The following is a 72089-nucleotide window of genomic DNA, read 5'->3' as shown; positions in this document are numbered from 1 at the left end:
TGCATAGGATGTAAAAATGAAGGACCATTAATTTTATAGCATTAATTGAAGAGCAGAAGTGTTAGACCTCTATAATTATCTTCAGTGAATACATTTCAAAGAGATCTTCACAAATGAGGCTTGTGTGTGTGGATGTGTGAAGGTACAGATAAAAAGAGCAAAGCGAAAGCTCCACTTTGTCCCCCCTCAAGATGCACAGATTGGCATACGGTTAAGTTAAAAGCTTAACTTAAATCTGAATTGCTTCCTCTGTGTGGAAACAAGACATGTTAATTCTAGACTCCCAGGAGGATATTCTGCCCAGAAAGGGGGGTCTTGACTGCTTGCCACATTTCAGAACCACTGAGATAGAGAACAGGGGAGGAATCTCGGAAAGGGGGGCAGTGTCCCCTCGTGTCCTCCCAACACCCCGTCCTCCCATCTCTAGCACCCCCAGCAGGACCTGGCACTCCCCTTGGTCCTGATTTTATCCTCCTAGAATGTTCTTCCTACAGTCTAAATTTACCGGTCCTATATTTTGTTCCCACAGGCCAAACTCTCAGCTAAACAGCTATAGATCCAAGGAGACCATTCTGCAATGTTAGTCACCTTAGTGTTTTGCAGTCCAAGGTCAGCATGGAAAGTAGAATTTCTAACGATTTACACAGAAGATCATAAGCATTATTTGAGTGGCTTACTAATTTTGTAGCCAAAAAAAAAAAAAAAAATCAAAGTAGAATAAGGGGGAGTGGGGGTATGGTGGAGTTTTTTTGTTTTGTTTTGTTTATCATTGCGTGTATGTGTGTGTGTGTGTATGTGTGTATATGGCTTGGGGAAGGGGTTATATAAGCAAGAAACAACTAGAAAGAGGAGCCAGCTCCAATATTCTAGGCAACACAATGCCAGCGTCAAAAGCAGTGGTCACAGCCATGATGGTCCATCTTCATTTCTATCTGAGCAGTGAAAGATGGACATTGGGAATAGAGAGTCTGGGCAGACAGTATGTGCAGCCTGAGGTTTGAGGTCTACTTGGGAGTTTTGGTAATTATCTTGACATGCAAGACTCCTTGCTTTAAAAAAATATGAACTACCTCTGAACCTTAAAGTCACAGATTCTCTCTGGTGTATAAAGTTTATAGGGGGAAGGTTGGGAGCCACCAGTGTAAATCAAGGAAGGCATTAGCTAATGATGCAACATGATGCAGACACTCTGTTTAAATGCCCCTGTCTCCAGGGGCCCTGCAGGAGTGACGATACTGGTGGGAATTGCAGGTACCACTACACACAGGTGGAGGAGAAACTTAGCGTAGAGGTTTTTTAAGAAAATGCTAAGGATCATTATCTAACTTTGTGAAAAGCTTCTCTAGGTGTAAGGGACTTATTCAGGATGGTGAAGGCTTCCTCTGAATTCCTATATACCTCACTGCTCAGTTTGTCTTTCATTTCATGCTTCATTTACCTAGTTTGGTACTATACTCTTTTCTTTTCACTATCCTCTTAAGGTAGATTTTCTATGCAATATGCTTTACATATTTAAAGTGTACAACTTGTTGTGTTTGGACATATACTTGTACATACATACAGATATAAACACTTGTGAAATCAAGATACCAAACATTTCTATTACCTCCAAAAGTTTTCTTGTGTCCATTTGCGATTCTTTCTTCCCTCCACCTTGTCCCCAGTGACTACTGCTCTGTTTTCTGCCCCTGTAGGTTAGCATGCATTTTCTGGAATTCTTTATAGATGGACACATTGATGCATAATCTCCTCTTGCCGGGCTTCTTTCATCCAGCTGTACCACATTCTTTAGCATTCTGCTAGAGATATTTCCCCTCCCAGGCTGGAAATAACTCGTGTGCCAAGACGATCTGTGATGTGACAAGATATGTATGTTGTAGACAAGGTAAACATTGAGTTTTGTACATAATTTTTTTCTGAGATGTTCAAGGAATTCTGTAATAGGAGACTCCACCATATTGGTAATAAAAGGAAGCTTTTATTTTTTGAAAAATGCACTAATTTGTGTAGCTTTTTCTTCTTCTGAAATCGCAATTCCAAGGATTTAAGGGAGTTTTCTTCAAAACAATTCACACACCAGGGTGACTTCATTTCTTTACTTCAATAAAGTGGCCTGTTGGCTTTTTGTGTGGAATGTAAACCAAGTTGATATAGATGGGAGTGGGAATGATTTACTTCACGCTTGTTTTCATGGAAGAGCTGGAAATAGCAAGTGCAGGGAATTAGACCCAGTGACCTCTAAGCCCTCCGTCTTCCGTGTCTCCATCTCAGAGGCTGAACGACTCACCAAAGGTCACCACAGAAGCCACACATGATGCTGAAGTCTGCTTAGGTATTTCAGGTAAGACTCCCTCCATTCAAGTGTCAGACACTTAACAAAAGGTAATGAAAGCCAAAAATAATAACCAATAAACCTAAGAAATTTAGTGGCTGAAGCAGCTAAAACTCATTCCTGGGGTGGGATAGACCAGACACAGGGGCTTGAACATATCAGCACTCAGATTCTCACTGGCTCCCAGCTCTGACTTTCTCTATGTTGATTTTATTCTCAGGAAGCTCTCTCTGCTCCATGCATACATCCCACTGCTTCAAGCACAGGAGTTTCTCAACCCAGTGTCCCAACCAAAGACTATGATTTAATGCATTGACGGGTTGTGTGACCATCACCAGAGCAGGAGGATGGAACATGCTGGTCGGTCAGTGCCTTGTGTACTCACCCATGTCTGTAGGCAGGGAGAGACAGATAGTCCCACCAACCACATGACTGATGTGAGGAGAATTCCCCCAGTGACAGAGAAACACCATTACAAAACAAAGGAGAATGGATGCTGAGCACAGGGCAAAAGGTGCTCACTTGAGTTGTTTTCTTACATCTTTGTATAAAATTCCCATGGCTCCCTTAGAAAACTACAGGAAGTCCTGGTGCATCCCATTGTCTCTATTCACTCTTTCATTCTTCTCTTATGCATGGACATATGACCAGAATTTAAAAGATTATAAGCAAGATTATTCTACATTTCCAAGATTGGGATACCATGATCTTTCACTCAAGGATGTCGAAGATCCTAATCAAAGTGAGATAACACTGCAGTGGGAATTTGTATATTAGAGTCTTGGGCACTTGGCTTCCTTAGGACTCACTCGCTTCACATGTGCAATGGGAACAAATATTTCTCTGCTTTCCAGGTATGGGGATGGGGGTTCAATCAGATACTCTCTGGAAGTCTTGCCTTTCTCTGATTCTGTTCATGATTTCACATGTGCTGGCAGGTTGATATAATAGATTACTCAAAATTAAACAATTTCACTCTAATGAAAAGTGGGAGATGGCCACATATGAAGTGGACATTATTCGTGCTTTAAACATCTTTCATATACTACTGCACTTTCCCACCTGTGACTTCTGCCATTTCATAAACAGAAGCTGGAAATTGTGTTTCTGAACTTTCCCTGCAATCTAGGGCACAGTTATATGACCAGGACCTATAATCAAACATACGTTTGTGAGATTTAAGTTTAGAAAAGGTGATGTGAAGAAAGAAATGTTGAATAGATTCTACACTGGAGAGATTGATGGAGAAGTGGTCATCTTTCAGAAGAAGGGTGTTAAAGGTTCCAGTATGGGCATCCTGTGCCTGTATCAACCAGGCAAGCTGTAATACTGCACTAGCAGCAGGAACAGGAGAGTCTCCACTGAAGCAGGCTTGTGATATCATCTAGATATTGTTTCTAGTTCCACTGGTTCTCTATCTAATCTTCTGGCTCTCTGTGAGCTGCTTAAGGTTTAGCATATTACAAATCTGCATATATTAAAGTGGGCTGTGTTGTTTACAACTAAGAACTCCTTGACCAGTACAGAAATTGATCTCAAGAGTGGTTTCAGGCCCCAAACACAAATAAATGGGCCTCTAGTGTTGGTTTTCTAGGTAAGAAGGCAGTGAAAACCCCACCTAGTAGTAAAGAATGGATAGAAGTAGAGTATTTTAAATATTCTCCTGTGGTTACCTATGAAAGTGAGTCTTGGGAGATACAGTGGCATGAGGAATTTAAACAATATGAATGACACGAATAATTCAAGGGTTACTTCTAACTGCACTGGAGAGTTTGAATTCCCAGCTTAGGGCATGGTCAGGGATAGAGGGACCACCTAGTGCTATGCTAAACCATCCCTTTCAGGTACATTGCTAAAGCCTGAGTTTCATCCTGATGGAGTTGCCAAATTACAATGTCAGCGGAAATTATAGCCTTATCAAGTCTGTTATGTCAGAGTTAGGGCTTTAATATAAAAGAAAGGGACATTGGGAATTTAAATTGAGGACATATAAGAAGCTTTCAGTGATTTGGAAAATTCTGAATATTCTTATTGGTCCTAGTCCATTACCAAGAAGGAAGTAGACTTGCGGAATGGTGAAAATATTTATTGAAACCTCAGTAGTTATTATGCCAGCTGGAAGACAACACCTTATGAGTGTGGTGTTGTGTGTAACATGTGGTACATTTCTCTGAACCATGCAAAATTTATGCTACTATTTGCTTTTCTATAATCAAAGTGCATGGAATTCAGAACAAAAGGGTGAAAGCAGGAGGGGTACTTCTCAATACTACATCTAATGACCCTATTCCAAAAGTTTTGCTTTTGATCCCTGTAATTCTCAGTTCTGCCAACTTAAAGATCTTAGTGCCCAGGGGAAGAATGGTTCCACTAGGAACACAGAATGTTTCCATTGAATTAGAAAATAAAACTCCTTCTTGTCAAAAAGAGGCTATTTTGAATTCTTCCTGCCACTGGAAAATTAAGCAATAAAGGAGTTTTCAGTGTTGACTGGGGCAATTGATTCTGATTAACAAGACAGAGTAGGGTAATTTATATCATTTTATACAGGGAGTATTTCTGGAACCTGGGAGATCCTTCTGGGCACCTTTGTGTATTGCCATGTCCAGTGGTAAAGCTCAGTGGAAGACTACAGCAACCACATACAGGAAGGAAGGATCACAAAGAGATATCCTCCATAAATAAAGATTGTAAGAGTCACCTCATCAGGTAAAGAATCCTAGCCTGCTGACATGCTGACATGCTGGTTGCAAAGGCAAAAAGATCATGGCATGTGTATTAGTCCGTTCTCACACTGCTATAAAGAACTACTTGAGACTGGGTAATTTATAAAGGAAAGAGGTTTAATTGACTCACAATTCCACATGGCTGGGGAGACCTCAGGAAACTTACAATCATGGTGGAAGGCGAAGGGGAAGCAAGAACCTTCTTCACATGGTGGCAGGAGAGAGAAGTGTCCATGCAGGAAAAACTACCGTTTATGAAACCACCAGATCTCATGAGAACTCACTCACTATCATGTGAGAACAGCATGGTGGAAAGTGCCCCCATAATCCAATCACTTCCCTCCTTTGACACATGGGGATTACAGGTCCCTCCCTCAACATGTGAGGATTACAATTGGAAATGAGATTTTGGTGGGGACACAAAGCCAAACCGTATCAGCATGTGTATTAGTCCATTCTCACACTGCTATAAAGAACTACCTGAGACTGGGTAATTTATGAAGAAAAAGGGTTTAATTGACTCACAGTTCGATAAGCTGTACAGGAAGCATGGCTGGGAGGACTCAGGAAACTTAATATCATGGCAGAAGGGCAAAGGGGAAGCAAGCATGTCTTCACATGGTGGCAGAAGAAAGAGTGAAGGGGGACGTGCCACACACTTTTAAACGATCAGATCTCCTGAGAACTCTCTCATGAGAGTGAGAGTTCTGTATCATGAGAACAGCATGGGGGAAATCTGTCCCCATGATCCAATCACCTCCCACCAGGTCCCTCTCTCAGTATTGGGAATTACAATTCAACATGAGATTTGGGTGGGGACACAGAGCTAAACCATATTAGCATAGCTGTGGAGAAAGGATGCCATAAAAACCACCCATATCCACATGACCACTTGCAGAAACAATAGCATAAACATTTTTCTTCCTTGCTGTGTCTATATACAGACTATTCTTCTCTTTTTCCTCCTTTGTGCTTCCTTTACAGTTGTATAGGATACATGGGTAGGAACAGGGTGGTAGATAACTGCATTTTAATGCCTGGATCACAGAACATCAAGACGGCATTGTGGCTGAACTGGAGAAGGTGGACACCCCCTGGGATAAAAATCTGAGGAGGTTTTATCTTGCCCCTCCTTTGAGGAGAGAGCGTGCACATTTTCATTTGTACAAGAAATAATTGCATGATGTTAGGCAGAAGCGTTTTGTTCTTGTGATTGTAATTGTTGAGAATTTCACTACAGAAGAAGGTTTTTAGGGCTGTTGCACAGCCAAAAGATAAATGTGTGGGTGTGTTTGATGTTATGGATCACTATTTACCCTTTGAACATCCTTCCAATGTTTGAAAGATCTTCCTTCTCTACCTTCTCAAGGTAGAGGTTAGACACTTGCTTTCTCAGCCTCCAGCACAGCTAGAGTCGAGCCATGGGACCAGATGTGCACCATGAGATTTCCTTTCGAAAGAGAAGGTCACGAAGAAGGTGATGCCATGACGAGTACATTCTCGTCAGGTGCAGACAGGCATGCAGTTCAGGGGCAGCATGGTCAGAGGTCCTGGCCATGGTATCCCAGGACAAGCAGGCGGGGAGGCAATGGTATCTGCCCCATGCAGCAGTCCGGCAGTGCAGCTGGGGCACAGTTTCTATCTTTAGACCCTCCTAGCTTGATTCTATGGCTTCCTAGAAATTCCTTGAGCCACTAAAAATTCTTTACCAAACTGCCTTTCCTGCTTCAATTAGATTAGGTCGGTTTGTTGTTTGCAACTAATGATATACTCACTAATATTCAAAGAAGCTTTTCCTGCCTATAGCAGCCAGTCCTAAAAAGCATGAAGAAAGAAATCTTTTTCTGTACATGTCATATCCCAATTGTTCCTGGCTCAAAACTCAGAATACACATCAGGTAAAGGGAAGTGGTTCAACATACAATCCTTTACACAAAGGGACATTAGCGCAGCTGCGGTTTGCTTAGAAAACTTAAGAGTGGCCCATAAAGGGAAAGCCCATCTGTTTAGGGACACTAAATCTGCTTATAGTTCACAGGATATCACACACCCAAAGCAGGGACTCTAACTGCGAAAACTAATTCTATAGACAAATTGTATTTGCCCCTTATGGCAGCCTAGTGGGATGCATTGCTGTGTGCAGGAGACTGTTTATTGGATTAGTTGGTGGCTGTTATATGTTAACAGGTTTGCAAAGTAGTTTTACTAAATCTAAGTTTCATACTAGCACTGAAGAAAATTCTGAAACAGCTTATCCCAAAATAACACAATGTATTTTCATTGCAAAACTCAAGAAAAGTCCTTTAAAGGTACCTCAAGACTGCTAGCCAAGAAGAATGTTTCACAAGCCAGAATTCTAAGCCTGCTGAATTAAGTTGTTGCCTATCAGGCATTCATAACAATTGTGATTTATTATAATGTGTGTTGAGAATAACAACTGGGTAGGTGTTGGTAAAGTTGTCCCTCTCCCTCAAAACTCATGTCATCCTGGTTTACTGAACTACAAATGATGAGAATTATCAAAAGGATAGTTTGCTTCCTGACTACTCACACGTACCAACTATCTTTCCTTTATAGCCCATTTTAATACAAGTGCCCAACATCCCCCTGCTTTGCTGATACCATATGGTGTTGATGTAGGTTTATTTCGGTGCTATGTTATCTGGGGAAATGAAAATTGACTGGGGAGTTAGGCAAGCTCTTATCTCCTGCTGGCTTCTTCGCTTGCTTATGCTGCACTTTAAATAAATCACTCAACCCCTGAGCCTCCGTTTTCCCATTTAGAGAATGGGATCAGTGATGTCTACTTTGCAGGCTCTAGAGAAGCCAGAAAAGGCAAGGTTCTGTTGTTTCCTGGGAGGCGAGGAGCTGTTGAATGTAAATGCAGTAGGGGTGTTTGTGAGAAGGTAGCAACTGCCTGCAAAAGAAAGAGAATGGCTTTCCCTAGACTCATTAGTCAGAGAACTGAAAAGCAAGTACCTCCTTTTTTCACATCCCCCTCCAGATTATTTCCTGTTATTTCCCTGGTATTAATTGATGGTGGGCACCCAAATTCTGAATTCTCAAAGGAAGAAAGTGCTTCTACTCTTGACATTTCTAATATTCGTTTTTCATTTGTTTTGTTTGTTTCTTCAGGGGAGGTAAGAAAGAGGGAATGTGGCTTTTTGGGTTAATTGTGTGGATTACTAAGTGCGTGCATGGAACTATCAGGCTAAGCTTCACCAGCTTGTTTTCTCTGCAGAGCTTTCCTTGCAGGAGACGTTTTGGGCAAGAGATGGAGAACTCATTCCTGAGTCAGGCTCGTCTTCCTGACAACTTTGCATAGGAGGCATGATGCTATTTGTATTAAAGTGAAGCTTAAATTTCTGTAACAGACCCAACCATACAGTGTCCTACTGAGAAAGGTCTTTCTCTCTTAGGTGACAGTCCTGACAGGAGCAAGAGTGGCAGCCAGCTCTTCTCCAGTCTTTTCGAGACCTGTGTTCCTTCCACCTTAGTGCTCTGTCATCCCAAGTGCTATCACTTAGGTCAATGTAGGACGCAGGTACTTTAATGTGTTGGAATGTTTGGGTGAAGCATCCAAATTAAGAGCATCTCGGGTGTAACAACAATCCAGTGCTCCTCTAAACAGTGCTGGGCCACTTCTTTTCAGTTTTCCAACTTGCATTGACTGCAAGAACAAGATGATATTGCAAAAATACTCAGCAGCATTGGGCCTGCACCAGCATGACTGTTTTATCATGTCTCCTTGAGACTCCTGTCTATTTTGATGGGAGCAGAAACTGTTCCCAAGTGATTCCAGTGATGTCTGGCTCCTCTTATGGAGGGGGAGCTTGGGCAGCTGCCCTTCAAGTCCAGTTCTGCCCATGGTCCACAGCCCTGTCCCTTAACCCAACTCCTTGGAGACCTGAAAATGAGTACATGATTCCTGCCACAAGGGGCTCTGGCTCTGGTGGGTGAGACTCCACCTGCAGGTGAAGGGTGGACACCATACCTGGTAAGAAGCACTCTCTGTGGGGGCAGGCAGAGAGCTATAAGCACATAGAGGAGAGGCCCTTCCTTAGGAAAGAGTGAAAAAGTTTCTGAAAGAGAAGGGAGGTCTCATCTGACTGTAAGTTGGCCATATAAAGACTGAGGGCAGAGAGAAGAGTTTCAGGCAGAGAGGGAGTAACACTCACAAAGCAGTGAAAGAAAGTACAGCAGATCCTGAAAGTAACTCAGAATGACTGAAGTGAAGAAGACAAGGGGACAGTTGATGAGAACTGAAGCTGGAGAAATGATTAAGGGCAAGTTCCTAATGAGCCCTCATTTTCCATCTAAGGAGTTTAGACCTGACCCTGGTGGCAAGAGAGACCACTAAAGAATTTTCTGAAGAGTATATTATGAACCCATTTGTATTATAGAAAGATCACCCACAGCCATAAGGAAAGGATGTTTCTAAATGTGTGGTCTCACACCCATCAGCACCAGATTCACCTGGAATATCCAACAAAATTGCAGAATCCCGATCCTCATCTTATGTGTGCTGAATCAGAATCCCAAAGAGTAAACCCCACGAGACTCATGTGTAAGATGTTCTCCAAGTGATTCTGATGCCTACTAGATACTTAAATGTCAGTGGTGGCTGAGGGTCAGATAGGATAACCAGTCCTAGGGGCACAAAAAGAAACTAATATGGTGGCAGATACTGATGGGAAGGGTGGGGGAATCTTTAATCCTTGGCATGGGGGAATTAAGAATCTCTGACTCTTTGAGAAAACTTTGATCCTAGAAAACAATTGCTGTGATTCCTTCCCCATAGAAGCAAACACAGAAAAGTCTGGTAGATGAAGATAAGAAATAGCTCTCCCTCCTCCGAGCAGGCAATGAACACTCAAGGAGCTGGTTCACAGGATGTGGCTGTGATGGGACACCTGCTTTAAAACAGATTACACTTCAGACGAAAAGTCTGCCTCCGGGAGCACTGATTGGTGGGTTCCAGCAATATGCTGCACCTTCTGGCATTTTTTTATTTGTTTGTCTTTTAACTAAGTAAACTCAATATTCATCCTATGGCTTAGGAAGTTGACACTGACAAGGATAGAGACATTTTGATTGGTACATCTGCAGTCTGCCTGCACCAAAGAAAGGTCAAAATGTTCCTCTTAGCTGGCCAGGCTTGGAATCAGTAAGCAGCTTCTGCAGGATTTGACGGCATCGTGCATTAGGACTATTGAAGCCTGAACAAGTGGAGTCATAAGAGCATTCATTATGCTCTCCTGCAGCAGAAATCATCATCACCTGCCTTTCTGCCGGGGCAATTGTTTTCATTTTTATGTATTTTCCCCTTAGGTGGGTTGTTTTAGCATCCGTGCTGTAATTTTCCTTGGCTGGGAACCCAAAGCCAGTGGGAGACAGACCAGAAATAGATCCCAATCTTCTCACCCCCAGCCTACCATGCCAAAACTGCGCAGCTGCCTCATACCACGAGTGACCTTTTTCTGAAAAATGGGAGGCCAGAGACAACAGGGAGGCTTGCCAGAATATAGCTCTGCCCTCTATATAATATTCACCACACTCAGAACCTGGTTTGAACTAAGAAAATTCTATTGGGTCCTGTACTAGTTAGGGCAATGTTAGTTATATAAATAAATAAATAAATATATAAAACCCCAAATTGCAGTGCTTTTATGCAATGGAAGTTTCTTTCTTCTTCATGTAACGGTTCAGTGCAGGTGTTCTTGGTTGGCAATTGATGGGGTGGGGGGAGGGCTCTACTTCAAGCAGTCACTTAAAGATTCAGAATGACAGAGCCTCTGCTGCCTTCAAACCTTGGCTTCCAAGTTCACCCCAGGCATTCCCCAGCCAGCAGAAAGGGAAATGTGGAGGATGGAGTACGGACGTTTTGAAGTTCAGACCTGGAAGTGGTACACATCCCTTCTTCTACACCCCACTGCAACGAAAACAGTTCCATGGCCACACCAAATTAAAGGGATATTGGAAAAGATAGGAGAAACAAGTTATGGTGAACAAATAAGAAATTCCTAGCAATCTGTAGACCAAGATGTGGGAGCTTCTGAGAATAGTTGTGGCAAAAGCCAGGGAACACTGGCAAGGGCCTCTCTTCATTTGTTACTGGCCATTTCTAATTCATTCATGCACTGTCTATTCTACAAGCATCTATTAAGCTCTTATTGTATATAAAATACTGTGCTAAATGCTTCAAGGGTATTTGAGGCATACTAGATTTGGTCTCTACCCTCAAGGAATTCACAGAATAATGGGAGAGATAGTCAGAAGCAATACCAAACAATGAAGTAAATGCTGTGCCAGAGAAGTGTATGAACAATTACACAAGCATATAGCAAGAAGGTTCCCCTAGGTGAGCCTTCAGGGATAATAAAAGAGCTTTCCAGATTGAAAAGGAAGGAAAGGGTGATTTCAGATAGGGAATAGCATTGGCAAAGGCACAGAGTTATGAAGGCACAGAGAATATTTAGAAAATGGAATTTGGCGTCCATAATGGGTAAAGCATATGGTGAGGAAAGAGAAATGCCAGGGAGGCAAAAATGGAATGATGGACTAGTACTGGGTTTTGAAAAACTTTGTAAGCCTGAAAATATTTATGGCATTTGCCCCTAAGCCAATGATTCTCCCTTTCTCTAATTATACATTGTTTTCCTCCTAACTTTTTTTAGATACCTGGTTCAAATTTTTGTTTCGTAATTTGTGTAATGTCCTGTCTCTAACTATTCCGGAATAAGGCTGCAGGTATAGCTGGATTTGGGACTCAAATTATGCCATCAGGACTCAGTTGCTCTCTATCTCTAGGCTGTGCCCTCAGCTGCCTTTGCTGAGTTAGCATCTCAGGCTTTGCATGGTGGCAAGGTGGCAGCAGCAGACCCCACCTCTGTATTCCCTCAGGTTCATGTACAGCAGAAAGTTTCAGCAAAGTTCTCTTGGTATATTATTGGCATAGGGGGACTCATATCTCCATTTCTAAACCAATATTTTCTCTTCTTTTCAGCCCAGGCCTCAGACTGTGCTTCACTTCAGAGCTTGGGTAGTAGGAGGATGGTTGCTCAAAAGGAAACTCAGGTCCAGTTCCCAGATCATGAGTGAATGAATACTTACGCAAGAAAAGAAGTCCACTGCTCAGAGTTCCACTGGACAGACTCTCCAGCCAACCTGCACTTCTGCCAGGGCCCAAAATATGCCTTGGGTTTTTCTAACACATCAACCTTTTAATAAACCACTTCCCTTTTTGAATCCTTCCCAATTATCTCAGCTGGCCCAAATCCTATCTATCTTTTACAATTAAGGAAAAAATCTCAAATCCAGTTTATTGATGAAGGCTAATGGGTTCACTGCTTCCTGCAAACAATTATGACACTTCTTGTCTACACAACTCTTTAGGAAACAAATGTTCTTCACCTCCTGTAGCTTGCTAACTTTTAATGACTACAATTTTTTCTGTCCAGCTTGAATCTAGATTCCTTTAAGAAAACTACTATACATGTCTTTGTCTTCCCTTGATATGTAATTTATGTTTCACTTGATTTTCATATTTATATCCCACCTTGTTCTAAAGTGAATTTAAGGTAGCTGACAAAAATGCATATGCATCACAAAACTAAAAATAAATGAGTGAGATTCTCTGAGGGATACACTTACTATAAGAAGTTGGATGACTCTGAGACTGCTATGCTGTGAGGAAGCCCAAACTAATCATATGGAGAGTGAGCTGCCAGTCATCCCCTAGCTGTTCTGCCTATTCTACTTCAGGAACCATGCATATGAAGTCATTTCAGACATTCTAGCCTAGGCAAAGGCTGGAATGGAAAAGAACAGAGGAATTCAGCCAACAGCCAGAACTTGACTCAGATACACGACCATAGCCAAGTGGTCCCCAAAATGTCCATCCATTTGAGCCACCCCTGCTGGGGTCCCAAACATTGCATATACAAGTCCCCCAATATAACCCTGATTGAATACTTGACTCACAAAATCTCATTCAAATTACTACAGTAGGCCCAGAGGGAAATGCAGAGAAGATAAGCCTTGCTTCCAACCCTCAAAGAGTATAGAAACCAGAGATCTAAAGGAATAGGAAGGGTAAGATTTACATCTAATGGCTCCAGTTCTGGATAAGATGTAGTAAGCATATTCCATTCTGTCTCTCACAACTACAAAAAATGGGTAGAAAGAACTGAGGACTAGAAAAGTAAATAGGAGCGAGCATACTGACAAGGAACACCAGAATTTATAGCATCATATTTTTCCCACTGATATTCCTCAGATTGGATTCCACGCAGGCTGAAACCGGGAAATGGTATGCACAGACAGCTCCTGGAGCAGCAAGCTAGTTCTAGCTTGTGGAGCAGGAAAAGGCTCTCCTAATACTCAGATAGGAAGATAGTCCCCAATTTTTTTCTTGTCTCCATCTTCTAATACCCTAGCCTCCAAGGAATCTCATGGTGGCAACAGTTCAGCAGCCTATAGGAACCTAAAATCAGAGGTAGGGTTGCCTTCCTCTCTGGTCAGTGGATCTGTGACACCAGGAAGGTGTTGGAAAACTACTGTCGCTTTTCTTCCCATATCTGCCTATGAGCCACTAGTCCATAGACCTGGACACAATTGCAAGAAGTATAATGGGAGTGGGGTAAATAAGGCTCCATTATTCTGACTAGAGAGGTAAAAAGAGGATCTGCAGGTCAATAGAAACTGCTAGGGAGATTGTAGAGGGGAAGAAGCTTGGGAAATTATCTCACAAAGTTGTTTATGAACTCCTGGGCTCACTCTTGAGTTGTAATGTGTGGATTTGACTATAAACAGCGTACCCTAAATAACCTGGGAGAACTGAATTATGAGGCAGATACCACTCAGATCTCAGATTGGCCACTGGATGGCATATATGTGTGACAAACCTAAGTGGCATTGCAAGGGCTTTGAAATCAAAACTGACACTGAAATCATACCTAAAAGAGACTATTTGGACTATGTTGCCTGACCCCAACCTTGAACATTGTTTACTAAAACAAAAATATCAACATTCTCCATAGGATTTAAATAAGACCCAGGGTCTAATAACAAGATACTCAAAATGTCCAGGACATAATCCAAAATTGCTCAACATACAAAAAATAGAAAAATCTTACTCAATTCACATTGGAAAGTGCAATCAATAGATGTCAATTATGAGATGATAAAGATTTTGAGCAGCTATCATAAAAATGCTCCAACTCTCAAATGAATGAAAACTTCAGTAGCCTCAAACAAATAGGAAACATAAAGAAAAATCAAATGGAAATTTATCATTGAAAAAATTATTGACATACAAAACTCACTGAATGGACTCAAGAGAAGAATGGAATTGAAGAAGAAAAGGGCCAATCAACTAAAATATATTACCCACTCCGAAAAATGGTAATGAAAAGAAAGATTGGGATAAAAATAAATCTAGACACAAAACTGTTGCATAATATTAAAAGGTGTAACATTCCTGTCATCGTAGTCTCTGAAGGACAGGAGAGATAATATGGTAAAAAATATATATATTTGAAGAAATATTTAGCTGAAAACATCAAAATTTAGTGAAAGGTATAAATCTACAGATTCAAGAGGCTCAGCAAATCCAAATAGGACAAATTTTAAAAACATGCATACCTAGTCATCTCATAATAAAACCACTGAAAACAAGATGCAAAAAGAAAATTTCCAGAGAGCCAGAGAAATGACTACAGATTTCTTATTGAAAACCTGAGAGGCCAGAAGGAAATGGCACAAATTTTTCAAGTGATGAAAAATATAAATACTCAATAAATAATTATATATCCAGGAAAAAATGCTTCAGGAATAAATAAGAAATAAAGTTATACTCAGATTAAAGAAAACTGAAAGAATTTGTTGCCAGGAGACCTACTCTAAAAGAATTGCTAAAAGACATTTTTCAGAGAGAGGGGAATGATACCATAAGAAAACTTGTAACAACAGAAATGAATAAAGAGCAAAAGATGTGGTAAATATCTATGTAAATATAGACTATTCTTCCTTTGGAGTCTTTATGTGACTGTATAGACTCTACGTGACTATAACACACAAGCAACTAAATGTATAGGGGTGGAGGTAAAGGGGCCTATATGGTGGTAAGGTTTCTGTATTCCACTTAGAGTGGTAAGATATACTGATTCTAAGTAGGCTGTGAAAGGTTAAGTACTGTAATCCCTGGAGCAATCATTAAAATATTGACACAAAGAGGCCAGGTGTGGTGGCTCACACCTGTAATCCCAGCACTTTGGGAGGCTGAGGCGGGTGGATCATGAGGTCAGGAGATTGAGACCATCCTGGCTAACATGGTGAAACCCTGTCTCTACTAAAAATACAAAAAATTAGCTGGGTGTGGTGGTGGGCACCTGTAGTCCCAGCTACTCGGGAGGCTGAGGCAGGAGAATGGCGTGAACCCGGGAGGTGGAGGTTGCAGTGAGCCAAGATTGCGTCACTGCACTCCAACCTGGGCAACAGAGTGAGACTCTGTCTCAAAAAAAAGAATTTGACACGAAGAAATATAGCCAAAATAGCCAAAAACACAGAAGATAAAATGAAGACATGTTTAAATGGCACAAATTAGGGTAGAAACGGAGAAATTAATTAAAAAATGATTTTTAAAAGAGGCCTAAGTAAAACATACAAAGTAACATTAAATGTAAGTGCTCTAAAAACACCAAGAAAGGCAGAGATTATCAGAATGCATAAAAAAAGACCCAACAATATTCTGCCTACAAAAAATCCATTTTAACTATAAAGATAAAGGTATATTAAAAGGAAAAGTACAGAAAGAGAAATATTATGCACACATGAATCAAAAGACAGCTGAAAGGGCAATATTAATATCAGACAAAGTAGACTTCAAAGCAAAAAAACTTACTAGAAATAAAGAGGAACATTACATAATTATAATTGATCAATTCACCAAGAAGAAATACCATCTAACTAAATGTATTTGCATTTAACAACAGAGTTTCAAATTAGATTAAGCAAAAATTCACAAAACTGAAAACAGAAATAGACAAATTCAAAATCATAGTTGGAGACTTCAACACTTCTTTTTCAATATCAATAGAACTAGTAGACATTTGATCAGCCAGGATATGGAAGAAAAGAACAGCACCATTAAGTAGGTCTGACACTTACAGACTACTCTACCAAAAACAGCAAATACAAATCTTTTCATGTGCACATGAAAGGTTCAGCAAAATAAATCATATCTTTTGTCATAAAGCAAATAATAAAAAATTTAAAAGAATTGAAGTCTTTAAAAGTATGGAATTAGACTCAAAATCAATAACAGAACAAGAATAGGAAATTGTTCAGTGAGAAATTAAGCCAACATTTCAAAATTATTCATAATTCAAAGGGGAATTCTCAAGAATAATTGTAAAATATTTTTAACTAAATATAAATAAAAATACGACGTCAAAATTTGTCAATGAAACAAAACATTTAAAAGGCTATTAATACAATAAATGGTCATATTTGAAAAGAAGATCTCAAATCACTGATCTAAATGGTTATATTGGAAAAGAAGCAAGATGTCAAATCACTGATCTAAGCTGATAATTTTTTTAAAAACTTTTAAGTTTGGGGGTACATGTGAAGATTTGTTACATAGGTAAACTCATATCACAGGAGTTTGTTATACAGATTATTTCATCGCCCAGGTATTAAGCCCAGTACCCAATAGTTATCTTTTCTGTTCCTCTCCCTCCTCCCTCCCTTCATCCTCACGCAGACCCCAGTGTCTGTTGTTCCCATCTTTGTGTTAATAACTTCTCATCACTTAGCTCCCACTTATAAGTGAGAAAATGTGGTATTTGGTTTTCTGTTCCTGGGTTAATTTGCTAAAGGTAATAGCCTCCAGCTCCATCCATATTCCTGCAAAAGACATGATCTCATTCTTGTTTATGGCTGCATAGTATTCCACGGTGTATATGTATCACATTTTCTTTATCCAACCTACCATTGATGGGCATTTCGATTGATTCCATGACTTTGCCATTGTGAACAGTGCTGCAATGATTATTTGCATGCATGTGTCTTTATGGTAGAATGATTTATATTCCTCTAGGTATATACCCAGTAATGGAGTTGCTGAGTCAAAAGGTAGTTCTGCTTTTAGCTCTTTAAGAAATAGTCATACTGCTTTCCACAATGGTTGAACTAATTTACACTCCCACCAACAGTGTATAAGTGTTCCCTTTTCTTTGTGAATTTAAAACTGTAATTCAATCCACCATATGGAAAGTCTAAAGAAGAAAAAACACATGATCATATTAAAACACATGATCATATTAATTGATGCAGAAAAAGCATTTTACAAAATTAAAAAACATACAGCTAGCATCACACTCATTGGTGAAGCACTGAATGCCCTCCACTTAAGACTGGATACAAGAGAAAGGGTTCCACTTACATTACTTTTATTACAAATTGTACTGGAAGTCCTAGCCAGTTCAATGCATCAAGAAGAAGATAAAAAGAGGCATACAGATTAGAAAGGAATAAATAAAACTGTCTCTAGTCCGGACAACATGATTGCTTATGTGGAAATTCCCAGAAAATCTAGAGGAAAACTTCTGAAACCAATAAATAGTGTTGAAACTATTGGGCAACCATATACAGAAAAATGACAAGAAAAAAGAACCTTGAAATTCTCACAACCTCACACCTTATTCAAAAATTAACTCCAAATGGATCATAGGTCTAAATGCAAAATTTAAAAAATAAAAATGTTAAAAGAAAACGTAGGAGAAAGCAGCCTGTATTTTCCTATATTACAAACTTTTCTGTATGATGAACTGTGGTTAGGCAAAGAATCCTTAGACATTTTACCAAAAGCATAATCAATAACATTAAAAATTAATAAATTGAACTTCATCAAAATTAAAAATTTCTGTTCTACAAAGACCTTGTGGAGAGAATGAAAAGACAAGTCACAGATTGGATGAAAATATTTGTAAATCATGTATCCGGCACAGGACATGTATTCAGAACACATAAATAAGTTTCAAAATTCAACAATAAGAAAACAAGCAATTGAAAAGTGTGCACAGACTTAAACAAGCACTTTACTTTTGAGGAAGATGCCAATTAAACCCATGGCATACCACAACATGTCTATAAGAATGGCTCAAAAATCAAACGCAATACCAAGTGTTGGTGAGGATGAGGAGCAACTGGGATATCTCACACAATGCTTTTGGGAATGAAAACATTAAAGCCACTCTGGAAAATAGTTCGGCAGATTTTGGAAAGTTAAACATACGTTTACCATATGTGCCAACAATCCCACTCCAAATGTCCTTCAACAGGTTAGTGAACAAACAAACAGAGGTACTTCCTTACAAAGGAATATTACTTTGTAATAAAGAGAAACAGGCTTGGATGAATCTCAAGGACATGTCAAGTGAAAAAAAAAATTCTAAAAGGTGCATACTGTATGATTTCATGTGTGTGATATTCTGAAAAAGACAAAACTGTGATGATGGAGGACATATCAGTGATTGACATCAGTGTGGGTGGGGACAGAGGTGTGACTACAACAGGGAAGAACATGGGACTTTGCTGAGGGTGATGGAACTGCTCTGGGTCCTGATTGTGCTGGCAGTAGCTACATAAATTGACCCATGGGTTAAAATTCATGGAACTGTACACCAAAAAAAGACACTAATTTACTTTATGTTAATTTTTATTTAAAAGAGTGGATGCAAAAAAATTACCCCTAGACAATTATCTGTAATAAAAACATTATAAAACCAGAGTGCACGAAGGGAAAGGAAACCTGAGAATTCTACTAGAGAAATAAACTTTGCCTTTGGGCTTTGACATCTCCAGAGTGTGACTGTGAAAGGGCCTAGCAACCCGGACCAGGCAGTTCTCTCTGCCCAGGGCCTCCCCTGGCCATGACCATGACGTGCTGAAGGAGCAGCTGTTGGAATGAACAAAGGCTCTTTGTGTAGCTTGGTGTAGGTGTGAACTGTTTCTTGCGGAGGAAGTCAGAAGGAATGACTGATCTCCGTTCCATGACAACGCCATACATGTCAGCCATCACTTGTGAACCAGGTAACTAACACCACCTTGCCCCGTTCTTTATACATTCGAAAACACTTTTATAAGTGCTGCCTCTTTCAAATGTCAAACCATGTCTGTGACAGCTGAGGTGGGTATAATTATCTTCATTTTATGAAGGAGTTAGCAGACTGAGAGGTGGAGTGACTTCACTAAGGTCAAACAGCAAGGGAAAAGCCCACAGGTAGGGACACAGGGATTCTGGCTTGTACTCTTCATTCACTCATTCATTCATCCATAGAAAAAATATTTATTGAGTGCCTACTATATGACAGGGAGTATAGTTTACGATTCTTTAAATTCCATCTGAAAGAAAAGACACGTGTACATCTTCAAAGCAGGGTGTTAAATTATAAAGACCATATATGTGGCAAGAACAATGAATTGCAATGGGAGTGCTAGTTGCTGAGTGGTCAGGGCATATTTCATGAAGTGATGGGCTTTGATCTGAATACAGAAAGTGGAAGAGAAAGTGAGAGAGTATGGAAAAAGTTGAGACTGAGGGAGGTGCATAGTTGAAATGCAGTCTGTGTGGTGGCCAGCCTCCCAAATTGCCCCCACTGATTTTTGTCTTCTGGTATTATGCCCTGCATAGTCTCTTCCCACACTGAATCAGGGTCATTCACATGAATAGTAGAGTATGGCAGAGGTGACAGTGAGGGATTTCTGAGGCCCGGTTATAAAGGGCATATGACTTAACCTTGGCTCTTAAATCATTTATTCTGGGAGAAGTCAGCCACCATTCCATGAAGTCACTCAAGCAGCCATGAAGAGAGGCCTGCTTAGAGAGATACTGAGACATCTTGCAAACAGCCAGTACCAACTTGCCATCCACATGTGTGAACCACCTTGAGCCCCCAGTAAGTTTTCAGATGACTGCAAAGCCCAGCAGATATCTCAGTTCAATCCAGTGAGAAACCCTGAACCAAAACCACCCAGCTAAGCTGCTCCCCAAATTCCTGACCCACAGAAACCATGAGAGATATAAAAAACTACTGCTGTTTTAAGCCACTGAGTTTTGGAATGAGTTTTTACGCAGCATTAGGTAATAATAAAATGTATGAGCCAACTTGCAGAAGAAAGCAAGCATGATACATGTTCACAAGCTAGTTCTCTCAGGCCAGGAAGGTGGAGGTTCCAGCAAGCTGGACACAAGGTAGAAAACATCTGAACAAAGGCAATGGCAGAAAAGACTAAGAAGAAGGGACAAAATGGAAGACTGTCATTCAAGAGAGAATTCCCGGCTCACCCTGGGGTTTCTACACCTGAACAATTAACTATTATTTCTGCTAACATTAACAATTCTGCTAATGCTATTAGCACAACTATCTTAGGGAACACAGAGTGAGTTGTTTCCTTTATACCTTACTTTCTGTGCTGTGACAAACACTGGTTAGTCATGCACCATACCCATTTCCCTCTCTTCCCAGACACAGTGCTAGACCATATTTTTCAGCTTCCTTTACAATCCCTTGTGGCTGTGCGGCTGCCTTCTGGAACACAAGCAGCAGTAGAATACGGCACTTCCAGGCCTAGTCCGTGAAACTCCCTGCATGATCCTTTATCTTCCCTCTTCACCCTTGTGCTGATGCCATGCAGAGGATGGGAGGCCCTAGAGGATGGTAGATCCATCAGGTGAAAGACAGGGAGACAAATATCACAGGTTCTCACTCATATATAGGAGCTAAAAAGGCTGATTTCATGGAGATCAAGAGTACAATGATGGTGCCAGAGTCTGAGAAGGGTGGTGGTGAGGGGCAATATAGAGGGGCTGGTTAATGGATAAAAAATACAAGTAGATAGAAGGAATAAGATCTAGGGTTCAATAGCACAATAGGGTGACTATAGTCAGCAATAATTTATTGTATATTTCAAAATAACTAGAAAAGTAGAATTGGAATGTTCCTAAAACAAAGAAATGATCAATGTTTTAGGTGAAGATGTCCCAATTACCCTGACTTGATCATGACACATTGTATGCTTATATCAAAATATTACATGTGCTCTATAAATATGTGCAACAGTTATGTATCCATAAAAATTAAAAATATAAAAAAGGTAAAAGACTGTGGGGCCCCAAATTACCTCACAGAATGTCACCTGCAAAATACCTGCATTCAGCAAATATGTGAACCAGAAATAAATTTCTGTTGGGTAAAAAAATAAACACACTTGGAACAGTATAAAGTAAGTATACGGAAAAATAGGATGGAGTAATGAATGAGCCTATTCACACACACACACACACACACACACACACACACACACACACACACACACACACACACACACACACACACACATACCTTAAGGTCCTGAGGAAAAATGATCAGTGACATGATTCACAGAGACAACGAGATTTTTAAAAAGGAGAAAGAAAAAGGTCGCTCAGGAGAAGTATGACTACTTCCAGTACTGAAATCAGACAGAAGTCCTTCCATAGAGTCCTCATAAAATGACACAACATAACGTCATGAACAATGTCCCTCAACAACATCCTCACAGCCAGTAGAACAAGCTTAATAACTCCCTTCCTTAGTGTGTCCTTCATTGAAGGATAAAGTAAGTGATAAACCGACATGTCAAAATCCAGTAAAATCAATTCTATAGATGATGGGGGAAAACATAAAGTTAGGTGGTTGAGTTAATAAGTTCTCTGTTGGTCTGGTTGTACTTAATAACAAATGGTAATACACTGTGACTCTCTGGGATAACCCCCCTCAACGAGTCCTAGATATCTGGGATATGTAAATAAATTGATTCACTAGCAGTTACGTATATAGTGTTGAGGGTGGGGAAAGGAGAGTAGGAAAGAACCAAATATCCTGGTGTAACTGCCCTGTGACCCTGCATTACCTCCCAAATCCCATCTGTCTGCTTGCAGTTGCCAGAGTGTTTCACCATCTCACGTATTTTTCTGTATTTCTTCTCTGTGCATTTTCCAGGGGCAGTGCAATTAGGAACACTGACTAGAGAATAAGAAAGGAAGAATAATAGAGTATAAGTATAATTGTAAAAAGGCATTATGATATGCTTTCAAAGCCAGCAATTAGCACTCTTGCTTATCATGCAAATCACTATTAGTATTTTTATTTGAACTATAACTGTGCCTTATTATTTGACACAGAGTGCTTTTGAGAAAAACCTAACATCTGCCCACAATTGGATTCCTTTCCAAGCATTCCTTGGAGGAAGAGGAAAAGGATACATACGTCAGGAGGGTAATTTAATACTTGTAGTTAACATCTTGAAAAGGACCCATTGTAAGAGGGGAAGCTGAAGGGGATGAATTAAGAAACATGCTGAATAACTTCTGGTTGTCCTTGAAAGCAAATATGGAGATTTTTTGTCTTTAAATTGAGAAGCTTCAAAATTGGTCTTTTGCAAAATAAGAAGGTAATATGCCAGTCTGGGAAATCTAGACTCTTTTGGAGAACAGGAATGATTTGAGAGTGGTTCGGTGGGGAAGCAAGGATGGAAGAAATGTGGAAGTAGGGAAGAGCCCTGGGCCTAGAGACCTGGGGGGCTGATTTAGTAACTGTGTTCAGTGAACATTGTCAGTCATTTTAGTGAGCATTGAAAGAAAACTGGAGGAAAACTGATCTTTGGGGGTGGTGGCACTTTCTAGAATGGGAAAAAATGGTATCGCAAGAGTCGTTTTGTAAGTCTTTGGATTTGGGGTGCGGCAGTGGGAGAATGTCTGGAATCAAATGCATTTAAAATATAAGTTGCACACCATGTCTAGTGATAGTCATTTAGATTCCCCTAGAGTCAGGCAAACTAGCTGTGAATCTGACAACAAGATGGATAAATTATTAACCTGACAACTCCAAATCTGGCAAGAGCTCGAGAAATTATTCTGGTGGTAATGACAGAAACAGGTCAGGCTTGGATTGAGCCAGAGCTAAGTAACAAATATTTCTAGTATTTTATGCAAAACACCATTCAACCATTCTTCTTTCAGTTCAGTGAAGCTTAGAAACAATAAGAAACAATATTTATGTGACTTCGGAAGATTTCAGGAAACTGGCAAGGATGCCTGAAATCAGGAGAATCAATGGGTGAAGATGGATTTACGCTAGTATTCTTTTAAGTGCTGCTGTAATCTTAGACTTCAGATTTTGCCTTCAGAGTGACATAAACCTAATAATCTTTCCCAGCCTTGGAAATATTTCTTCTCCTCCAATCTCCAAGGTGACTTCTTCTTCTTCCATCTCCTAAACTACTCTGTTTACCCCTAATACAATACTATATACTTCCTTGCTCCATAGATATAGCAGACACCATCTAGGTTGCACCCAACGTACAATTTATCCTTTCTTTTTGTAAATAAACCCCCAAATTTGTTTGGCAAATCATCTTTTCCCACCTGGCCCTAGGCTTCGCTGGACAAGTCATGGAAATTCTATTCCTCTAGCCAGTCCCTTGCATAGGAATAAGCTTATGATACCATTCCATGCACTAAGATATGAAGAGAAATTTATTGAGAGGTTTCTAGGGAAGGTTTCCTAGTTTTGAAAAAGAAATACATGGGGAAAAAAATCATCATTTTGCTGCTGAATGCTATCATGTGCTTGGAACCAACCCAGGAAAAGTCAACTGAGTAACAACAGCAGAGTAGAAAGACTGAAAGAATGAACATCCTTGATGTCATTAGGGCCACTGAATCAACAAAGCTAGGACTTTCCATTTTACGTCTTAAAAATGTTCTCATTGTTTAAGCAATTTTGAATTGAGTTTTCTATTACTTGCAGCTGAAAGTATGATAACTGATAAAAATACATATTTGTAGGCTTTTACTCCTTATTTCATAGTAAACATATTTGTGATTACCTACAGCACCTGCCAATATACCAGGTGTCAAGGAATGATGGTTTCCTAAAGAGACAAATGCATGGATGGATAGACAGATGTGCTACATCTTAATACCAGCTGCATTGCTTCGCTCAGTGAATTGCATCACTATCCACCCAGGTGTGTAAGCCAGAAACCTCTTCTACATACTTTTTCTATTTCTCCCTTCTTATAGCCAATCTCTTTCCAAGTTCTGTTCATTTTGCCCTCTAGACTCATTCCAAATCCACTTCTTTTATCTCTATCACCATTCTATTTCAAGCTATCATCTTGTAATTGCATTAGTACTGTAACCTTCTAACTAGCTTTGTGGGCTTTCTTAAATCTGTTCTCTACACAGCAGTCAAAGGGAATCTTTTCAAAATGCTAAATTTCCCATCTCTCCCACCTCTATTTTTGATTAAATGATGAAGAGGTAATTCCAAAATTCATAAGATGCCCACAAGGCCTGAATGGTCTGGGTCTTCTACCTCTGTAGGAAACCACTTGCCTGTGATAACCTAGCAAGACAGGCCTTCTGTTATTCCTTGAATGTGGCTTGCTTTGCGCCTTCTGTTCTCTATGGCTGTCAGGGTCTCCCCACTGGCACTCTTACACAATCACATACCCATGTGTTCCATCCTCCATTCTTCAGCTCAGTCTTGCCTCTTCCAAAGAAGCATTTCTTATTCTCTCTCAGCAGTCAACTCTCCCTTTTTTACACTTTTCTAACACCATGTACCTCTCAGTCATAGCCAAGATGACCATCCAACTGGGATACGTTTTAGAGTGAATGAGGATGCCATTAATAATTATACTGAGACAATAGGTATAAACAGAGATTGTTCTGGGGTAACAGAAGATTTGGTCATTCTATTATTTTTGTGTTCATTAGTATATTCATTTAAGGCCTGCCTCCCCTGACATTTCTACATGGGCGGGGACCATGTCCTTCTTTTTGCTGGCCATCATATTCCCCATGCCAGGTTCAATAATAGATAATCAATAAATATTCGTTGGAGCAATACGGGAACAAATAAATGTGATAATTCAATTACAATTTTCCTTTTCTATTATTTTTTATTTTCTCCTTAGACTTGTGCTAATGTAATGTTATGCTATATTCTTGCTTCTTGTTTTTTAATATTTGGTCATTTGGCACAGCTCTGCTTTATTGCTGACTCATTCAGTCAGCATGTGCCTACTGAACATTTACTATGTGCTAAGCATGATTTCAGGGATTCAAGGGATACAGCAGCAAACAAGACACAGTTTCTGCCCTCAAGAACTCACAGTCCCATGAAGGAGATAAATGAAGGCCACCAGGGTTCTAGATCAGTTTCTATCAGATGAATACCTAGCCAATCAGGGCTTGTCCTGGAAATGAAAGGGACAGTTTCAATTTCTTTCATTTCCTTCTCAGTCTGTTATTTCTACTTCAGTTCCAGGGTCAGTATTTTCATGATTTCCATTCCTTGCTAAAACCTAGCTCAAAGAAACATTCAGCTACTTTGCAGTAATTTCAGATTCTGGAAATACGTTAAAAATGATATTAATGCATATCAACTTGCAAGAAATAAATGGAAATCTCAAGATGCCTGAAATTAAGAGCTATAAGCTTAGAATCTGATCCCAAAGCTTCCCCATGGGTGGTTATCAAATTCAGTAATAGCTAGTAGTTTGGGCTTTAACATACAATCAGCCCAAGATATGAGGATGTGGGTCCTATGAGACACTGACTGGGAACTAATACCCCTTCATGAAGCTGGGATGCTCAAAGGGATATAGCCTCAGTAATTAGGGGCATAGGGAAAAAATCTGCCCACCTTAACAGGGAGATGATGAAAAAGAAAAAAAATTATTCTCAGAGAAATAAAAATATCACGCCTTTGCCTCATGCTGTGTTAAAGTTAGAATGTAAACTTCTGCAGTGATTTAGAAACTGTCAAGATGAGAAATTTACATAAAAATTAATCCTAGGACAGTCATATCACTGGAGTACCTGGTAGAAGTGAATAGGAAATCACTACGAAGTGACACTTCCACAGTCTAGGCTACAAAGAATTTTTGTAGGAAGCTTTCTATTGAAGGTGAGCTTATAATCCAAGATATAGGCAAAAAAAAAAAAAAAAAAATCTAGGATAGAAACCCAGTAATCTACACTAAAAGAAGTATCATCTGGAAAAGATGATGTCTTGAGTAGAATCTCTTGGATACAGATTCTGAGATGGAGATTTGCATGTAGGAGGTTTATTGGATAGTGCTTTAAGGCGCAACACCTTGAGGACATGAAAGAAATGGGATTAGTAACAAGATGATACAGTGATACAGTTGCAACGGAGACCTCAGTTGATCCTTCAAGGATCTGTGGAGCTGGGATGGACCTTAAGAATTATCCCAAATTGAAACAATTAGACTGGGCTTTTGTACCTCAACATTAGCCAGTCACTGAATGCAAGTTGCCCCTGGAAAGAGGTCAAAAACTTGGGAAAGATAGCCCCTATTGGCCAAAGACAATTTCCGGAGGGAGGCAGAAGTGGGCTATCAGCAGCCAATGCATACAGCAGTGGGGAAATGAGTGCCTTGGTCCTGAAAGGGGTCTAGGAGGTGGGGACTCCAAGCAGCAAGGAACAACATCCACTGCAGACTGCCCTCTTGAACTAGCCAGATCCATTTACATTTGCATTTTGTTGTAAGTTTGAACCATCTGGGAAGAGCATCAACAGGTTTCTGGTTGGTCTTAATTCCTGGGGAATCTTATGTATGGAGTTAGTGGAGAAAGTTAGCTATTCCTGCTGCTGCAACTGCTGCTGACCCTTGAACAACATGGGCCTGAAATGTGCAGGGCCAATTCTTGTGGATTTTCCTCCACTTCCGTCACCTTTAAGACAGCAAGATCAACTCCTCCTCTTCCTTCTCCTCCTCAGCCCACTTAGCATGAAGATAACAAGGCTGAAGGCCTTTATGATGATCCACTTCTACTTAATGAACTGTAAATATATTTTCTTTTCTTCATGATTTTCTTAATAACATTTTCTTTTCCGTAGCTTGCTTTGTTATAAGAATACGGTGCATATAACGTAACATATGTGTTAATCAACTGTTTACATTATTGGTAAACCCTCTCTACAGTAGTCTATTATGAGTTAAGGTTTTGGAAAGCCAAAAGTTATACGTGAATTTTTGCCTACTCAGAGGTCAGCGCTCCTAAGTCTCAAGTCCTTGAGGATCAACTATAGTTAGGTTTAGTTTTCATGATGTCCTTCCTAGACATTCTGATTCTCTTCACTCCTAGCAAGAACCTTTCATGATCTTAGTAGCTTAACTATGGAAACTGAGGATTTAAGTCTCTGATTACCATGCCTTTCTGAGGCTGTGTCTATTGCACTTACCCATTAACCATCCAAATTAGGCAACAGAGTATCAAGGGACTCCCCAGTGGTTCATTTGAGTTTGAAACATATGCTTCCTTTTCTTCATTATGTAACAGCAGCTACACTAGCTGAATCTCCTCCAAATGATCAGTGCAAATTATTCCTGCAAGGATGGTTTGTCCTTCCCTTGCCTGCTGGCTTCTTGAGATGAGGAGCCCTAAGAGACCTGTTGGCAGCCACATAGTTTAAAGTAAAATGGGATTCTCATCATATCCCCCAGTGGCAGCATTCATCCCCTGGGAATCAGAACTTTTACCACAAAGCCTAAAGTTGTAAGAATGGGAAGCACAAATTCCACAAGTGGACCACTGTGAGTGATAGTAAGATACAATGACAGAAAACAAAAAAGATTAGTTAAGAAACATGGTGGATAGACTGTAAAGATCCAGTACACATGATATGAAACAAATATAACATGAATACTTCATGTGGGATGGGAAATAAGCAAAGTGAAATATGGAAGGTTAAAAGCAGAAAATAATATGGTAGAAATAAAACCAAATGTATACAATCACAATAAATATAAATGGACTAAAGCCAATAATCAGATCACAGAGATGCTTAGATTGGCTGTTATAATCCAATTGTGTAAAAGAGACATATCTAAAACATAATGGCACAGAAGATTAAAAGTTAAGGGATGAGAAAAATTCATTACAACAATTCTCATCAAAAGAAAGCTATTGTGTTTATATTTATCAAACAAATTAGTTTTTAAAGTAAAACACATTTTGATGGATAAAAAGGGTCTTAGAAAAGCATTTAACAGGAAGATGTATATTTTTGAATATATATATACTGAACAGCATAGACTAAAAATATATAAAGAAATTCAGAGGTGGTGGCAGCCTATCTAAAGTGCTACATCTTCCATGAGTTTTGCATTTTCACAAGGCTTACTACCTCACATCCACACACAAAGATTAGATTTAAGAGAGTGGTTGGCCAGGCGTGGTGGCTCACACCTGTAATCCTAGCACTCTGGGAGGCCAAGGCAGGCGGATCATGAAGTCAGGAGATTAAGACCATCCTGGCCAACATGGTGAAACCCCATCTGTACTAAAAATACAAAAATTAGCTGAGCATGGTGATGTGTGCCTGTAATCCCAGCTACTCAAGAGGCTGAGGCAAGAGAATCATGAGCCAGGGAGTCAGAGGTTGCAGTGAGCCAAGATCGCACCACTGCACTCCAGCCTGGCAACAGAGTGAGACTCCATCTCAAAAAAAAAAAAAAAAAAAAAAAGAGAGACAGAGAGAGAGTAGTTGTTGGATTGATGTAATCCTAACTATTCAGAAGCAAGGTTAATTTATAAATACATTCTGGGAAGTGATTAAATAGATCCTTTTTCATCTCATTAAGTTTGTTTGCCAAGTACAGCTGTGTTTATGAAGTTGAGTTTTTGCTTACTGATGCTAGGAAGTAAATTTAGTAAATGAATTGTGGAATTGAGCTGAAATTTCATAAAGAAATATAAAACCTGAGCAATTGTCAAAGATTCATGCCCCGTGGTAGACTTTCCAGGTAAGTTTCTCATAAAACTAAAATAAGTTTTGAGAACTTCAGATTGGCTGACAGCTCTATAACTAAGCCAAATTCTGGAAATAGAACTTTTTAAATGTTTTGTCTTTTTGGGAGTGTGGGGGTTACTTATTTATTTATTCATTTATTTTGCGTGGCTGAAACATTTTTCTTCAAAATAAATCTCAGCGGCATGACTTACACAATCACAATCTCAATTTTAAAAGTCCCTCCCATGGACTCAAATTCTAAGAGAACTACACACCTCTGGTTTTCAATATTTATTTACCAAGTCAGACAATCTCTTCTCTCTCACATGCGGGTTCTTCCCTTCCCCTTCTTTAGATCTCTGTGATTTTCTCACACATTCTTGCTTGTGCTTTCTAAAATAAAAATAAAAATGAATAGATTTATCAGGGATTAAGTCGGGCAGGATTTTGTAGCTGGTACTACTGTGACAGGATAAGGGGGTAGAGAGAGAGAGGAGAGGGAGGGAGAGATGAAGAGAGAGAGACAGAGAACATGAGCACTGAGGCTTTTTGCAGGGGAATAGATCTTGAGAGGGGGTAGTGATAGATACGCTCTTGATGGCCTTGCTAAAGGGGAGATTTGGCTGCTAAATTTGACCTTGCTCCCAAGTAATTGATGAGACGTAACATTATCATCAGAATGATGGTAATGAGCTATAGATGCAGACTCTCTGCCTGTGGAGATTGCAGACAAAATAGACTTTAAGGCAAAACGTATTATTCAGGCTAAAAAGACTCATTACATGAATTCCTGTTAGGAAAGCTTTGGTGGGGTTATTTGATTATAGTGGGCTAAGTTCTTGCACATCTGAAAAGCAGGAAAATTCAATGGGGAAAAAAAAGGTGTATTAAACTACACTTGGTGATGATGTCTGTGCCTCAAGTTTCCTTGCTCTTGTTATCATAAACAGCTGATTTTCACTAGTCCCTCAAAATCAGGTTCAATATCAAGTTCATTACTAGGCTCTGTCTTATTACACTTTTGGTGCTGCATCTCTTGACACTTGAAAATGCCAACTATTCTTCTCGTTGTGAATTTAGAATAAATTAACTTCTTTATTTCTGCTTTCTTTACATTCTTTCTTGAGGATTTTCCTTTGAAGAAGATGCTTGTAGGCCGGGCGCAGTGGCTCACGCCTGTAATCCCAGCACTTTGGGAGGCCGAGGCGGGTGGATCACGAGGTCAGGAGATCGAGACCATCCTGGCTAACACGGTGAAACCCCGTCTCTACTAAAAATATAAAAAATTAGCCGAGCATGGTGGTGGGCGCCTGTAGTCCCAGCTACTCGGGAGGGTGAGGCAGAAGAATGGCGTGAACTCAGGAGGCGGAGGTTGCAGTGAGCCGAGATTGCCCCACTGCACTCTAGCCTGGGTGACAGAGTGAGACTCCGTCTCAAAAAAGAAAAAGAAAAAGATGTTTGTCTTTTTATCCACAGTGATCTCACTAGACATTTTTAAGTTAAGGCATCTAGTTTCTGATCTATAGTTTGTCTTCTTAAATGAGAGTTCAGTCATGCATGTTTGACAAGCTCTATCTCTGGAATTTTGGTTCACCTTGGCAAATGTTCTCACTGAATCTGGAAGCAATTTCTCATTGTTTCTTTCTCTCTTGCTCTCCCTTTCATGTTCCCTCTTACTCTCTCTTTCTCTGTTTGGCAGCAGCCTTTCTACTGGTGTCTACGTTTTATTGATTTATGGTAATAGATGACCAGCCCCTTCTATCATTTACAGGTTGACCCCCTTCTTTGAGGTTTTTCTAACACTGACACAAAAGATATAAGCACAGATAACCTTGTACATTCAAAGGCTGATTCCACTGAGTTAAAATTCTATAACGTGCAAGTGCTGAAACTTGACACTAATGGAAATTTAAACTAACGGCTCAGTGCTTAAAAATTCACACCGTGAATGTTTGCCACAAATCTAGGTTTGTGAACCTGGGTTGGTGATGTCTCTATTTTAGACCAGTGGCCTTCAAACTCTGCTGTGCATCAGAATGCTTCAGCATGCTAGAAACCGAAGAAAACCCATCCCTAGAAACTGATACAGGGATTCTAGGGGCAAGGTCTTGGAGGGTCTATAGTTTGAAAAGCTCTGCAGCTGATTCTAATGCAGATCATACTTCAATCTCCATGAAAGGGGTTGAGAAAGAGAAAAGCAGCTCCTGACACCCAGCTGGACCTTGGTGTTGATAGATGCTGGCCTGGCACTGACAGGTAGGCCTTGGTGAACTAGACAATTTCATAGAACAAGGCCATCAGACAAGGCCATTCTGACCACGATGAATCAAGACAAAAACAAGACCACTTATAACCACATCTGAACTCAGACAAAAACAAGAACAATGCCCAAAGCACAAAACACCAAACATCTCCTTCTCCCATCTAACATGAGTGACTGCCACTACTTTACCAATGATAGATCTATTTTTGTTCTATTCTGGCGTGCCTATAGATTTACTGAAATGCATAATCATAGAGTTATTCATGCTTCCTCACAGCATCCAATCCAGAGCAAAGCCCTACTTCCTGAATCCTCCCCAAAATCACTGAACCCAAGCCCAAATCCTATACTGTCTTTTCTAACACTCTCTCACTGAGATGCCCCTATAATTTCTGTGGTTGCTTTCTCCCTCACTGCAACAAGTAATTCATCCAACTAGTTTAGCTACAGGCGTGCTCCTGATGGCCATTGGCTGGAAGACATTGACAAGGCTCACCAGGTAGACCAGCGCTTTCCATGCTCCCTCTGTGCCCAAGATGTGCTGACCATTCATGGCTACCAAGCCATTCAGGGGCCTTATAGTATCCCCAGGCAATTTCTGAGCCCTGCCATCGAAATGTATGTGTACTTACTATATCCATCATGATCCACACAGGACAGTACACACCATGGGGGTAACTGAGGAGGAGAATTCGATGAATTTGCAAAGGCATGTCAATAAAGGATGATGAAGCACCAGGGACTAGCAACAGCAGGGAACTGTTACCACTGCCAGGCCTGAGGGGGCAAAAGCAAGGAGAGGTTACCAGAGACTAGTGGGGACCCATGAAGAGGGCTACTCAATAGGAGCCATGGCCTTATACACACTTGGGGCCCCACCGCTGGAGACTGAGGCAGTGATTCTCGGGGCACAGCCTTGGGGGTCTGCATTTTAAAAAGGTCTGTGAGTGATTCTAATGCAGATCACACTTCAACCACCATGAAAGGGGCAGGAAAGGGACCTCCCTATGGCATGGCTAGAAGAGGAACACAGCCACTGTGGCCAGAAGAGTGGGGCTGGAGACAAACACCTGACTTCTCTCTCCTGCGTCCCTTGATCTCCTGCCCAGCATCTCTGCAGACGACAACCGAAGCCAGAGGCTGCAGTACATCCCATTTTATTTTGCCTCAGTATCCATTTTGAATCTAGATTTAACTTTCTCATACTGAAGGCAGGGCTTGGACACAGTTCTCCACCTCCTGTTTCTCCATGTGGTTGATCCGGATACCTCTCTTACACTGCCACCTCTTGGTGATCTCCTTCTTATGGCACAGCTAGATACGACCCATTTGACTTGCTCCACTGGCCCCCACACCCTACACAAACTATGTAGATATGCCGCAGTGACGACTTCTCAGTCACTGTGTGACTCTTCCACGGAACTCATGCCTGCTTGCTCTAAATCCACCAATTAGAACCTGCTAGGGTAACGCCCTGGACCCCAAGAAAAGTTTCAACCTGTAAGTTCCTCTTTGTCTCCCTCCGCCTGTCTCTCCTGCTTCCCACTCACTGGTTGAACACTCTTGTTCCTAATGGCTCCCCACTTCCTGTTGGCCCTGAGAAGTGTGCTGCCCTCTTCTCTCTGAGAACTGTAAATAACAAAAAATACTTCTGATATTTCATGCATTTTGTTGTGCTGCCTCCTCTGCGTCTCACCTGACCGACACACGAGAACACAATGTCTTTCCGGGTCAGGGCTCTCCTACGGAGTGGCCATCTTGGTAAGAACAAACTGGACACAGACCAGACAAGAGCCACAAGGGCGTCTGCCAGAATAAACACATTTCCTGTGAGAAGAACACCTGGTCAGGGGCCAGGCGCTTAGGAATCACGCTGACTGCCAGGATAAAGTATCCCGTGAAAGGCACACTGTAAACGTCCACAACCACCTCCTCTGAAGACCTGTCAGGACAGGGACCGAGTTCCTAGTCACTCTCCTAAGAGGGATCCTAGAATCATATTGGAGGGACTACAACAGAGGGCAAGAAGGCCCATTACACAGTCCATCTGGTCACCCTCGGAAGATACAGCGCAGAGTAGAAACAGAACGGAGAGCCAGGATAGGCTGTGCACTTACAAAGAGTCTACTTTGTTTAATCATAAGCCTGCTTATGCCACCTGTATTGTAGATATGTAATGTTATCAAATATTATGTCAATCAACAAGTACAAAAACAGAGTCCTTGTTTCTATGAAAACTAAGTTGGATGCTTTAAAAAAACTTAATAACAACAACAATAATAATGGTAAACCAATGTTTGTGCTAATTTCTTGTAACAGTACTTGCCAAGTACTGTTCTAAATGGCTTTAAAAAACACAAATGTGTTCTCCTACTGTTCTGGGGGCCAAAACTCCAAAATGGGTGTTATTGGACTAAAGTTAAGGTGTCAGCAGGGCTGCGTTCTTACAGGGGGCTGCCGGATAGCATCTGTTGCTTCCGTTTTCCAACTTCTAGAGGCAGCCCAGATTCCGTGGTTCAGGCCCCCCTCCAGCAATCACATTACTCCAACCTCTGCTTCCACCATCACACCCCCCTCTCTGACCCTGGCACTCCCACTTCCCTTGTAATTACACCTGAATAATCCATTTTAATCTCCTGTCTCAAAATCAGAGATAATTGCATCAGCAAAGTCTCTTTGCCAATAAGGTAATATATTTACAGGTTCCAGGGATTCAGATGTATATTTCCCAAAAATGAAGACTCCTATATAACCAGAATATAATCATCAAAAGGAGAAAATTCACACTGGTACATTACTACTATCTAATCCTCAGGCCCCATTCCAACTTTAAACGTTGTGCCAATATTGTTCTTTATCCTAAAAATCCAGTTACGAATCATAGATTGTAATTAGCTGCCGTGTCTCTTTAACCTTCTTCGATTTCTATTGACTTTCATGACCTTGACAGTTCTGAAGACTACAGGCCAGTTAGTTCATAGACTGTTCCTCAATTTGAATTTGTCCAGTGTTTCCTCATTCTTTTATTCAGGAAGATCATACAAGTGAAGTGAGGCTGTGTTCCTTTCAACGAAGCTAATCAGGTACCACGCCATTTTTATTTGTCTCCCTCCTGATGATACTCACTTGGATCACTTGATTAAGGTGGAACCAGAAAGACTTTTCCTGTAAAGCTATTTTTTCCTTCATACTTAATAAATAATTTGTGAGGAGGTATTTTGAAACTATGTACATACTCTGTTCCTCATCAAACTTTCAATGCATTCTTTATTATCTCTGTAAGGATTTTATTCATGGGTTATAATCTACTAATAGATTCTATTACGTATATTATATTATAATTTAATATAATTTAAATATTTATATTATTATATAATTGTAATGTAATATGTAACTATTTATATTATAATTAATCATTACATTAATTATTTTGATGCTTAAATCAAAATCCTTTATCCTACTGACAATCAGGATATCCTTAAATAGGATGAAAGATTTTGATTTAAGCATCAAAATAATTAATATAACTATTAATTATAAAGTTACATATTATATTATAGTTGTATTATATAATAATGTAAATAAATTATATTAAATTATAATTTATATATAATAGAATCTATTAATAGATTGTAACCTATTAATAAAATCCTTAAGGGGGATCCTACTGACAATCCTTTATCAGTAGCATTTCCCTTAAGCTAGCTTTGACACATTCCCATTATTCTCTGAGTACTTCCATGCTTTTGGCACAAGATGTTCCAGGTTCATCTTGTGCTTTCCCTGCCCCAGCCCTGGAATCAGCAAGTCCTCCAAGGAGTGTCCTGGCTCCTTTTAGCTGGGAATAGTATTAGAAGCCAAGACCTGGGTTCTAGGTATACTCATCACTATGGGTGCTTACAGCCAATGAAGCTAAGAAATGTATATTAGGTATATACTTGCTTCAGTTGCTATTTATATTGAAAATTGTGAGTCACATTGATAACTCCAATTCCAAACCAATACCACAAAGTTCATTCTAGTTTTCTCCCTTTCCATATTGGGTATAGGGGAGGGATTATTTTGCCTGCTACATTTATGAACTCATTTAACCCCTATAACATCGTCATGATTTAAATTAAGAAAAAATTGTTGTCCCCTCCAAACACTATAGTGTGTATTTCAAATGGATCAGGAGGAAAAAAAGTTCTTTGTATTCTACTGCAATATATAAGTTTGGGATTATTTTAAAATTTTAATAAGTTTATGTCTACAAAAACCTTTTTTGGATCGATAGACTATAAGATACAATGGTGTTCATAGTATTCCTGGTCATCTGAATGAGATAAAGGCATTAACCATTTTCCAAATTGTGGGGAAGGAGAGAGAAGGAGAAAGAAAGGGAGAGACAAGATTTTAATCTCAGAATGGTAGGAGCTGAGAAAGGTGATTTATGTTGGCTTATCTTTAAGGATCTGGTCTCATGATTCAGAGCTGCAATCTTCAGCTTGCCACTTTGTTCATCTTCCTGTGGTCACTTGACAGCCATCCAGGCCTGAGGTCCACTCAGAAACTAGAGGATCCTGATTAGCTAATCAGCCATCTCAGTTGGAAGACAGTTCATCAATATGGCACAATCTATTACTCTAAAACTAACAGTTGAATGAACTTCTTGAGGCTTCTGAAGACAGCCCCCTCAGAGAGAGAAAAACAGAAGAGAACTGTGATAACTCACTGGGATTTCAGAGATCTCTGGTCCAAGTTTCTTACTTTACAGACAAAGAAACTGAAGCATAAAATGGTGAGGGATTTGGACAAGGCTTCACAGTGGTTAAGTGTCAGGACTTGGAAAACACTCACGTTCCCACGTACATCTTCAACGGCATGCCAGAATTAACTTGGGTGCTCATGACTCTGTTGCATGTAGCAACAGCCTTTATCAAGTTTGCACTGGAAGTCCACTTTATCCCAAAGGATTAGGGGTGGGAGTTGTTTGATTTCTTAACAAAATCAGTGAAAGTGGGGAAATCATAAAGGTGGTGTATAAATACCTTAAACATTTTTTTTGACAGACGGTTTTTCTTTGGGACTTGATCTGCTGATTAGTTTTGGGCTTTCTTGCATAAGCCTCAGTCATGATGCACCTTCTCTAATTTTTACTCTCTGTTTTCTAAAGAGGAGTTAGAACTTAAAGATATTTGTCGAACAATTTGAGCGCAGAACCATTCTGCATTTTAATTTTTTTCCCTTTCACTCTTTTAGAATTGTCTCATCCATGTTTTCTTAGATGTGTGACTTAACTTCTCTGTGCCTCAGCTGCCCTTTCTGCAAAATTAGTTACTCCAGGTTCATCTTGTATTTTCTTCGCTTCAGCCCAGAAATCAGCCATTTCTCCAAAGAGTCTTGGTTCCTTTTAGTGGAGGATGAAATTAGAAACCAAGATCTGGGTCCTTGATATGCTTATCACTATTGGATTGTTGCTGTTCCTAGGTCTTCATAACAGCCAGAGCTAAGGAATGTATGTTACGTATCTACTTATTTCTATGTCTGTTTGTATGTATTAAAAATATGAATCACACTGATATCTCTGATTCCAAACCAACACCACAAAGTCTGTTCTAGTTTTCCCCCTTTCTATCATTGTAACTCCCTTCTTCTCCAGCTTGCATCATCCTTAATAGATTTACTTATTTGATTAATATTCCTGTATATAACCAATCAATTTCCACTACCATTCTCTTGCTATGTGGACTCTGTCACCCCATGCTAAGCCACCTATCTGCATGGACAACCTCCAAACTCTAAGTGGGCTCTGACACCTTTGCTGGGCCACCTGCACACCAGGACGCCCACTTTATCCTGCTCAGGCTCTGACTTGCCATGCCACACTGGCCTGCCCTGTGTGGACATTCTCCTTACTCTGTTTGGGCTTTAACTCCCAGGCTGGGCCAATTCCATGCTTGTGACCATGCATCACCTTGCCTAGGCTCTGATACCCAATGTCAAGCAGCTCTGCTCTTCCTTACACAAGGCTCAGTACACACAGCTCTCATGTCCACTCTGTCTTTGTAGCTTCCTCTTTCTTTTGGATTAGATGCCAATCTTGCTCTTCATCATCTAAAAAACCTCAGGAATGAATTGTCCAGGAAGACAAAAAGATGAGGAGAAGAAGACCTCCTTTTTGTTTTTAATACCTTCTCTGACAATGAAGATAGTCAGTAGGGTAAAGAAACAGAAGGGAATATTTGAATTCAGCAGGACATTTTGGTGCCTCACATCTTGACCTGTAGTATGTAGGGAAACTTATTTCCAGATTTATTGATTCCCCAAAGGGTATTGTCACCAAAAGACACTATCTCTTCACTCAGAGCACTCTCAGTATTCAAATATTCAACTGCCATAATTGCCAAGATCACTAATTGATAGATACTGTCCTTTATTTATTTTTCACTTCATTCTCACATTAGCATGAAGGACTTACCTACTCATGATATTTAGCTCTTTATATATCTTTGATAGACTCTTGAAGGGCTGACACACAAGGGTATGCTATAATCAGTGTGGGCCTAGAAGTTAGATGCATTCAAATCATTCTAATTTATCAGCTCTGTGAATTTGAGCAAGTTATTCACCTTTGCATGTTTTGATTTCTTTAACTTTAAAATAGGTGGCAATATCTATCCTTTGTTATAAGAAAAAAAATGTATATATATATGCAATGTAGTAAAGCACCCTCTAAACGTTCATTCCTATCACTTCTACCTCCTTGGAAAAGCCCCATGTGTGATTGTGTGTGTGTGTGCATGCGTGCAACTGTCTGGCTCTCTCTTCATTCTTTTTTCTTTGAGAGCTGCGGCCATGTAAAAAACTTCAGGCATGTAAAATTAATCAATAATACCAGTTCTGAGAACCATAAAGTTAGCCTAATTTCTCATTGAACTTTAAATAAATGTATCACCTGCTTTTCTCAGAAGTCTTTGACTCAATGAGCACTACCTGGATTTCCCTGAAAATCTTTATTCTTGACAGTTTCAGGACTGTCCTCAGGCCTTTAGCAGCATCCCAATGGTATTCTTATTATTGCCGATACAGGGGAAGGCAGAAACATCATTCTGTAAATCTGCCTCTTTCTGTACTCAATTTACCAAGAGTACATCCTGCCACCTGCTTGTGTGAAAGTCCTCCAGTGTCCTAGCTTGCCTGCCTCACTCTGTCTCTCAACTACTTAGTATCAAGCCGTGGGGATTCCCTGTTCCTTCCGTGTTTCAAAAACCATTCTTAAAGAAGTCAAACCTGGCTGGGCGCGGTGGCTCACGCCTGTAATCCCAGCACTTTGGGAGGCTGAGGCAGGTGGATCACGAGGTCAGGAGATCGAGACCATCCTTGCTAACACGGTGAAACCCTGTCTTTACTGAAGATACAAAAAATTAGCCGGGCGTGGTGGCGGGCACCTGTAGTCCCAGCTACTCGGGAGGCTGAGGCAGGAGAATGGCGTGAACCCAGGAGGCGGAGTTTGCAGTGAGCCAAGATCGCGCCCCCCCCCCCCCCCCCGGGGGCAAAAGGGGGAGCCCCCCTAAAAAAAAAAAAAAAAAAAAAAAAAAAGAAGTCAAACCGGAAAACCTGGGAAGAGTTTATTGGTCCAGCCTGCCCCAGTGAGTTGGAGAAATCTATTTTTGTTGCCATATAAAAATATTCTATGATCTCCTGCATTACATCCTTGTCTTTGAACCACTTTTGTTGAAACAATACTTTTTCTTTGGTTATTTTGTTATAATTTTGTAATATAAAACCCTTCCTCTGATTACATTGGAGCCTTGTGCCAAGTGAAATACAGTGTCTCTCTCATGTGATGAGATGGAAATTATCCTTGCCCCCATGACACCAGAGTAAAATGGGAAACTGCACTTGTGTAATCATCAGAGTACAGCCCATATAAGAGGAGTATAGAATTGTTCCCTTTTTAGGGGGTTTAATTAAAATCATTACTTAAAAATAAGCATCATGACAACATCACGATTGGGCTATTTTCAAATCATGGAACACCTTTGAGAATTCAGGGTTCCATTAGAAAAGTGCCTCTTGGTTTATACATGTATGTTTGCTGGATTCAAAAATTTAAAGGAATCTATTAATCTTCTGGTGATGGCTGCACTGATCATTTTATAGTTGTCTAAAAATGAGAGGCATATCAAAATAATTTAATATTTTATAATATTTTAGAGGGTCATTATAAGATGTTCGCTTTTACTCAGTAAGGATTAAATAACCAAGTCTATGTTTTTTCATTGCTGATTTTTACGATTAAAGCAAGTACATATAAGCTGAGCTGATTGCAATATAAAGAATTATTCTCTTGGGTCCTGCTTGTATTCATTCTCTTACTATATTTAAAGAACCCATTCATCAATGACTCTGCAGCAGCACCAGGATGGACTTAGCATGTGCATATTATCATTTCATATCCCATTGCAGTTTTCCAAAATAATGCGTGTGCATGTGGGTATGTAGGTACCCACCCACACTCACAAACACATATATACACATGCAGTCACTTATAATGGCATCCAAACATATTTACCCATAATTACATCCTAGGCATTCTATCAGACACAGATATTTTTTCATTCATTTATGGAACCTGCAAAGAAGCCATGCTAATGTTTGGAGTCTTAAAGCAAACTGTAATCTTCTAAACAGTGAGGTGAACCTCAGAGGCAGTAGTCTTTTGATATGCAGCATAAGTGAAATGCTGCATAATATAAAATGATGGTGCTATTAATCCTACGGCACTGGTGGTGCCCAGCCCCCCCCCCCACTATTGATACCAACACCATTGTCTCTGGCTTTAAACTTCATCAGTATGCAAACAGAGTGTCACTATGATGGGTGGTAACTTGGTTGGATGCACTTTCTACATTTCTGGCAAATGAGTATAATTATTTTCAGAGCTGCGGGCAACTCATGCATGTTTTATCCCCCATCTGGACCGGCACGGTACACAATAGTGATAAAAGATGATTTTCCCTCTTGGATGTTCACAGGCCATCATCGACACAGTCCTGATGAAATGGCCATGTATCCCCTAGCAGTTCTATATCTGCCACAGCTTGACAACAAAATTATTTCCCCGTAGTACTAAAACACTTCAAATATTCAAGCCCTCTGTGCATATATTTGTGTTTTGAAGCATTCAGCGTTAACATAATGTGGTAATTTATAAACTGACAAATTAACTATGCAGAAATCACAGAGAGGCCTTATGAGGTCTGCAAAGCAGCAGAAAAGAAAGCAGAAGCTTTTTGCGCTCTGTAATAATAATAATCCTATCAACTGTCGCAGATTGCCTGGCCTCCCATTGTTAGAGCCGCTCACCCTGAAGCTTGCTTACTGTAGGTGATTCCGCCTGAGATGCCTCACTCACCTCAATGCCAGCCAGGAGGCTCAGCTCAGGACTTCCCAGTGCCACCCCTCTCCAGGTCTGGGGCTAATGGGGAAAAGGGCCCCAATGAAACACACAAGTTGCCCATATCGGTCACTGAGAAGCAAACATGGACGTGTGGAATGGAATTTGGAAACGGGACATGCGCCTTCCAGACAGGAATTGCATGTAGGACTGGTAAAATCAAAAACAGCAAAACTCAGATTATGCATGTGGAAGCCAGATCCGCCTTCTTTGTTTCGTGGTTATAAAATCATGTGAATGATTAAAATCCATCATCTCACTGCCTGCTGTAGCAAATGCTGGCGCTCCTTACAGACCCACTATTGATCCTCAGACAGACGGTTGAAAGGAGGCAGCATTCGTCAAAGGATGAAAAAGAGCGCATTTTCACTTTTATTGTATTAGCTTAATTCTCTTTCAGATGAATTAAAGACTAATTTTGCTAGACCAAGGGGAGAGTCTGTGCATCTTCTGCTGCCCCCATCTGTTTAACATGTAGATTCTTAGAGGGCAGAATTAATTTTTAGAGGCAAGAAAGTATTTACAAATTCCTTGTAAAAATACAGTACATTCCTTCATGACATGCCAAGCCAGCCACGCTTCCTTCCTCCCCCACTGCACCCTGTTCTCCACTCCCCTCCCCCAGTCACCCCACCCACTCCCACAAGCATGCTCACCCTTACAGACTCACACATGCATGCTAAACACCACACACACACACACACACACACACACACACACCGTCCTTTAAATGGTATGTACCATGCTATGAGGCCTACCAAACATCAGACACTCTTTATCAGCAGTTGTGCCAGGGTCTCCATGGCAACAGTATAATAGATTTGCCCTTATTCAATCCCAGAGGCCACATTGAAGAGCAATGCAAAATTTGCTGGGGCCTGAATTCCTTTCAAGCCATGGCTCATGTGTCAGGAAACAAGTCAATGCACAGACAGCACTGCACATAAAGATGGAAAGGAACCTTTTCTCTCCACCGCTGTTTGCTCACAGTGACATTCAGAAGCCCAGACCCTTCTAGATCTCATTTCTCTCTCGTTTTCTAGTTATTAATTCACTTCTTTGGGTGGAGAGGCGAGTGGGGGAGGGGAGCGTCATGCTTTGCAATAATAAACCGCCAATGAAAGTGCAAAGCAAGCTGCATGAAAACAAAGTGTGCATCCCAGCCTCCAAGGTTATATAGGATTCAATATGGCTGAAGCCCACCACAGCTGCAGACTGCATTCTGGGGTTTGATGCCCCTCAGTGCCAGCAGAGTTGAGCAGCTCAGCCAACCTCCTCGACCCAAACTGGAGTGCTACTCTGTGATACTCAAAGAAACCATCCCCAGGGAAGGAGAGGCAGAGGAATGGACACATGCCCTCGTCCTAAAGCCAATCTCGGCAGGCAGGAGGAATTCCCGGGAGCTCACACCTGAAGTACACTGTGGCTAAAACAAGCACAGCTTAAAAGTTAAACAATCATTTGTTTCAGGTTTATTTTAATCATTAGCTTTGGGACTTCCAAGATGATTACTTTGTGGGTTAATTATTTTCTGTGCTGTGGCTTTCCAGACCTAATTGCTCAACTTCATTATTGTACATAGTGATCCATAGCCCATTCCTAAAATTACCTGTCCAAATATTTTCCCTTTTGAGTATCACTGAGAATTTGCTATTTTTCTCTCTGAGTTGGAACTTTGCATAAATAACTTGGTTGGAGACGCTTGTGTGATTTTGAAGATTAAACCAGGGTTATCACTGGGCAGGTGACAGAACTCAGTTGGTAATATTATTAGGATTTGAAAGAAGATTTTTTCAGGGCTTTGCCCACCTGAAGCCTAATTAACTTCAAGTCAGTGGTTCTCAAACTTTAATGTGCATAAAAATCACCTGGAATGTTGTTAAAACACAATTTCTCAAACACCATTCCCAGAGATTCTGATTCAGTAGGTCAGGCTCCGGAACTTGCTTTGCTCACAAACTCACCAGTGATGTCAATGTGGCCAGTCCAAGAATCACACTTGCAGAACCACTGCTTTTGGCCAATCTCCATGAGTGAAAGTTCTCAACCTCTGACTGCAAGTTTATTTTGACCGTTTACCATAACTTCAACTTCAATGCTCGTCTCGAAGGGCATGACTTGTCATCCTAATATAATTAACACCTCTTCCAGCAGATCAGACCCACAATATGCTCCAGCCTCTGGAGGACACAGAGAGAATGGAAGCCTTGGAGAAGAAAAGAGAAAAGTGTCAGAGAACCACGATATCCCCTCAGGACAAGCACTGTGCCTGCCATAGAACGGGGCCTGCTCAGTGTTTTCTGGGTGAGTAAATATGATAGAATTTCAAGACTTCCATACTTCAGAAAGGAGATCTTAAGTCTAGAAGAGAGATATGCCATGTTTTATTTATATTGAAATATAGTCAAATATCTTCTGTTTGACTTTATAAAATATAAAATGGCATCTGAATTTTTGTGGGGGCAGGGGAGTAAATAATACTTTAAATTCCTAGGAAGCTGGAGCCATAGGGTGAGTCACTGTAGAAAGCAAAATCCCTTTATAATTAAAAACATAACTCTCTAACTTATCTAATTTTGCAAGTTTGGGATTTCTTCAAGTGGAAGACACTGCATTTTCATTCTAAGAATCACCAGCTTTGCTTTTTACTGAACAAAATGAAAGTATGGATTTGGGCCTGATGTTTAAAACCTGAAATCTTGAAATCAGAATCTGCTTCTTTTTGTTTCTTGCTCCTGAATATTTGACCCTCAAATATGGGTCATTTTAACAGGTAATCAGTCTCAACAACCACAAAACATTGAGCCGATATCACAGAACACTAACTTAGGATGGCTCTGCTGACTTTGACCAGAATGTGGTCACCTGTACTAAGTAAGCCAAACTCTAGAGAGTGACTACTGGGGGACCGTGGGAGGAGTGTAACACTGAAGCCCTGTGACCTGCTTAGTGAATTACCTCATCTAAGGTAAATTTGTAATCAGGTAACTAACTGGCAGTGTTTTTCACCACCCTTACAGCCTGTCTTCACTTCTGAGGTTTTTCTTGCCAGAATAGGACAAAGGACACCAGGTGGGCAGCCTCCCAGGTGGGACCACACTGAGTCCTCTGCGACCTTCCAACTGGAAAGGCACAGGGGAGACAAGAGCAGAGCTGATTTATCTTCCCCTGTCTTGCCCCTTGCTTCAGCCCTCAGGTAACAACTGGTGAAAAAGAAAAGTCCTTTATAAATCTAAATACACAGTATTGTAGAATTTTTAAATAGACCTTTGAGAGGATGGTGCTTGATGCTTCCTTCTGCCAGAGAAGGGCTGGAAGGCCCAGATAAGTGGATCCCAAGATCATGCAGCTAGTCTGCGGCAGAGATGAAAAGTGAGTGTGTACTTAGACTCAGACTCAGACGGAAGGGACCATGTGCTGCCCTAACCTGTTTTGCCTCCAGGAAGAACAGCCTGTCCTACTGCTGGGCTGTGAGATGTCCCCATCCCAGGCTCACCACCCTGCCACAGGCTACCTAAAGGGGAAAGTGAATGCAGAGCACTATCAACAACTTTCAATTCAACAAGTATTTATTGAGCACCAGCTATGTGCCTGGCACTACACTGTGCTCTGACAGCCCTAGAGTGAGTCAGACATGGCATTTTATGACAAGGTAGTTACAACCAGGGAAGTCTACTTTTCATCACTTTACAATTGCTGTCTCCTTTGTAATGCTTTGCAAACTGGGGTTTGCCCCAGTTTGTCTGGAGCCACAGATGAAACTGGTTCTTTCTTCTGGAAGTTTCCATTTTCCCTGATTATAATTACTCTATTTTCTTGCTTTTATGACATAGATTTTTTTTTTTCATATTGTAAGTTTTGGATCTCTGAGATGGAGTCCTCCTAAACTCAAAATATGCATTAAATTGGTGATTGTTCTTTTTTTTTCTGATACAGGTTGAGCTGCATCTTAGAATGAAATCCTACAATTGAGGTGGCTAAAGGAATTAAAAATGGTATCTGTCATGTTAAATTTCAGACTGCTGCACAATATATCAGTTTTAGGTACTTTTTAAAAGATGAACAAGTACAAGACTTCAAAGAAGTCTCTCCCTTGTGAAGGGTCCCTTCCGGCTTCACTTTAGAGTCTCTGCACTTTTAGTTCATCTCATTCGGGTGTTTCAAGGGAACAGAGAAGCCCTGGTTTAGATGATGCAGGGTTTTCTGATGCCAAAGTGAGAATGATAAAATGTCTCAAGGAAGACACGATGCTATGCATTCCAGGCAGAATCTGGACTTGAAAACAATGAAACACAAATGCTTTTAAATGAACTGATTCACTTTTATTTTGTAAACATCCTAGAAGAATTCCATTTGACTGAACTGTTTGAACCACTGCAGAGCTCTGGGTCCTTCTAATCCCCAAGGAAAGTCGATCTATCGCGTCCTGCTACACTGTATTTCTCCACTTTGCCCCTTTTCTCAATTCTTTGTGATCAGCATAAAGTTTGAACCGTGCCTCTTCTCGCCATCCTGCCTGGCCACCTGTCCAGCCCTGCGGTCAGCTGTACTGACCAGCAGACGATGCCTCTCTTGCCAGTGGAGCCGATGCTCTGCGACCATTGTTCCTGGGGCCACACTGCCGTCCCCATCGTTGCCCCTTCAGAAGACTCGTCAGCAGCTGTGAGAGGCTTCCCATCCTCGCCCATATAAAAGGAAGGCCTGAAAACACTTCTCGGAGCATCAGTTCATAGGTCACCGCAACCGCCGAACAATATGCGATTATTCAACGGGCTCCAATTCATTTTCCTCTGCTCCTCCCCCACCGTTACCCTTGAGAGAAAACTAATTTGCAGAAAAATAGCCCCTGCCAGCCAACTTCTTCTCCTAAATGTATGCTGACCCCGAACTCTTGTCTCAGTGGGTCCTTATTCTCATAGTCAATGCACAAGAGTTCTGAAAAGCAGTCTTCTCCTTTAAAAACCTGCCCCACCCCCCAGCATCTCAGTCTGGGAGATGCTTTCTTTTTCTGCTATTCTTTGCTTCTCTTTTTAACATGTGTGCTGAAATTGGCACTTTCTCTGTTCAGTTCACTCCTTTTCTAGTATTAATGCAGCAATGGAGAAATGTGCGCAATTTCTCCAGTCTCTGCGCTCGGCGAGCCCATGGGTGATGGATGAAATGTAACATGCTCTACCTTACATATTACTATTTAAGGGAAGCGCCCGGGCCGGCTGGTGATGCATGGTGCTCTCCACAGCGCCCCGCGCAAGCAGGGAGCCCAGGCTGCCTGCACAGTTGTCTGAGTAAATAATGGGGCTAATAGCATTTGGTGCAAATGAGACTCTTATAGAAGGCATCGGGCTTGTTCATCTCGTTATGATTTTTCTTTGTCGAGAAGCCTTCTCTCTCTGTCCTCACCAGAGCTTCCCCAGTGTGGCCTGCCTTGGTTATCTGGGGAGGAGGGAAGGTCTCAGGGAGTTCAAGATTTTGTAACTAATATTGAACGCCAGGGAGAATGGATGCCAAGGTCAGGTTAAGAATAAAGAAAATTGATTTGGAGGTCAGGGTCACAATGTGAAAGGCCTTCAATGCTGCCAAAATATTTTCATTATCGCTGTTTTTGTTATGGAAAAGATGAGGCCCAGTGTAAGAAGGCTAAGAGGTGGAGGGAGGAAGCCTCAGAATGAACCAGGGGAATCAGAATCCTAGCTGTGATTTATTGGGCTTGTGTTTCCCTAGTTTCTTTGCCTGGCGTTTGCCTCCCCCTGTAAAAGTATGCGGATGTCTGGATGGGCTAACATTGATAATGAAACCCTTTCCCACAGAACCTGGTGGGTCTGGGCTTGGACTGAGCTGAACTAACTCTCTCTGCCTGCCTCTCTTCTCTCTCTCTTTCTCTCTCTCCCTCTGTCTCTCTTTCCTCTCTCTTCTCCCTGTCTCCCTCTCTCTCTCCTAGCCTCTCTTTCTTCTCTCTCTTTCTCTCTGTCTACTTCTCTCCCCCACCTCTCTCCTCTCTCTCTTTCTCTCTACCTCTCTCTTCTCTCTCTCTTTTTATCTCTCTCCCTCTTCTTTCTCCCTATCTCCTTCTCTCTCTATCCCTCCTCTTCTGTCTCCCTCCTTCTCTCTCTCCTCTCTCCCTGTCTCTTGCTTCTCTCTCTCCTCGCTGCCTCTCTGTCCTATCCCTCTCTTCTCTCTCCCTATCTTTCTCCTACCTTCTCTCTCTCTTCTCTCTCTCTTTCTCTCTCTATTCTCTCTCTCCTTTCTCCCTCTCTTCTTGTCTCCCTCTCTCTCCTCTTTCCCTTTCTCCCATCCTCTCTCTCTCCTTTTCTCTACCCGTCTCCCTCTCTCTCAGTCTCTCTTCCTCTCTCTCTCTCTCTACCTCTCTCCCCCAATCTCTCTCCACCCTCTCTCTCCTCTCTCCCCCTCTCTCTACCTCTCTCTCTCTGCAAAGAAGCTGGAGACAAGTTCTTCCACTTCTATTTGCAGTAGTGAGCTATTTCATGCATCACTGTGAGTCTCCTTTTCACCCATTCCTACAACGTATCTACAACACAGGGCTGTATATTTTAACAAAATCCTGTTATTATTGGAGCTCTGACCTGATTTTGTTTCTATATTCTGAAGCAGAAAAGACTCCAGTGGCATGAAATTAGCAACACATTCTGCTAGTGTGTTAATTGTGTGAGAGTTTTTGGCAGGAGAGACTCCTAACACAACACAGAATTTATTTTTTATTTAAATTTGGTAGCAATTTCATATTGTGTTTAAGGAGAGGCACCACGGCTTAAACCACTAGGGATTTACTGTACATTCAGGAAAAGGAAAAAAAAATCAGCCTAATGCAGTGGTGCAGAAGGAATTATGTAATTTTTTTACTTAGCAGGGAGACTGCTAGCGTTGATTTCTAATTCATGATGAGAAATTGTCATTCCCAGGCAGTGATCTGGGACGTCCTTGGGCCCCAGTTCAGTAACCAAATGCAGTTTCATCAGGCAAGTAGCAGATTCCCTCTTTGATAAAAGCAAACAAACATGAAAAGCAGAAAGTCAAAATCTCCCAGGCCAGAGGAGTTGTTTTTCTCTAGTGTATCGTCCTTCTGAATCTCCCAAAGACCAAAGGTGATCTAGTTTGGATGTGTAGATAGACAAACATGGACAATGAAGGTCTCATGTTAAAATTTGACCCCCAGTCTTGGAGGTGGGGCTTGGTGGGGGGTGTTTGGGTCAGGGGGCAGATCTTTCAGGAATGGCTGGGGCCATGCCCTTGGTGATGAGTGAGTCCTTGCTCATTAGTTCACATGAGAGCTGGTTGCCTGACACCTTCTGCTCTCTCTCTTGCTCTCACTCTTGCCATATAACACGCCTGCTCCTCCTTCACCTTCCATCCTGAGTGGAAGCTTCCTGCAGCCTCACCAGAAGCAGATGCTGGTGCCATGCTTCTTGTACAGCCTGCAGAACTATGGGCCAAATTAGCCTCTTTAAAAATTGCCAGCCTCAGGTATTTATTTATAGCAACACAAAATAGATTAATACAGGTCACATTGTATGGAAATGGCTGTCCCCATAAACATGTTGATGGAAAACAATTCCCAGAAAGGTGAAGGATGGACAAACAAGCCAACAGGTGTATCTTATAGAAGAGGATGGACTCCTCCCCTCAGGGGCAGGAGGCAGCTCTGAAAGAAGAAAAAGGTAAAATAATGTTTGCTGAACACTTACTGTCTACCAGTCATTGTACTGGCAGGCATATACCACTGCATTTCTTAATCTGACCATACACGAAATACGTGATTCTCTGCTCTCCCCAAAATCAGCAGCTCTCTGATCCTTTTCCCCCTCTCCTCCCCACACTTCCCTCCTTGCCCAGCCCTCACCACTGAGCTCTTGTCTGAGTGGCTCTGGGCTGTCTTGGCCAGCTGCTAGCTGTTCCCCTGCCCTTCACTGTGTGGCTCAGCCCAGCAGTTCAAAGCAGAACAGACAAGGGCTCTTCTCCCCGGTAGCATCACTTCTGTAACAAGTCTTTCTCTAGAATAGTTAGCTATGGCCTGAATTTGATTCCTGGTGTATGGCAGAAGGACACAGACTAGAATTCAAATTCCAGCTCTCTCACTTTGTGTCCTTGGGGAGATTATTTACTCCCTGACTGGACCTGGGTTTCCACATCTGTGAAAGAAACAAGCACATTTTGGGCCAGGATTATAAACCAGGTGACAGGTGTAGTGTTCTCACCCCTGGGGCCGGCCCTCACTAAGTTCCTTTGCTTCTCGACCCCACAGTCATGGCAGTCACATCTATTGAACCCACATTAGGGGCCAGACACCACACTAAGCTAGGTATAAAAAGAGATGTCCCGGAGGTCCTATGGAGTGCACATAACACCTCAGTTAATCCTCCCACAACCTGGAGTGGGGCGAATTTTGATCCTCCTTCTTCACATAGGAAATCTGAGGCTTAGACAAAGGAAACCACTGTGAAGGGCAGGGCTGGGATGTCACCCTGATTTGTCTGATTCCAAAGACTTCTTTTAACTTCAGTGCTTCTCAACACTGGCTATCTGGGGAGCTTTTAAAACACTGATACCAAGACCCCTATCTTGGACAAACTGAATGGAGGTGGGGTTGAATATCTGTAGCTTTGAAAAGTTACAGGAGGAATCTAACCTGATGCTCAGAAGGTGATGGAGCCTCTGTCTTGATTATGTTCCACTGCCGACAACATCCACCCATGTCCACAAACTAGGGCTTCTTAACTAACACAGGAGTTTCAAAGGCCAGTTTTTACCAATGATGAAGGATCTGCTGTGGGCTGGGCACTTTATGTGATCTCTGATCCTTACAGCAACTATGCAGGAATGAGATGTAGTCAATTTTTTTTTTTTGGTTCAAATAACTTAGATAAATAACTGGTACACACAAACCCTCAGTCAATAGTATTGTTAATATCAGCACTGTCATCATTATCATCTCTTGGATCCTCACAGCAGCCTCAGACATGTCAACCCTGTCTCCTTAACATCCCTGGAATGTATTCATTTCTCACCGTCCCTGCTGCCACCCATTTCACCTGAATGCCCATCATTTCCCACCTGGACAGCTGCCATAGGCTTTTAACAACTTGCTAAAACCAGCCTCATCCTCTCCCAATCTATTTTGTGCAAAATAGCCAGGATGATCTATTTGAAACTCAAATATTTAACCTTCCCTGGTTAGGAAATGGTGATGACTGTCAGGGTCACTGCATAGGGTTGGTAGGTGGAGCCCTTCATAAAAGCACCAAGTACAGAGCAGATGGTGCTGAATCCTCTCCCCGCTCTGCTTGAGGGGGCATCAGCCCTGAGGACAGGGTGTCTATTTGTACTTCATAGGTACGGAGTGTGTGTGTATGCTTTGGTTTGGGGAAGAAGGTGTGTGTTTTCTAATTCACACAAAATTTGGAAAAGAGCAGCAACTGCCCTGAAATTGAACCAACCTCACTCAGTCATTGTGCTAGATAAATGTGAAAATTTAAATAAAATGGAGGCTCCCTCTAGGAGTTGAAATTTGAACCCAGGCTGTCAGTCTCACCAGCTCCTCTCCTAACCCCTGTTGTTTTCCCTGGAAGGCACGGAAATTATGCTGTCAGGGAGATTCCACAGATAGACAATTCTTTGGGCAGGTCAACTAGGAGGAGCTCCACGGAGGAGCTCCACAGAGGAGAGAGGGGCAGTCCCTCCCTTCAAGACCAAAGGTGGGCCGACAAAAGCCAACCAGCTTCTTCCCCTTGCCCATCTTATCTAGTTAAGGCCTCAATTCCTTTGACCTTCAAAAAAAAAGTGTAGTAAAACTTTTGATGAAAAAAATCTTTCTTAGGAGAGAAGAATTTAGATGACAAGGGAAATGGTTATGCTTGGCATCTGAAGGCTGTTTCAAGTAAATTCATTCCCAGCTACCTACTTGATAGGTAAGGTAGAGATAAGGAAAATTAGATTTTAATACAATATCTATCATTATTCTTCCCTTATCACATCATTGCTTTTGCTGGCACCAGACTGAATATTTGGCACAGCATTGTAGAACTGGAAGGTCTCATAGAAATAATCTAGTCCAAATGTTGGCATCTCAAAGCGCCTGTAGGATGGGGGTCTTCATGTCACCTTTCAATATTTGTGAGCTTATATGTGTATTAAGTTGGCACAGACTCACTAAAACATCATTTCCTTGCCTTTGACTAGAACTTTAGTAACTTAATATGTTCAAACTTTGGCCGTCTCATGCTAAGTTCTGGGTAGCAGCTATATGTCTTTCATTAATAAAAGTGAAAATGAAATCACTATGACCAAAAATCACACTCACAGCTCATGGAAGATCCTTGATTCCCAGACTAAGGTTTATTTCCACCATATCATCCTGTCATTTTCTTGACATTTAGGTCAATGAAGAATTTTAGTTTGATAATTAGTTTCAAATCACTCAGCTTAAATTCCAATGTAATAAATTCTTTTTTCAAATTTTATTTTAAAGAAGACTATAGCTACTATACATTTCAGACCAGATTATTCACCATCAATAGAAATAAATACGAAACAAAGCATTATAATTGAATTCCAGCTAACCACAATTTTGCCGACCAGGGTTCTTAAATTGAGGTCTGTTCCCTCTTTGTTAAGGAAAGAGGATGGAGGAGATGAGGAAATGTTGAGAGATGTTAAAGGAAAATTGGCACCAAACTGAAGCTCTCTCTAGACTTATTCAGAATATGGAAAGGCAATAAAAAAGGGAATACTTTTCTCATAAAAATTACCTCATAGTTCCTGCTGCCTTCAACCCATGGGAGAAATAACCATATTACAGAAGTCAGAAATAGAGCCTCTGCCCAACCACTACCTTCCCCTTTCTGGTTTGGCTGAAAACTCACCCCTTTCTCTTCTTGGATGGACCACCTCTACTTCTCCTTCTTCTCCATGGCTTTTGGATCCTTTTATCCCCTTTGCTCCCCACTTCCAGAGCCCTGTCTCTATTCTACTGGGTCTCAAGCCCTGGGGTTCACGGCTTGTTGGTGAGAAGGCTTAGGATCTTGGAGATAGAAGAGAGAGTGGTGGGGACAAGGAGGAGGAGGAGGAAAAAGGAGGAGGCGGTGGTTTATATAGCCCATTGTTCTCAAGCAAGTCTGAATATTCCCAGTCAATAATCCACACTTGTTTCACCCTTTAATTCTTTTTCGTTGTTGTTTTTAATTTTTTTTTTTTTTTTGAGACAGGGTATCCTTCTGCCATCCAGGCTAGGGTGCAGCGGTACAGTCATGACTCACTGTAACCTCAAACTCCTGGGCTCAAGCGATCCTTCCACCTGTGCCTCCTAAAGTGCTGGGATTACAGGTATGAGCCACTGTGCCTGGTTAAGCCCTTTAGCTCTCCTTGCTATTTCCATTGTGCCATGGGGGTGTAACGGAGCCTGAAAGCTAATTTTTACCCCCTGATAGAGTCTTCAGCCCTTTGCCTCTTTTCTCCTCCTGCCTTCTTGCTTCTCCATAACATACATGATGCTTCAGTCTCATCCTTTGTAGCTTTTATTCTGTCCTGTCTTCTTCCACATTCATAAATCACAACACATTTTGTTACTTAATGATGTGGGCTAGATGATTTAATTACCCTACATTTTCTCTGCTGTTCACCATCCTACCTGGCTGAATTTTTGAAATTTAATAATTTGAAGCCACACAGAATGCAGTTATAGATACTAGGCTTCCTCATTACTTGAATCTCCTCAATTAGTTCCTCCCATGTCCAGTGTTCTTCTTGTTTGTTTATACTGTAAAGCCCTGATTATCTGAAACTCCTTTATCCAGAAACTCTGTTATCTGAAATAAGATTGTATTACTGGATGTGTTTTATTTACTTTGAAAACTGTCTGGCTCACCTGAACCCTTGGTTATCCGATTTAATTCAAGTCTTACCTGGATTCTTCAGATCAGTAGGGCCTTGGGGATCCCTACTCCATTTTCTTATTGTTTAACCTCTGCTGCAGAACAACTCCAATTTCAGTCTTACTTTCAATGGTAGAAATGCATGCCATGTTATCTGCACTCTACAGTTGCTCCACTATCTTTGTTCCTGTCTCCTTTCTAAAACCCATGTTAAAAAAAAAATAATTGAACTTTTTAAATCTCCTATGGTATCACGAGGCAGCATAGCCAAAGGGAAAGGATGTTGTCATGCATCTAGGGACCTGACCTGTGTTCTTGGCTTGGTTCTGTAGTTGACTGTGTGACTTAAAACAAGTCCTCTAAACCACCATGTATTTCTGTTTCCCAATCAGCCAACTGGAGATAACAGTGTCTAGGCTTCCTTGTTACCTGAGATTACCTGATATAGGAAGTATAGTTGTAGAAAAGTTTTGAGGGGAATATTCTTTTTATAATTAATCTAGACAGAGTCATTCATAATTAAGTAATAATTAACCTAGAGAGGACTTACTAATTCTTTTTATAATAGCTCACATTTGGCAAAGAATAAGATTGAGAGACATTAAAGAAAAATCGGCACCAAACTGAGGCTTTCTCTAGACAATGCAGAAATGCTGATTCCTAGCAAATGAGTATCTGCACTCTGCTTGAATGCTTCTCATAATGGAAAGATCACTATGTCTTTTCAAAGATTTCATTACTAAACTATCAGATATTTTTTTCTCACATAATGCAAAATTTTGTGAAAATTTCATCTGCTTGTCCTACAGCAATTCAATTTACCACCGATTTGCAAAGGCCCGTGTCAGTTATCTGGAGTTACTAAGATAAATTCAGCTTGGTTTCTGCACTCAAAATCTTTGCACATGGCAGGATACCTAAGACACGTTCTGCAAATGAAAGGTCGGCTGTAGTGTTGGATTTCTTAAAGATAGAGATACTTCTGCTGCTGGCTAACATGGAATAATACAGACTTGCCTTCCTTCCTGGAACAACCAAAATAATGAGCAACACTTTTCAAGACACTGGATGTCAGGCAACAAAAAAACAGTGATTCTCAAGTGATAGGAAACAAACAATTGCCCCTACAAAATAAGCCTTCCAAAAAACTTACTGCCTTGGGAGAACTTTCCAGCCCTCATGCAGGGAATCCAGACACAGGAGTCCAGTGAACTCCCTGAGAAAAGATGGAAATGAGATTCCTGGAGACTAAGACAGCTAGAGTTTTCGGGATAGAGTACTGAAGAGGAGAGAGCTGCACAGAGAAAGAACACCAGTGATCTACCAAGGCTCCCTCTTGAATATTCTGCAGAGTACTGATCAACAAATGCATGTGAGGAAACTTTCCAGCGAGGAAAGTCCTACCTCCACAAACTAGAGGGAACAGGACCATGCCTGTTTCTACCAGCCAAACTGAGAAACCTCATAATTTGTGGGGCATTGGGTATACTAGTCAGAAGGCTGTTTTCTCAGTAATGAAAAATAATTCACAGTAGACTGAAAACAGCTCTGGGTTTCGCCTAACAAATCTTAAAAACAAGACCCAAAAGTAGTAAACTGTTTATAGGCAAATTAACTGCATCCCTGAACAAAGCTCAAGAATATTTATAGGAACACAACAATAGCCAGTACCCAACAAAGTAAAATTCACAAAGTATGGTACTCAGTAAAAAAATTACCAGGTATGCAAGAAGGTAGGAAAATATGACCAATAATAAGGAGAAATATCAACCAATCAAAACCAACCCAGAGCTGACACAGATGTTAGAATCAACAGACAAGGACATTCAGACAATTCTTATAATTGTATTACATGTGGTCAACTAGTGAAGAACAGACATACAAGATATTTTAATTGAACTTAGAAGATATTTACATTGAATGTCTAGGAATGAAAACTACAATTTCTAAGATATAATTTTCACTGATGAAATCAGTGGTAGATTGAGCATTGCAGAAAAAATTTTAAGAAACTTTAAGACATAGTGGTAGACACTGTTCTCAAACCACAGAGAGGAAAAAGAATAAAAACAAAAGAACAGAGACTCACTGGCTCATGGAACAAATTCAAGTGGATCAATACTAGTGTAATTTGTGTCTAGAAGGAGAGTAGGTGGGGGAATGGAAAGAGAACAAGAGCCCAAGCACAGGAACCATAAAGAAAAGGTAATCAGCTGGGCGTGGTGGCTCACGCCTGTAATCCCAGCACTTTGGGAGGCCGAGGCAGGTGGATCACCTGAGCTCAGGAGTAAGAGACCAAACTGATCAACATGGAGAAACCTCGTCTCTACTAAAAGTACAAAATTAGCCGGGCATGGTGGCGCATGCCTGTAATCCCAGCTATGTGGGGGGCTGAGGCAGAAGAATCGCTTGAAGCCAGGAGGTAGAGGTGGAGGTGAGCCAAGATAGTGCCATTGCACTCCAGCCTGGGCAATGAGCAACAAAAGCAAAAAAAAGAAAGGAAAGGAAGAAAGGTAATCAAGGAACAATGTAAACAAATTGTTCAAAACCAAAACCAGTGTAAAGAGAAAATCTAAAGAGCAGTCATAGAAAAAAGACACATTATGTACAGAGAAAAAAAAAAACAACAACAAAAAACAGAAGTTCCTCATCAGAAACAATGCAAGTGAGAGCATTGTTTAAAGATGGAGCAACACCTTTAAACATGAAAAAACTGTTAATGTTGAAGTCTATACCAGTGAGTAGGTCTTTCAGAAATGAAGGCAAAATAAAGAATTTTCAGACATACAAAAGAAGAAAGAATTTGTCACCAGTAGATCTATTCCACAAAATACGTTAAAGGAAGTCCTTTAGTCAGAAGGAAGATGACACAAATTGGAAATCTGAACTACATAAAGAAACGAAGGGCATGGAAATGGTCACAGCATAGGCAAATATGTAAGTTTTATTATTATTATCTCCAAAAGGTAATTGACTATTTAAACAAAAAGATAACATTTATAATATATATAAAGAAAAATCTGTGACAAAAATAGCACAAAACCTGGAAGGATTATGGATCTGCTGCCATTTTGGTTTTTGTTGTTGTTGTTGTTCCTACATACATAATGTAAGGATAATGGATGTAGTTTGTTATAAGGTTTTTAAGCTATGTGTAAAGTGCAGTATAGCAAAACAAAGAGCTTTAGCTAAGAAGACAACAAAAGAGATAAAATGAAATCATAAAAAACATGCAATCTAAAAGAAGGCAGAGGAAATAGAGAACAAATAATAGATGGAGAAAATGGAAAACAAATAGCAAGAAGATAGATTTAAATCTAACCATGTCAATAAATCACATTAAATGATCTAAATACCAAAATGAATAGACAGATATTGGCAGAGTAAATAAATAGATATGATGCCTATAAGAAACCCACTTTGGAGGACAATTGACATCTAAATAGTATTTAGTTTTTCAGCCCATAAACACAGTATATCTCTCCATTTATTTAGCTCTTTAAATTTTATCTCAGCAATATTTTGTAATCTTGTCAAATTTGTTCCTAAGTATTTCACATTTCTGAAGTCATTGTAAATAGTACTATATTTTAAATTTTAATCTCCAATACTTTGTTGTTGGTACATAGAAATACAATTGAGTATTTAGACTGATCTTCTATCTGCAACATTGCCAAGCTCATTTACTAGTTCTAATCACTGTATTATATATTCCATAGGATTTTCTACATAGATAATTTGCAAATAAAGACCATTTACTTTTTCCTTTCAACTTTGAATACTTTTATTTATTTTTCTTGTCTTATTGAACTGGCTAGAACTCTATTACAATGTTGAATAGAAGTGGTTTCCCTGTCTTGTTCCTGATCTTAAAGGAAAAACATTCAGCTTTGTATTATTAAATATCTTGTTAGGTGAATCTTATCCTTTGGAATAATACAAGATGAGTCTACCTCCTCTATCAATGAGAGCATACTTTTGTACCTATGTGTCATGTACTGGTGATATAGCAGTGAACCAAACACAGAAATCCCTGCCTCTCATGGAGTTTACTTACATTCTAGAGGGGCAGATGAACAATAAACAAGATACACTAGTAAAATCTAGGGTGTGTTGATGGTGAGAAGATCCAATGGAAGGGAGAGATGAAGTATCAGTGGGCTGTATAAAATGTTAGAGATTGTGGCCTGGAAGGGCTAATGAGCACATCACTGAGTTGTTTCTTTGTCCTAGCCATTCATTCTATCCCTCTTTCCCTATGACTACTGCTTCAGACTCTCATTATTTCTCATCTGTACTATTGCAAGAGCTTCCTACCTGGTCTCCGTGTCCTTAGGCTTATCAAATCTCCATACTTCTGCCAAAGTGCTCTTTTAGTGAATTCCCATTTCTTACAGGATAAAATTCAAATTTCCTTGGAGCCCATAAAGTTCCTTTCATGAGCTTGCCTTTATCTTCCTAGCCTCATCATTCTCCCCTTTCCCCTTTGCATCCTATACCCCAGCCTTATAAAACAATTTGCCCTTTACTAAATATGCTCCACTCTCTCATTCCTCTGAGCTTTTGTCTAGACTCTTCCCTATTTCTATATTGCCTTTACTCATTATATGCATATAATAAATCATTAACTTTTAATAAATCATTTAAATGCCACTATAAGCATTACCTCTAGAAAAAATGTCCTGGACCCTTTTAGGAAGAGCTGGGTACTCCCTCTTCTAGTTCCTAGGCTATCTGTGTGTATACAAATTAGGATGTTGAATTCCATTATTGAATGGTAATTGTCTACTTACTTGCATGTCAGTCCTACTGGACTGTGAGTCCCTTGAAACAGAAACTGGCTCCACATCTTTGTTTCCCTAGCACTGTTCTGGCACATAGGGATGATCAATAAATTTTTGTTGAAAGAATAGCTATATGTGTAGAAGAAATGAAATATCCCTGACCTAAGACTTCATTTGAAGACATTTCAGTGTCCTGGATATCTGGCTTGTCATGGCTCCCTGAATAACTGCTGAATGCACTGACATACTTACTCATTGTAGTCAGATCAGTGCAGTGTCTAGTTGTGACAATGAACTTCCTTCACCTGGGCATTGTTTAAAATGAATTTAGTACCAACTTGATTAAATCCTTTAGAAAAAGTGCCACACTTTGAGTGTATATTAAGTTTGTGGTCAACTAACACCTTCAAGTCTTTTTCACTGGTGTACAGCCAAGTCTCTCCCAGCCAGTCCATGTTGACCAGTCTTTCCCTACATGCCAGATAAAACTCTCATCCCTGCTCAACTCATCTTATTTTTTGCCCTAAGGCATCACTCTTAGAAACATTTTGAAAATACTTTTGTTCTTTTATTACATTAGACTTGTTGCCATTTCAAAGTGTAACTAAAATATTGGGAGAAGATCAAACAGTGAAACTTAAGACTGCTGCAGAGGATATTTAAAGATTGTAATTCAGGAAGTCTCAGGGTGTACCTAAGCTTCCGCCCTATGGGAGCCGTTTTAGCTTAGACCTAATCTGAAGTTACTCTTCTCAACAAAAGCAACTGATTTTGAAATCTTGTTTTAATCATTGGAGTATCAACACAGAGCAATGTAGGATACAGATGCAGCTGATCAGACCATAGAACACTGAAGTTACTGCAAGAAAGAGCAAATATGCTGCCAGATACCAACACAGAGAAGCCATTCCCAAAATTTTAAGTAACTGATGATACATTTTAGCCTAGGAGTAACCTCCTTTAAAGATAATTTTAAAGGTAATACTTAGAGTGAACTTTAATAATAACTTAAGCAAAAAATGGAAAATACACAGACGGGATGAAGATGCAAGAACCATTTATTCAGGATGCTCCAGTTAATGGGTACTGTTGGTGTTCACAGGGAAGAAAGACAGAATACTAGAACATCATTCAAATTACAACGCCCGTCACACCCAGACTCCCCAGTTCACAGAGAACTGGAAGGTGATCTTGTCATCTCATCTTCCTCCTCATGGCTTCTCCTTCTTAAAGTTTGCATTGCTTCCCAGCCTCTGGCCCATAACTTTCTCCCAGAGCTCCTAACCAAGCCATCTCCTAGGATGCAGGCCAACCTTCTGAGGGTCAGGCACAATCCCTGGTCTAAGCCTAGACAGTTGGTACAAAACACGGCAACCTCTAAATTCTATACAAAGAAACACTTTCGCTGCTTACTTAGAAGGGAATTCTTAAAATGCTATATTCTGTGCTGGGAACTAATTTATTATGTGCCAAGAGCTTCCAATACATACTATCCCAGGTATCTATTGGTGTGTAACAAACCATCCCAAAATATGGGGGTGTAAAACAACAATTATTGTATTATGCTTGTGACTCTGGAAGTCTGAAATTTAGTCAGGGCACAAGTAGGGACTGTTTTTCTCTGTCCCACAAAGTCTGTGGCCTCAGCTGGGTGGCTCAAATAGCTGAAGATGGGTATTCCCCACACAAAACAAAAGGCCACTGTCTGGGACCTCCATTCTTCTCCATGTGGTTTCTTCTAGAGCAAGTCCTTCACTCATGTATGTGATATCTGAGCGGGGGTAGCTTGAACAGTTTGGGTCTGGCTGTCCTCACTGTGTCTCCACATGGCCTCTTCAACTGCTTACTTTGAGAGTCTTTACCAAGTTCCTGAAACCAAGGCAGAGAACTTCAATGTTTCTTAAGACCTAGCTACAAAAGGCAGTATCATTTCAATGTAGGAGGAGATTTCTTCCTCCTGGGCTAAAATGTGTTATCAGTTACTTAAAATTTTGGGAATGACTTCTCTGTGTGGGTATGTGGCAGCATATTTGTGTCTTGGGTGTGAATACCAGGAGGTGAAGCTTACTGGGGAGCCATTATTGGAGAATAGCTGCTTTCTTTGGAAAATGGCTACCACACATACATTCTCTCATTAAGCCCTCACAACAATCCTATCAGTTAGGTACTTTATTCTCCTATTTCATTTAAAAGAGCAAAGATTCTGAAAGGTTAAGCAACTTGCTCAAGATCACACAGTCAATAAGGGTCAGAGATTGGGACCTGTGGTTATCTGTTTCCAAATCTGTGCTCTCTCTACGCATTCATGCTACTATTAATTAGTATCAAGAGCCGCACAAGAAAGTGACATTTCAGTTTTCCATCTCCTCCAGTCCAGGAACGACTCTTCAATTTCAGACTTGATGAAGACAATAAACAGATCTCTTGGGTCTGATCACAGTCACATGATAGAATCAAAGCTGTATACACTACTGTTAATTCACTTTGATTACATATTAAAGTACTATTAATAGTAGTAATGGTAATAATAACAGATAACGTTAATTGAGTGCTATCTGTGCTCCAGACCTGGGCTAAGCACTTTATATTGATTTACTGTCTCAATTTTTAACAAGCACCTTATATGATAAGTACTATTATTATCCATATCACAGATAAGTAGCCTGTAGAAGTTAAATGGCTTACCCAAGATCACACAACTAATAAGTGACAAAGTTGGGATTTGCACTCAGGGAAGTCTTAACTCTAAAACAGTTATTTTAAGATCAGTTTTATTAAGGTATAATTTACATATAAAAAATGCATCTATTATAAATACAGAGTTTGATGAGCTTCAAATCCAGGAAAAAATAAAAATAAAAACCTTGGCCTTGGCATGTAAAGCCTTGTCTTGGGCTTCATTTTCTTGAGAAATCCAGGCTAAGACAGTTGGTATCAGATGGCTAGTGGGCATTAGAAGTGGCTTTAGAAATCAGATGCTCAGGGTCAAATGTTCAAGATGGACCATTCACCAATATGACACGAAGAAGGAGCCCATTTCTGGTCATAAGTGGGATGGCACAAAGAAGCATTGCACCAGAGAGTACTGGAAGGAGAAGCAGGTGGAAGGTGGCACCTATGCCAATTAAGCAGTGTGGCACAGTGATAATTATAGGAATCGGGACTTGGCTGGCTTTTGTTAATGGCTTTATCAGCTATTCTGTTTATCTACTGCTCTGTAACAAACTACCCCAAAACTTAGGGCTCCAAACAATGTATTATTTTCTCTTATGATATGGTAAGCTAACTCAGTTGAGTTGGTTGGTTCTCCCTCAGGGTATCTGATATGGTTCTAGACCCATGGTAGCTGGGTCTGGAGACAACATAAGGCTTCTCTGGGCTTGAAGTTCAAGATGGCTCACTCACATGGCCAGCATTGATGCTGGCTGTCAGCTGCAAACTCATCTGGGGCTCTCACAGCATAGAGGGCTCAGGGTAGTCACACTTCGAACATGGTGGCTGGTTTCCCCCAAGCAGGCATTCTAAGAGGCAGGAAGTAGAACTAGGGCAGATATACTCAGAATTGGCACTATATTATTTCTACTTTGTTCTTTTCATCAAAGCAGTCACAGGGCTCAGCAGATTTAGGGGAGTGGAAGAGCAAGATTTTATCTCATAATGGGAGAGTGATAAGTACATGTTCCATGTGGGATGAAAGATATTGTTGCACTCATCTTTGGAACATATGATTTGTCAAAAACAGGCTTATGACAACTAACCACCAGATTATCAAAGCTGCTTGGTAATGTCCTAACATATCCTTAAATTCTGCAGTTGCAGGATGGACTCTGCTGAAAATCAAGGCTAGAATTCACTTTTAAGTCATGCAGGATTACAAAGACAATTGAATGCATGGCCTCAACAGATGTTCTTTGCAAAGTCAAAACTCCTAATATGAAAGGAATAGGATCCTGAGACCTGGGATAAGAATATTTGAGTAAACAAGCCTGCAAATAGTAAATCTCCAGCTTTATGAACACTCTGGACTCAAAGGAAAAAAACATCTCCCTGTTTCTAAACAGTCTGCCCTTATGCAGAAATGCAGCAAAGGCCTCAGCTGAGGCAAGTGCTTTGCAGGACAATGCTTGTCCTCAAATTCTGACCTTGCCCTCTTCTCATAACCAATAGCTGGAGTCATGTCTCAGCACAGCCCGATCCAGGAAATACAATGCCTGTTCCTTCTATACTAAAAGCCTTGCAAGACCTAGCAAACAGGCACTGGCAGAATCCAGGAAAACACATGTGGGAATACATCTGGAGAGAGTTGGACAAGGAAATCCTGAATATAAAGATGGATAGGAAGAATTAATTGATATGCAAGTCTTCTTCCATGACTCAGAATTTAATATCCTGGCAAAAACATCTGGATCCAGTCCTAACACATTGGTAGGGTGACTCTTTGAAGGTTGAACACAATAGGCTATAGTGAATAAGGTAGAGTTGCTAGAATAAATTTGGTGGAGTATCAAGGAAGGGTCAGAAGGAGATAGAAATGTTAAAATGGATTTATTAGTGAGATCAGAGAATTCTTCATCTGTCTGTATTCCCCAGGAAGTCCCAGCGGGTGTTCCTTTGACTAAAACAATAAGAAATGCACTGATGAGAAAGCACTGGCTTCTTTTGAGAAGTGGCAATGGTGTCTGTCCCTCATAAACTGCAGTTGATAGTATGAGATGCTGCTACAACACTGGACTTCTTAGCATCAATCAGGATAACAGGATTCTGAAATGTGAGGGGCCAGGCAGCAATTCTTAAGTGACAGTAGCAAAGTATAGGTACATATGATTACTATAATGGACAACCAGATTGGAAGATGCCTCAGCTCTCAGGCACCTGTGGGAGTGGCTAAGAGACCAAGGTATTCCCACTGGTGAGACAGATGAATGGCTAAATAGAGTGGTACTTAACTTGTAGAATTAGAAAAAAAAAAAAAAAAAAAAAAAAGGAAAGCTGCCACAAGCACACTTCAAATTGGATCAAATGGACACCTGAACTCAACCTGTGGTTATTTTCCCATTGTCCAAGAGCATAATTTGGATGGATAAGCAATGTAGCAGCAGAATCTTCCCACAGGTTCCCTAGCCTATTGAGTAAAAGCCATTAGGGTAGGAAGGGACAAGTGGAAGTCTCTGAAACTATCCAGCACAACCCCACAAGCCAGGAGACTGTACCCAAGTTAGCACTATTCCAAAAGAAAATTAGTGCCACCAGCAAAGAGAATTGGTACCACCATTTCTGCTGGATGATGTTCTCCAGCATCTCTCTATATAATTCACCTGTACGGTGCTTGGAAAAATAAACTGACAGACCATGGTGGATGACAGTGGACTACCATAAACTTAATCAAGTGGTAGCTCCAATCTCAGCCGCTGAGCCAGATGGGATATCTTTACTAAACAGACCAACACAGCCTCTGGCACTCAGTATGTTGCTATTGATCTGGTGAATATGTTCTTTTCAATCCTCATCAATAAACGGGATCAAAAGCAGGTCTCCTCTAAGTGAGAAGGACATCAGTACACATTGATAGCCTTGCCTAAGGCTATGTGAAGCCTCTTGGGCAACGTCACAAAATAGTCTGCAGGGATCTTAATTGTCTTAATATTCCATAGGCATATGGACTATACTGGCACACTATCTTGATGGCATTATGCAGATTTAACCTGCTAAACAGAAGTAGCAACTTGAGTATCAGCGGGTGAGAATGAAACCTCACAAAGATTCCCCAACCTGCCCATCAGTGACATTTTTAAGAGTCCAATAATCTGAGGCATGCTGGCACAGAGTCTTTGAGGTAAAGCACAAGATGTTAGCTCTTGTACCTCATTCTGGCTTTCTATTGCAACATAACAAACCACCCCAAAACTTACTGATGTAAAGCACCACAATATGGCTAAACCCATGGATTCTGTGGGTCAGGAATTTGGACAGAGAACAGCAGGAATGTCTTGTCTCTACTTTTAGATTCCTGCCAGCTTTGCTAAACTGGGCATCCATAATCAAATTCAGCTGTAATCCCTTAAAGCTTCCATTTATGTGAAATGAACTAATTTCTCTCCTAGGTATCTAGAATGATATAGTGATGTGCCCTACTTGGTAGAACTGAGAAAATAGTCATTCAAACCATTTTCTGTCTTCTGTAGCTCAGATAAAAAAAAAAAAAAACTCTAGTTAAGAAAGGCTGGCTAGAACCTAAGTTGGGAAAACTCAAATGGCTGGGGGTGAAACAAACTGGGCTGAAATCTTCTGGAGTCATCTTCGTTTACATTTCTAATGCCTGAGCTGTGTCACTGGAAGGCTGGGCTCAGTGAAGACCATCGAATGGAACACCAACATGTACCCTCTCCTTGTGGCTTAGACTCTTCACAATACAGCAGTTTGCAAGTAGTTGGAAGAGGAAGGATCCTACTGAACAAGAAAGAAGTGACCTGGTCTTTTATGATCTAGCCTCAGGAGTCATATAGTATAGTACTGCACTATATGTATTGTGTGTGTGTGTGTGTGTGTATATTATATACATATATATTTTATATATACACACACATAAGTATATACTATAGTATACTAAAGTTATGTAGTATAGTACTATACTGTATAGTACTATACTATGTAGTATAGTAGCTTTCACCATACTCTATTAGTTGAACCAGTAAAAAGCCTAGCCAGATTCCAGGGGATAGGACATAGAACCCGTCTCTTGATAGAAAGAGTGTCAAATAATTTTGAGGTGTTTTAAAGCCACTTAAAAATATTTAGAAGTCAGAGATTGCAAATACTTCTCTTCGGAATATTGCTCTAACTCATTTTTTGGGTAACTTGCAAGGCTGCCAGTTTTGAATGTCAGAGTAAGATCTGCAGCAGATCCCGGCTATGACACAAGTGGCTCTTACACTCATGCTAGATGGCCGGCAGATTTAATGGTGCTACTTATTGCAAATAAAGATGCTATGTGTATGGAGTCTCTGACAAGTTCAGTAAGGAGAGTTGCAGCACAGATCCTATGGTTCTGGAACTAGGCCTTCTTTCTCCAACAGAAAAGTACATACCATTTGAAAATTAGCTCCATCCTGAACTCTGACAGAGATGAATCTTCTGCACATGGGACATCAAGTGACCATGCAGCCAGAGCAACCCATGTTGAGCTGAGTATTTTCAGATCCACAATGTTGGTCACAATGTCAGGCAGGCACAGCAGTAATCCATCATACAATGAAATGGGCCAGAAGAGATCCAGAGGGTGCAAGTCAATTCCATCTGCCCTAGATTTCTGTGTTATTTATCTCTCTTGTTCAGTTCACATCTAAAGTCTTTTTTTTTAGACAAAGTCTCTGTCCATCACCCAGGCTGGAGTGCAGTGGTGCTATCTCGGCTCACTGCAACCTCCACCTCCTGGGTTCAAGCGATTCTCGTGCCTCAACCTCACAAGTAGCTGGGATTACAGGAGCGGGCCACCATGCCCGGCTAATTTTTGTTTTTTTAGTAGAGACAGGATTTTGCCATATTGGCCAGGCTGGTCTCAAACTCCTGACCTCAGGTGATCTGCCCGTCTCGGCCTCCCAAAGTGCTGGGATTACAGGTGTGAGCCACCATGCCTGGCCCTAAAGTCTTATAATTTCCTATAACCAAACAATGAGGACAAAAACTTGAACTTAGTTCATAGATGGGCTGCCTTAATAGGCTGGTGGTAGTGAAAAATGTGACTACCACCAGGCTAGAGTCCTATGGAGGGGTGGCCCTGAGGACAGTGAAAGTTACCCCTCCCAGTAAGCAGAGCCGAGAACAATGCACTTGCTCATTCTCTTTGTAGGGCGGGATAAGTGGTCTGAGTTAAGGTTATATGTGGACCCACTGGCAGTGGCGAATGGCTTGCTGGTTGAGTCAGAAGCCTCAAAGAAGATGGACCTATAGTACTTGACACATAGCATGTAGATTTCTGTCTCACATCAAGGCCCACAAGAGAACCTCCTCTGCAAGTGAGGCACTGAATAACGAGATGATAGGATGTCCTGAGGATACCAGCCAGCCTCTCTCCCTAGCCACTGCATGACAGAGGGAACATGGGACAGGGATAGAGGCTCTGCATGGCCCCAGTGGCATTAGTGCCATCTCACCAAGACCAGTCTAGAAACTGCTGTCCTGAATATGTGATTTTCACCAGAGAGATTGATGTGAAACACTCCATGTTGTACATGTCTTGAAGAAGACTAGCCAGTCACTTGGTGATAGGCTTTTTACATCAGATGCCTTCTACACTGGAAGGATCAGTGATTCATTCTTTCCAGAATAGACACTTATCTGGACATAGGGTTGCCTTCCTTGCCCCAATGCCTCTGCTAGCACCACCCACAACTTACATTCTGACATGTTTCCACAGGATGTTTGAGGAGTTAGCATTCCAGGGGAAACCCTTGACCAATAGATGCCAGAAGCCAGGAAATGTTCCTCTCTTCTGTCCTTTGGGAGGACAGTCCTAAAATATAATCTCTATAGTTCCTCAGAGAGCCAAGCAGGATGGAGGCCCACTTACCACAATAGGGACCAGTTCATTGGAGCACCTTGATCAGCCTTCCCTCCTCTTTGATATCTCTCAATCTCCCATTCCTGGTGCGTCTATTTCCCAAAAACAAACCACCTGCATTCATGCACTTTTACCAGGCTCTGCTTTCTAGAAAACTAAAGCTAAGACACTATCTCTCTTGTGCTTATTCATAAAGCATGCTTTTTCTGTAAAGTGAGAGGTCTGTGTGTTATAGTTCAAGAAATTACTCACATTGGCACCAAAGGGGTGTGTATGTGTGTGTGTGTGTGTGTGTGCATGTGTATTTAGGTAACAAGGTTCCTGCCTAGGTACTGTGGAGGCTTTGAAAGGATTCTGCTCATGGCTGTGGCACCCATCCCACTGGTCTTCAGGTAGGTTGTGCAGGTGCTGCCCTGTCCAACGGGGCTTGGCTGAAGAGTAAGTGAGGGCTTCATTCACCAAGCAGAGCACTCTGGCACAAGCTGCATCTACACAGCGGAAGGGTGTCTCTTCCTAATTTATAAAAGGAACTGTCAGCTCACTAAGCCCCGTGCCCTAGAGGCACTTTCACCCAAGGAGGGCATATTTTCTTTTCTTTTTTTTTAAAATTATTTTAAGTTCTGGGATACACGTACAGGATATGCAGGATTGTTACATAGGTAAAAGTGTGCCATGGTGGTTTGTTACACCCATCAACCCATCACCTAGGTATTAAGCCAGCATGCATTAGCTATTTATCCTGATGCTCTCCCTCCCCCTGCCCCCACCCTACAGGCCCCAGTACGTGTTGTTCCCCTCCCTGTGTCTATATGTTCACATTGTTCAGCTCCCACTTATAAATGAGAACCTATAGAGTTTGGTTTTCTGTTCCTGTGTTAGTTTGCTGAGGATAATGGCTTCAACTCAATCCATGTCCCTGCAGAAGACATAATCTCATTCCTTTTTATGGCTGCATAGTATTCCATGGTGTATATGTACTACATTTTCTTTATCCAGTCTATCATTGGTGGGCATTTGGGTTGATTCCATGCCTTTGCTATTGTGAATAGTGCTGCAATAAACATATGCATGCATGTGTCTTTATAATAGAATGATTTATATTCCTTTGAGGATGAGTTCGTGTCCTTTGTAGCGACATGGTTGAAGCTGGAAACCATCATTCTGAGCAAACTATCGCAAGGACAGAAAACCAAACACCGCATGTTCTCACTCATAGGTGAGAATTGAACAATGAGAACACTTGGACACAGGGTGGGGAACATCACACACTGGGGCCTGTCATGGGGTGGGGGGATGGGGGAGGGATAGCATTAGGAGAAATACCTAATGTAAATGACGAGTTAATGGGTGCAGCAAACCAACATGGCACATGTATAAATATGTAACAAACCTGCACGTTGTGCACATGTACCCTAGAACTTAAAGTATAATAATAACAAAAAAAGAATGATTTATATTCCTTTGAGTATATACCCAGTAATGGGATTGCTGGGTCAGATGGTATTTCTAGTTCCAGTTCTTTGAGGAATTGCCACACTGTCTTCCAGGATGGTTGAACTAATTTACATTCCCACCAACAATGTAAAAGTGTTCTTATTTCTCCACAGCCTCACCAGCATCTGTTGTTTCCTGACTTTTTAATAATCTCCATTCTGACTGGCATGAGATGGTATCTCACTATGGTTTTCATTTGCATTTCTCTAATGATTAGTGATGTTGAGCTTTTTTTCATATGTTTGTTGGCCACATAATGTCTTCCTTTGAGAAGTGTCTGTTCGTGTCCTTTGCTCGCTTTTTAACGGGCCTGTTTGTTGTTGTTTTTGTAAATTTGCTTAAGTTCCTTGTAGATTCTGAATATTAGACCTTTGTCAAGTGGGTAGACTGCAAAAATTTTCTCCCATTCTGTAGGTTGTCTGTTTACTCTCATGATAGTCTCTTTTGCTGTACAAAAGCTCTTTAGTTTAATTAGATCCCATTTGTCAATTTTTGCTTTTGTTGTAATTGTTTTTGACATTTTTGTTACGAAATCTTTGCCCGTGCCTATATCCTGAATGGTGTTGCCTAGATTTTCTTCTAGGGTTCTTACAGTTTTGAGTTTTACATTTAAGTTATAATTCACCTTGAGTTAATTTTTGTATAAGATGTAAGAAAGGGTTCCAGTTTCAATTTTCTGCATATGGCTAGCCATTTCTCCCAGCACCATTTATTAAATAGGGAATCATTTTCCCATTGGTTGTTTTTGTCAGGTTTGTCAAAGATCTGATGGCTGTAGATGTGTAGTCTTATTTCTGAGTTCTCTATTCTGTTCCATTGGTTTATGTGTCTGTTTTTGTACCAGTACCATGCTGTTTTAGTTATTGTAGCCTTGTAGTATACTTTGAAGTTGGGTAGCATGATGCCTCCAATTTTGTGCTTTTTGATTAGGATTGTCTTTGCTATTCAGGCTTTTTTGTTGTTGTTCCATATGAATTTTAAAACAGTTTTTTTCTAATTCTGTGAAGAATGTCAATGGTAGTTTAATGGGAATAGCATTGAATCTATAAAATACTTTGGACAGTATGGACATTTGCAGAATATTGATTCTTCCTATCCATGAGCATGGAATGTTTTTCCATTTGTTTGTTTCCTCTCTGATTTCCTTGAGCAGTGGTTTGTAGTCCTCCTTGAAGAGGTCCTTCACTTCCCTTGTTAGCTCTATTCCTAGGTATTTTATTCTCTTTGTAGCAATTGTGAATGGGAGTTCACTCACGATTTAGCTCACTGCTTGTCTGTTGTTGGTGTATAGGAATGCTTGTGATTTTTGCACATTGATTTTGTATCCTGAGACTTTGCTGAAGTTACCTATTACCTTAAGAAGCTTTTGGGCTGAGACGATGGGTTTTTCTAGATATAGAATCATGTCATTTGCAAATAGAGACAATTTGACTTTCTCTCTTCCTATTTGAATACCTTTATTTCTTTCTCTTGCCTGATTGAGGGCACATTTTCTAATCACCAGAAAATCCTACTATGGGCAGCAAAGGCCCAGCATCCACCTACTCTCCTATCTCTGCTACTCACATCTTGATGCCCCTACACTCGGTTCAAAGCTAAGAGCATTTTCTGAATTAATTAAAAACTCAGAACATAGCTCAGGTCCAGAGCTAGGGAGAAAACCGTATGTTTTTTTGGTTGAAAGAAACCTTAGATATTATTTAAGGTTAGCCTATCCCTTTCATTTGACAGATAAGGAAACTGTCTACAGAGCCTCTTCTGTATTGCTTCCTACTCTCACCAGGCCGGATGCCAGGCTCCAGCCAGGGCACCACTCAGCAGTATGTGTGACCCAGCTCAGTTTCAGTGAAGAACTATTATAATTGACTAAGTCACTCCTTTCCTAAAAGCAACCTTATGAAGATGAGTAAAATGAGAAAATGAAGCACCAACCAACATTTTGCAAACTTACATTATATACTTTTCACTGGTGCATGATGTTTTTGGAAGAGTTTCTGTTTTCTATGAACACTAGGCAATCGCTTTTGACTTTGGTCACTACGCACCTGTGAAATTGAGGACATCTTGTTGCATTCATATTATTTCAATGTACATTGAATACCAGGCCAGAAAAAAAGAAGAAAAGAGTGGAAGGAAAAGGGATTTGTTGAATGGCCACTTGATTGTTGTATTTTCGTAATGGACATTACATTGGGGACTTTGACTCACTGGTGACGCAGCTTTCAGTGTGTTCTGTTGTCATTGGTAATTGATCATATTTCACTCTGAAATGAAAGATAAGACTGACAAAAAATCTTGTTATAAAGCCCCTGGCTAAGAGGAAGGCAAGAAAGAAATACAGGTAAGCTAGTTTCCAAGAAATGAAATAAAGAACACGAGAGATCATGCTGTGGCCCAGGCTTAAAGAATTCTTGAATTCCCATCTGAGTTCTGTCGGTTACCTTGATGTTTCATGTTGGTTTTTCCTCATTATTTTACCCAGGTGACTGCTTCTGACCCTACATAGGTTAGGGGATTAACTGATGATGGTGACGTGCTTGGCATCCCCCATGCAAGGAAGGAGGCTGCCCCATCCCCTATTTTGGCCCAGAGCAGATAGCTGAGCTGGAGTGTGCTTTAGTCATGACTCTCCATGGTGTACATTTTGGAAACTGAAGACCCACCTGCTGACCTGGGCCTTGAAAACCTCACAACCCCAGTCTCCGTTTTGTCTGAGACAAAAAAGCCGCGACACTCCTGCCCCCATCTGCTGCTGACCATTGCTGGGGATCTGCACTCTTCCTGCTGCCTGGAGCGACTGGGAAGTGACCCTGGAGGAGTATGGTTTGAAGCATGGATAAGATTTCTGCAGATCTTCATCTGGGCAGTGGGGAGGGTGTTCCAAAATGTGAGAGACTCATTTAGGCAGTTAGTGAGGGTGATCCCATTCTCTCTGCTCAAAGTAGCAGGGAGGGAATGGGAAAGGCCCTTTTATGCAATACTGGATAGTGGTTCAGAGCCCAAATGAAGGAACCCCACTTCCTGGTCAGAGTCCAGGTCTGCCGTTTATGAACTCTGATTTGAGGCAAGTACCTTAACATCTCTATGCCTCAGTTTCCTTATGTGGGAACTGGAGACTTAGGCTTGCTATGTGAAGCCCAGTTCAGAACACTTTACTCATATTTCTCCAATTAATCCTCACAACCATCCCAGTAGGTAGACACTATTATTATCCCCATTTACAGATGAGAAAACTGAGTCACAGAGCTGGGAAATGGCAGAGGCAGCATTCAAATCTAAGCAGCCTGGCTCCATTATCAATGTTCTTAGCTGCTCAGTAGATTGGGGAACAATATCACTTTCTTCATAGAGTTGTTGTGAGAATTAAATGAGTTTATCATGTTGAGTGCCTACCACAAACAGTGCCTCCCCCACTGCTTGCTCTAAGCAGGTGCTCACTAGATGCATGCTACCTCTTGTTAAGCTATCATGTGGGGCTGGTGACGAAGACACTGAAGTGAGAGAGAGCATAGGAATAAAGATGGGACAGCAGGAAGCAGTGAGGTACATCCGAGATGACTTTGGTCTTCCTTTCCCTGGCAGTCCCCTCTTCTCTTCAAGCAGCAAGGATGATATTATTGGGGTCCAAAGGTACACAATTTTATCTCTGCATAAAATTCCATAAAGAAATTTTGTTCTCAGTTTGCATTAGGTGATCTGTGATCTCATCCCCACAGTTTTGAAGCTCTGAGCACAGGCAAAAAAATCAAATTACTCAGGCCATCCTGCCCCAACAGGCTCTTCCTTTCTGTTTCAGCTTCCTAAGAAACACCCTTTTCTCCCAGGGACTGACCTGTGTTCTGCTCACTGTGTTTGCTGCACAGCCCCCATGGCCAGACCCATTTTTTTGCCCTGCTTTGCCCCTTGCTACGCACCAAGAGGCTGACTCTAGGAATCTCCTGCCAGCTGGCTTCCCATAGGGCTTTGTCAGCAGAAGGCACCAGCAGGAAATGCAGGAGGAAAGAGGTCAGGGCACTTCTTCCTGTCTTCACTGGTGTCTGACAAAGCCTGCGATGCTTTGCTGTGGTAGCTCCCATGGAATGAGGGGAGTTCGTTCACAACTCCTGTCCCCAGGGCTCTGGTAACTTGGTAAATCTATTTCCTCCTCTTGTCCTTTTGGCCCTAGGAGTTATCGTGTCTTCCCAGTGTTGCTGGTGTCTGGTGCCTTGTCACCCTTGTTTGCTCCTTATCCCTTTGCACAGCACTGTAAGACACACCTGATCCACACTCCATTTGTGCCATCTGATTGAACTCAGGGCCCTGCCACGACCATGGCTGACACATCTACATGCCCAGGATCACTTTACCCATGAGGCCCAGAGGTGGAACCATATATTTTCCATTAACTTTCATTGTAGAAGTTAATCTCGTTGAAAATGTCAGATAGTACATTTCTAATATTTATTGACACTACAATTAGAATTGATAGATAAGCATGAAAAAGAAAACAAGTATCATACATATTCACAGCACACAAAGATAACCACTATTTTACCATGTGCATTTTTTCCTATTACAAAAAATGCATATACTATTGTTTATTGGCTGAAATATTGTGAACAATTTCCTTCATCAATAAATATACTTCAACATCAATACATTTATTTCTAATACCTCACCAAAATTCTTAATGACTACAGAGTCATATCTAAGCTTGTACCATAGTTTAATCAGTCCCCTATTAGCAAACA

General features: G+C 40.9%; 1 long non-coding RNA gene across 1 annotated transcript; it reads left to right on the top strand.

Annotated features, from left to right (window-relative positions):
- The first annotated feature begins 42618 nt into the window (after positions 1 to 42618).
- On the top strand, positions 42619 to 45531 carry LOC116462407 (uncharacterized). Its single transcript, XR_004246341.2, has 2 exons — positions 42619 to 42946; positions 44579 to 45531. It is a non-coding gene; the product is annotated as an uncharacterized LOC116462407 (long non-coding RNA).
- Positions 45532 to 72089: the final 26558 nt, after the last annotated feature.

This window comes from Hylobates moloch, unplaced genomic scaffold, assembly GCF_009828535.3.
Source record: "Hylobates moloch isolate HMO894 unplaced genomic scaffold, HMol_V3 SCAFFOLD_23, whole genome shotgun sequence".
NCBI classification, from domain to species: Eukaryota; Metazoa; Chordata; class Mammalia; order Primates; family Hylobatidae; genus Hylobates; species Hylobates moloch.
This window is presented reverse-complemented; position numbering and strand designations above follow the sequence as displayed.